Source organism: Littorina saxatilis, linkage group LG13, assembly GCF_037325665.1.
Source record: "Littorina saxatilis isolate snail1 linkage group LG13, US_GU_Lsax_2.0, whole genome shotgun sequence".
NCBI classification, from domain to species: Eukaryota; Metazoa; Mollusca; class Gastropoda; order Littorinimorpha; family Littorinidae; genus Littorina; species Littorina saxatilis.
In genome coordinates, this window is record NC_090257.1 from 26,577,991 (window position 1) to 26,649,746 (window position 71,756).

The 71,756-nt window shown below is 41.9% G+C and overlaps 4 protein-coding genes and 1 long non-coding RNA gene across 8 annotated transcripts in view; 2 read left to right on the top strand and 3 right to left on the bottom strand.

The window, feature by feature from the left end:
* Positions 1-1,130: 1,130 nt before the first annotated feature.
* LOC138945389 (uncharacterized) lies at positions 1,131-2,588 on the bottom strand. The gene is made up of 2 exons (XR_011448982.1): positions 2,236-2,588; positions 1,131-1,957 (listed from the first exon to the last, which is right to left on the bottom strand). It is a non-coding gene; the product is annotated as an uncharacterized lncRNA (long non-coding RNA).
* A 1,985-nt stretch (positions 2,589-4,573) lies between these two features.
* Positions 4,574-11,280, bottom strand: LOC138945388 (scavenger receptor class A member 5-like). Of its 2 annotated transcripts, XM_070316820.1 has the most exons (4): positions 11,100-11,280; positions 6,608-6,716; positions 5,356-5,500; positions 4,574-4,788 (listed from the first exon to the last, which is right to left on the bottom strand). In XM_070316820.1, the coding sequence occupies exons 2-4, from the start codon at positions 6,714-6,716 to the stop codon at positions 4,617-4,619; spliced, it is 426 nt and encodes a 141-aa protein (XP_070172921.1). In that variant the 5' UTR covers positions 11,100-11,280; the 3' UTR covers positions 4,574-4,616. The 2 variants fall into 2 exon arrangements, with proteins under 2 accessions (XP_070172921.1, XP_070172922.1); XM_070316821.1 differs by lacking the exon at positions 6,608-6,716 and having other exon boundaries at positions 11,100-11,278.
* A 1,334-nt stretch (positions 11,281-12,614) lies between these two features.
* LOC138945844 (galactoside alpha-(1,2)-fucosyltransferase 2-like) lies at positions 12,615-18,924 on the top strand. The gene is made up of 2 exons (XM_070317359.1): positions 12,615-13,115; positions 18,745-18,924. Exons 1-2 carry the CDS (start codon positions 12,615-12,617, stop codon positions 18,922-18,924), a joined length of 681 nt encoding a protein of 226 aa, XP_070173460.1.
* Positions 18,925-20,712: 1,788 nt separating this feature from the next.
* LOC138945390 (putative serine protease K12H4.7) lies at positions 20,713-39,793 on the top strand. Of its 2 annotated transcripts, XM_070316822.1 has the most exons (9): positions 20,713-21,075; positions 24,025-24,206; positions 25,222-25,358; positions 25,896-25,991; positions 27,348-27,483; positions 28,974-29,088; positions 34,240-34,441; positions 34,684-34,986; positions 37,439-39,793. In XM_070316822.1, the coding sequence occupies exons 1-9, from the start codon at positions 20,863-20,865 to the stop codon at positions 37,543-37,545; spliced, it is 1,491 nt and encodes a 496-aa protein (XP_070172923.1). In that variant the 5' UTR covers positions 20,713-20,862; the 3' UTR covers positions 37,546-39,793. The 2 variants fall into 2 exon arrangements, with proteins under 2 accessions (XP_070172923.1, XP_070172924.1); XM_070316823.1 differs by lacking the exons at positions 20,713-21,075; positions 24,025-24,206 and adding an exon at positions 24,227-24,474.
* Positions 39,794-52,111: 12,318 nt separating this feature from the next.
* The window catches only part of LOC138945391 (conserved oligomeric Golgi complex subunit 3-like), a 30,149-nt gene continuing 10,504 nt past the window's right edge, over positions 52,112-71,756 (bottom strand). The window contains exons 10-21 of one of the 2 annotated variants that reach the window (XM_070316824.1): positions 71,081-71,172; positions 69,656-69,795; positions 69,185-69,345; positions 67,368-67,578; positions 66,563-66,678; positions 66,246-66,335; positions 65,675-65,795; positions 61,641-61,685; positions 55,791-55,873; positions 55,259-55,393; positions 54,108-54,314; positions 52,112-52,333 (exon numbers count right to left, since the gene is read on the bottom strand). In XM_070316824.1, coding sequence (XP_070172925.1) covers positions 52,187-52,333; positions 54,108-54,314; positions 55,259-55,393; positions 55,791-55,873; positions 61,641-61,685; positions 65,675-65,795; positions 66,246-66,335; positions 66,563-66,678; positions 67,368-67,578; positions 69,185-69,345; positions 69,656-69,795; positions 71,081-71,172 — 1,548 coding nt within the window. In that variant the 3' untranslated portion in view covers positions 52,112-52,186. The remainder of the gene's footprint in view (positions 52,334-54,107; positions 54,315-55,258; positions 55,394-55,790; positions 55,874-61,640; positions 61,686-65,674; positions 65,796-66,245; positions 66,336-66,562; positions 66,679-67,367; positions 67,579-69,184; positions 69,346-69,655; positions 69,796-71,080; positions 71,173-71,756) is intronic. The other variant, XM_070316825.1, reaches the window with a different exon arrangement.

Below are 71,756 nucleotides of genomic sequence, written 5' to 3' on the forward strand. Positions count from 1 at the left end.
CGGTCCATCTAAGTGAATGTGTTTACGTGCAAGAATGTATAACAATTGACAAAATGCAACAAGAGGCAAAATCGTCTGAGCTCACAAATGCAAACACTAATCTATAGGCAACGAATTAAAAAAAACAATGCTTTTCCTACTATACATTGCGGTATATCTCAATTTTCAGACCTCAGCGGATCAGAAACAAACATAACCAGTATTGATTTTGCACAAATGTGTTCACCTCACCTTGACTCTAGTTTTGGCGATGTTTCTGCCTACTGCTGTTGGAAGCTATAGTGACTGCTTTCCACATGTGGTATAGCTAATAATAATAATAATAATAACTGGACATTTTTAAGTGCCTAACCTATGGCTCTAGGCCCTTTACAAAAGAACATATACAAAATAGAACAATTAAATGTACAACCTACATAAAACAATTAACCATACGGACAAAAATCACCACATGTAGTTAGGATTATTTTATTGATCCTTAAATAAAACTGATTAATTGAACACTGAACAACAGCAGTTACAAACACAACAACTTAGTTCGTGTCATTTCACTTAATTTTATTGACCCTCAAATTGAACTTTTTTTTATTGAAAACTGAACAACAGCACCCAATAAACATGCCAGAACTGGGCCACTGCTGGCGTTTTGATGGCAATGCCAGTTGCCAGAACTACTGCCATCAAAGGCCCACCTATGGCCCAATGCTGGCATATTACCCGTATGCACATTGGCAAATTGATGGGCCATCACTGGCAAGCCAGCACTTTGCCAGCAAAAACCCATCATTTATTTGCTGGCTTTTTGATGGCTTGCCATCATTTTTCCAGCAATTTGCCAGCAATTTGCCAGCAAAAACCCATCATTTATTTGATGGCTTTTTGATGGCTTGCCATCATTTTGCCATCATTTTGCCAGAATTTTGCCAGCAAAAACCCATCATTTATTTGATGGCTTTTTGATGGCTTGCCATCATTTTGCCAGAATTTTGCCAGCAAAAACCCATCATTTATTTGATGGCTTATTGATGGCTTGCCATCAAAAACCCAGCATTTTGCCAGCATTTCGCCAGCATTTTGCCAGCATTTTGCAGGTTTTTAGTTCCATATAAAAAAAAACTTTTTTCCATATATTTTCCGTTAATGGCCCTTTACCTGCTGAAATTACCGGGCCACAACTGGCCCGGCAAAATGCCATATTTCTGTCTTTACCATTGCCAGCAAAATGCCAATAAGTTGCAGGAAATATACCAATACCACTGATTCGGATAGAATGACGGCTCTATTCATGTACTCGATCTGCACAGTCTTGTTAGCCCATAGATGGTTGTTAGAAGTCTATAAATATGCTTTGTTTTGTCATTTTTTACTGTGAATGTAATAACAATAACAAAACACAGCACATCAATGGACTTTTCAACCCATGCTGGCGGCAAGACGTGCGCAAATAAAGCAAAGGGCAATGCTGTCAAGCTGTACATTAGCAATATGCATATGCGTAATTATCAAATTCATCAGTAAAATGCAATTGAAATGCTAATCACATTTGTCGTGTAACTTATCTGGCAAGTAAAGGCAGTGGTTTTGACAGAATATCGTCATCAACGCAGTTATAGCGGGCACAACAACAATACAGTAATATATATTTAAAACAAAACAAATGTAAAGCTTCCAAACAGCAACGACTCATTACCGAAACATTACAGAAACGTACGCTTTGTTTTCAGTTGCTCACTGTTTTATTTTATTTGTACAGCGTTCTAAATTTCACACTCGAGACATGATGACCAAAGGCAGGAATGTTTCTTGTTCACTTCCCAGTAAACCTCCGTAGGATTGTCTTGATTCTGTCATTTCTCTGTTCGCATCCGCAACGTTGAGATAACGCTTCTTTTCTTTGTCCTGACGTCGTAGCCTACGGTAAGCCATTGAAACTCTCAAGTCCTCCTGCCGTTCACCTCTTGAAACATGAAAGCAAACGAGTTTTGTTGGTTTTAATTCATTATTCCATATCACACACACACACACACACACACACACACACACACACACACACACACACACACACACAACCAAACAACCAAACAAACGCAAGCATACACGCAGGCATGCAAGCAAACAGCACACGCACGCACGCACGCGCGCGCGCTCACACACACACACGCGCACACACACACGCGCACACACACACACACATGTAGATTAAGGGGTCAACAGGAATATGTATTTTGATCTAACCTGCGAAGCTTACGTTGTCTCGGACAGCTCTCTTGCGTTTCTCTCAGGAACTGAGACCCAGGCGAGCTGCATCTTATCCAGTTGGGCAGTCAGACACTTGCACAAATCTTTGTCCTGGAGTGAATAGACACATACTCAATGTCAACATTCACAAGATGCAATTTGTTTGGTTACAAGTAAGCTTATGGTAATGCCTATGGTGCTTTTCTTTTGACAGAGACAAAACAAACTCAATCACACAAAGAAAGGAAAAAGGCACACACACACACACACACACACACACACACACACAACCGCGCGCGCGGGCGCACACACACACACACACACACAACCGCGCGCGCGGGCGCACACACACACACACACACACACACACACACACACACACACACACACACACACACACACACACACACACACACAACCAAACAACCAAACAAACGCAAGCATACACGCAGGCATGCAAGCAAACAGCACACGCACGCACGCACGCGCGCGCGCTCACACACACACACGCGCACACACACACGCGCACACACACACACACACACACACACACACACACACACACACACACACATACACACACAGAGGCATTCTCACAGAGAGGACGACTTCTTGTAATCTATCATATTTTCTGAACTGACTAAAATGCCAAGCAGAAGTAAGGGGTCAACAGGAATATGTATTTTGATCTAACCTGCGAAGCTTACGTTGTCTCGGACAGCTCTCTTGCGTTTCTCTCAGGAACTGAGACCCAGGCGAGCTGCATCTTATCCAGTTGGGCAGTCAGACACTTGCACAAATCTTTGTCCTGGAGTGAATAGACACATACTCAATGTCAACATTCACAAGATGCAATTTGTTTGGTTACAAGTAAGCTTATGGTAATGCCTATGGTGCTTTTCTTTTGACAGAGACAAAACAAACTCAATCACACAAAGAAAGGAAAAAGGCACACACACACACACACACACACACACACACACACACACACACAACCGCGCGCGCGGGCGCACACACACACACACACACACACACAACCGCGCGCGCGGGCGCACACACACACACACACACACACACACACACACACACACACACACACACACACACGCGCGCGTGCGCGCGCAGATTCTTTCTTACAGAGAGGACGACTTCTTAAAGTCTATTATATTTTGCGAACTGACTCAAACGTCCAGCAGAAGAAAGTTGAAAAAAAGACCGACAACGGAGGAAAAGAACAAGAAGATACTAGATCTAACGCCGTTGCGACGACCTGCTCACACAACTGTTTGTGAAACTCACCACGCTTGCTTCTAGCCGGAGGAGATCGGACGCGTACTGAAATCGAAGAAGGTGCTTTGGAAATTCCTTGAAGTTGAATGCAAAACAAACAAGAGGCGAAGCCTTCAAGGCTCACGTAAGAAATCGACAAACAGTAACACAAACTCAATCACTCCGTCACACATACACACACACACACACACACACACACACACACACACACACACACACACACAGACACACACACACACACACACACACAGAGTAAGCATAGGTGAAACTGTGCAAGAAAGCGAGACCCTGGATCTGCCAAGTAGTCTCGGCCCGCTCACAATAACAATGACCGAGACTTTCAGTAATTCCTTTGCGTGACGTCTAACCCTCTTACGTCATAATGTGACGTCTTCAAATAGTTTCTATCACACACGTCGAACACTTTTGACCGAGACTGACGTAATCCATAGACTCGGAAATGTTAAAGTTTCTATCACACACACACACACACACGCACGCACAGACAGACAAAGTTTATCATCGCATAGGCTACACTTACGTGAGCCAATAACCGGACATCTGCAGAACCACCGCGGGCCGGATTTAGTTGACAATGCGTCATCATCACGAGTGACGTCAAGATATTTCGACATTTGTTTGTACATTACGTCACTCCAAGTGAGAAAGTCATACCGCTGTGCTGTCGCAGATCTTCTTGCCAGCAATTATCCAGCATTGGCCCACTGCTGGCGTGCCAGCAAAAACCCACCTATAATTGCCAGCAAATCGCCACCTATGGCCCAATGCTGGCAAACAAGCACTGGGCCACCAATGGCGTGCCAACAGTGGGCCAATTAAGGCATTTTACTGGCCGACAATATTACTGGAATGCCAGAGATGGGCCAGTGATGGCAAGCCATAACTGGGCCTTTGTTGGCAAACCATAATTGGCCCAGTGTTGGTTTTTTTATGGCCAGCTTTACCAAACTTGCCAGCAAAAAGCCAGCAGTGGCCCAGTTCTGGCATGTTTATTGGGGCAGTTGCAAAGACATCAACGTCATGTCATTTCAATTTCGTATTAGCCCTGGTAATTCATTCTTTTTAGTTTAACCATCAGTTGAACAGTCAACGCCAACGACTTGGTCATTGGAACAGTCATCCTTTGTGTAGGAGCAGTCAGCCAAGTGGGTTTCTGTGCCATCGCAGGCAACGTTGTTCAACAGAATTTCGCCCGTCCCGCTCCCGTAGTACGAGCTGCCTTTGACAGTAGCTCCGTCCCTGCGGGTAAGGTGAGGTAAAGTAATGTGAAGTGAGGTGAGGTAAGGTAAAGTAAGGTAAGGGGCAGGGTAAGGTAGGGTAGGGTAGGGTAGGGTAGGGTGGGGTAAAGTAGGTAATGTGAGGTAGGGTATGGTAGGGTCGGGTAAGGTAAGGTATGTTAGGTTACAGAGAATCAGAGAGACAGAGATAGAGATCGAAAAAGAGAAAAAGAGAGAGACCAAGACCGAGACAGAGAGAGACAGCAAGGACAGACAGACAGACAGACAGAGAGACAGACATACAGACAGACAAACAGACAGACGGACAGACAGAGATAGAAAAAGAGACAGACAAACAACCTGTAGTAAAAGAGACAGAGACACAGAGAGAGAGGAGGACAGAGAAAAGACGGTACTTGCGTGTGTGTGTGTGAGCGTGTGCGTGTTATACTGACATTCGCAGAAAAAGTATGCACAAAATCGAACATTTTACGCAAAACAACCGTTTCACTCCTTACATATTGCTTTAAGTATTCAGCATAGTTAGTTACAGAGCAGTGTAATTTCCTGCGTCAATCAGCTTGCTCACCCGGAATATCCGAGCATTCGACAGATGACTCCGGCATCAGCGCTGGTGAAGTCTTCATCACACACCGGGCCCCATTTTAAGTTCATCCACACTTCAAGTCGCCCTTGGGACGGAATCGAGCCGTTCACCAGTCGTACGCCAGCCACTGTATACAATCATTGAGATAGGTTTAATGTTTGGAGAGATACAATGTGTGTGTGTGTGTGTGTATGTGTGTGCGTGCGTGCGTGCGTATGTGTGTGTGTGTGTGTGTTTGTGTGTGCGTGCTTGCGTGCGTTTTCGTGCGTGTGTATGCGCACGTACGTGTTCGCGCACGTGAGTAAATGCGTGAGTGCATGCGTGTGTGTAAAACAAACAAGTCGCGTAAGGCGAAAATACAATATTTAGTCAAGTAGCTGTCGAACTCACAGAATGAAACTGAACGCAATGCCATTTTTCAGCAAGACCGTATACTCGTAGTATCGTCAGTCCACCGCTCATGGCAAAGGCAGTGAAATTGACAAGAAGAGCGGGGTAGTAGTTGCGCTAAGAAGGATAGCACGCTTTTCTGTACCTCTCTTTGTTTTAACTTTCTGAGCGTGTTTTTAATCCAAACATATCATATCTATATGTTTTTGGAATGAGGAACCGACAAGGAATAAGATGAAAGTGTTTTTAAATTGATTTCGACAATTTAATTTTGATAATAATTTTTATATATTTAATTTTCAGAGCTTGTTTTTAATCCAAATATAACATATTTATATGTTTTTGGAATCAGAAAATGATGGAGAATAAGATGAACGTAAATTTGGATCGTTTTATAAATTTTTATTTTTTTTTACAATTTTCAGATATTTAATGACCAAAGTCATCAATTAATTTTTAAGCCACCAAGCTGAAATGCAATACCGAAGTCCGGGCTTCGTCGAAGATTACTTGACCAAAATTTCAACCAATTTGGTTGAAAAATGAGGGCGTGACAGTGCCGCCTCAACTTTCACAAAAAGCCGGATATGACGTCATCAAAGACATTTATCAAAAAAATGAAAAAAACGTTCGTGGATTTCATACCCAGGAACTCTCATGTCAAATTTCATAAAGATCGGTCCAGTAGTTTAGTCTGAATCGCTCTACACACACACACAGACAGACACACGCACATACACCACGACCCTCGTTTCGATTCCCCCTCGATGTTAAAATATTTAGTCAAAACTTGACTAAATATAAAAACAAACAAACAAACAAACAACATTGATAATTCGCTGACCATCAGGCCGACAATGTACACCAACGTCCTTCTCATGTCCACAGTTGGTGCCAGTAGATCCAAGGAAGGAGCAGAAACCCAGGTTGACCTCTTCTCCATGGTCATCCATCTAAAATGTACAATGTATTTTCTGATTTGTGCACAAAAGCTTTTCTTTTTCTTCTTTTTACATTTAGTCAAGTTTTGACTAAATGTTTTAATGTAGAGGGGGGAATCGAGACGAGGGTCGTGGTGTATGTGCGTGTGTGTGTGTGTGTGTCTGTGTGTGTGTCTGTGTGTGTGTGTAGAGCGATTCAGACTAAACTACTGGACCGATCTTTATGAAATTTGACATGAGAGTTCCTGGGTATGAAATCCCCGAACGTTTTTTTCATTTTTTTGATAAATGTCTTTGATGACGTCATATCCGGCTTTTCGTGAAAGTTGAGGCGGCACTGTCACGCCCTCATTTTTCAACCAAATTGGTTGAAATTTGGGTCAAGTAATCTTCGACGAAGCCCGGGGTTCGGTATTGCATTTCAGCTTGGTGGCTTAAAAATTAATTTATGACTTTGGTCATTAAAAATCGGAAAATTGTAAAAAAAAATAAAAATTTATAAAACGATCCAAATTTACGTTTATCTTATTCTCCATCATTTGCTGATTCCAAAAACATATAAATATGTTATATTCGGATTAAAAACAAGCTCTGAAAATTAAATATATAAAAATTATTATCAAAATTTTTTTTTCGAAATCAATTTAAAAACACTTTCATCTTATTCCTTGTCGGTTCCTGATTCCAAAAACATATAGATATGATATGTTTGGATTAAAAACACGCTCAGAAAGTTAAAACAAAGAGAGGTACAGAAAAGCGTGCTATCCTTCTTAGCGCAACTACTACCCCGCTCTTCTTGTCAATTTCACTGCCTTTGCCATGAGCGGTGGACTGACGATGCTACGAGTATACGGTCTTGCTGAAAAAGGGCAGCTACTTGACTAAATATTGTATTTTCGCCTTACGCGACTTGTTACATTTAGTCAAGTTTTGACTAAATGTTTTAACGTAGAGGGGGAATCGAGACGAGGGTCGTGGTGTGTGTGTGTGTGTGTGTGTGTGTGTGTGTGTGTGTGTCTGTGTGTGTCTGTCTGTGTGTGTGTGTAGAGCGATTCAGACTAAACTACTGGACCGATCTTTATGAAATTTGACATGAGAGTTCCTGGGTATGAAATCCCCGAACGTTTTTTTCATTTTTTTGATAAATGTCTTTGATGACGTGATATCCGGCTTTTCGTGAAAGTTGAGGCGGCACTGTCACGCCCTCATTTTTCAACCAAATTGGTTGAAATTTTGGTCAAGTAATCTTCGACGAAGCCCGGACTTCGGTATTGCATTTCAGCTTGGTGGCTTAAAAATTAATTAATGACTTTGGTCATTAAAAATCTGAAAATTGTAAAAAAAAACCAATATTTATAAAACGATCCAAATTTACGTTTATCTTATTCTCCATCATTTGCTGATTCCAAAAACATATAAATATGTTATATTCGGATTAAAAACAAGCTCTGAAAATTAAATATATAAAAATTATTATCAAAATTTTTTTTCGAAAACAATTTAAAAACACTTTCATCTTATTCCTTGTCGGTTCCTCATTCCAAAAACATATAGATATGATATGTTTGGATTAAAAACACGCTCAGAAAGTTAAAACGAAGAGAGGTACAGAAAAGCGTGCTATCGTTCTCAGCGCAACGAATACCCCGCTCTTCTTGTCAATTCCACGGGCACTGCCTTTGCCACGGGCGGTGGAGTGACGATGCTACGAGTATACGGTCTTGCTGCGTTGCGTTGCGTTCAGTTTCATTCTGTGAGTTCGACAGCTACTTGACTAAATGTTGTATTTTCGCCTTACGCGACTTGTTTTAACATAACAATGTTTAATGTCCCTGTATGTTTGAAAGACCAGGGGCGGATCAGTTGCTTTGTAAGGGGGGGGGGGGGGGGGGGGGCACTTTGAATCGAAAGTGAATGTGATGGGCGCGAAGCGCCCGAATTTGCTAGGGGGGTCCGGGGGCATGCCCCCCGGAAAACTTTTTTTGCCCAAAGAAGCGGCAAAATGGTGCCATCTGGTGCCATTTGAAATTAGAAATGGTCATAGAATCAGCATAGAAAAACCTTTTTTTTTCTTCTTCTTTTTTTTTTTTTTCTCGGTGGGGGGGGGGGGGGGGGGCACGTGCCCCCTGTGCCCCCCCCCTCGTCCGCCCCTGAAGACCATGGTCACATTTGTAAAACAAATGTTAAATTAGAAAATAAATAATATTTTGGTTCATGATTTTTCCTACACTGTGCTGAAAATAAGAAATAACAAGTCGCGTAAGGCGAAAATACAACATTTAGTCAAGTAGCTGTCGAACTCACAGAATAAAACTAAACGCAATGCAACGCAGCAAGACCGTATACTCGTAACATCGTCAGTCCACCGCTCACGGCAAAGGCAGTGAAATTGACAAGAAGAGCGGGGTAGTAGTTGCGCTGAGAACGATAGCACGCTTTTCTGTACCTCTCTTCGTTTTAACTTTCTGAGCGTGTTTTTAATCCAAACATATCATATCTATATGTTTTTGGAATCAGGAACCGACAAGGAATAAGATGAAAGTGTTTTTAAATTGATTTCGACAATTTAATTTTGATAATAATGTTTATATATTTAATTTTCAGAGCTTGTTTTTAATCCAAATATAACATATTTATATGTTTTTGGAATCAGCAAATGATGGAGAATAAGATGAACGTAAATTTGGATCGTTTTATAAAAGAAATATTTTTTTTACAATTTTCAGATTTTTAATGACCAAAGTCATTAATTAATTTTTAAGCCACCACGCTGAAATGCAATACCGTAGTCCGGGCTTCGTCGAACATTACTTGACCAAAATTTCAACCAATTTGGTTGAAAAATGAGGGCGTGACAGTGCCGCCTCAACTTTCACGAAAAGCCGGATATGACGTCATCAAAGACATTTATCAAAAAAATGAAAAAAACGTATGGGGATATCATACCCAGGAACTTTCATGTCAAATTTCATAAAGATCGGTCCAGTAGTTTGGTCTGAATCGCTCTACACGCACGCACACACACACACACATACACACACACATACACCACGACCCTCGTCTCGATTCCCCCCTCGATGTTAAAACATTTAGTCATAACTTGACTAAATGTAAAAATGTTGGTATATAAGTCACTCAAATGCAGAGTAGAAAAACGTAACTATTTGTAGAGTTCTAAGGCATTGCAGACAAAGCAACTGCAAGAAAGTCAGGTTTTAGCAGAGTGAAAATCCGCTGAAAACGGTCTTATATCCCTTCCGTTAACATGGCTTCGTCCGGCCATACATGTAGGCTCTTATGACACTGACCCTGAGCTGACCCTGAGGCACTGAAAAGGTTTTCACGGAAAAAGTCTCTCGAAGAACGAAATGGGTTAGGTACACGTGCACTCAAGTTAACCTCTGCTTTGACCTGTGTGCCAAGAGTGAGATGAGAGAGAGCAGAGACACACACACTCCCGCGCCGTAGATCAGATTAATAGGTGCTTGATTTTGGTATTTTGATTTTACATAACATTAAACCTTTCTTCTTATTATTATGGTGAGCTTATATAGCTTTACATATTAATTTCTGCCGTGTGAAATGGAATTTTTTTTACAGACAGACAGACAAACAAACATTTTTTACACACAATATATAACGCATTCACATCGACCAGCAAACCTCAAGCCTGTTAGGCGAGCATTCACCTTTCGCGGCCTTTATTCCAAGTCACACGGGTATTTGATGGACATTTTTATCTATGCCTATACAATTTTGCCAGGAAATACCCTTTTGTCAATCGTGGGATCTTTAACGTGCACACCCCAATATAGTGTACACGAAGGGACCTCGGTTTTTCGTCTCATCCGAAAGACTAGCACTTGAACCCACCATCTAGGTTAGGAAAGGGGGGAGAAAATAGCGGCCTGACCCAGGGTCGAACACGCAACCTCTCGATTCCGAGCGCAAGTGCGTTACCACTCGGCCACCCAGTCCCATGGGGTTCATGGTTTTGTGACGATCAAGATTTCAAAGCTTCTGTAGTTAACCTTCACCGTACTTTGTGGGTTGAGGACGACCCAGAGCCTCACAACCGACTTTATCTCTGAAACTTTTTGGAGTTTTTAATTGAGACTTCATGCAATCTCTAATCACCATACGACCTTTCCATTGCCCATTTTTTGAAAGATTATCTTTGTGAACAAACAAATAAACGATGACGTATAGAACTACACAGTCCGGATGATGTGGGTGGTGGACGACCCATATGGAATTATGTAATGAATGTTACGTTGTTTATCCTTATTCGGATGACGTGGGTCGTGTACGACCCATACTCTGCAAAGAGGCGGAAAAAATGTTTATTCCTATCCGGATGGCGTGGATCGTGTACAACCCATAACTTTTTACGTTGAATCCTTTGGAAAGTGTGGGTCATGTCATCCGGACTGTGAAGTGTGGGTCGTGTCATCCGGACTGTGTAGTCCAACGCTTGATCCGGTGAAGGTTAAAAGGAGAGTCAGAATGCCCGGGTCTTGATCCATGTCATTGATGCAGAAAAAGGCAGCTCACATGGGACTGCAGGCCATCTGCAACTGCAAACACAAATAATATTCATATTAAAGATGACTTACTTATGCACTTTAAATAATTTATTAAGGTCGAGAAAAAACATTTGGATTTCTGTTTCAAGTGTTTGTTGGATTCTTCCATTCCTCCTGGGTCTTGCAGACTTGAAAGTTGACAAGAAAAGCTACTCTTCACTGTGCACATGTATCCAGGGAATACTTGAAAAAAACAGCATAGTAGTTATTATTACTGTTGTCTAATACAGTAATACTATTACTAGTAACTTAATTTACAATTCAACATTTGATATTTTTTAATTTAATTTTGAAATTGAAGAGAAACAATTAGATAAACTTGCTAATTTTCAAATACTAAATGTATGGAAGGAAATAATTGGTTGGCAATATTACAAATGACGAACGCAAGCACTCTTCGTGGATGCAAGTGAGCTATAAAGTATAATGAATGTCCATGGCCGATGACTCAGTCATACATTCATAACTAAAGTGCTCAATTCAAACTCAAAGCTAAGTTCTGTTCTACTACTACTTCTAGTGGCATTGGTAATAATAGTAGTACTGCAAAATGTGAAGATGTGTCTGGATATCAGCTACACATTTGTCTTGATGTAAAATAAAAAATCAGTCGTCTAGTTCATCAAACTCGCCAGTTATGCTACCAAAAGCAAAAAAGTAGCCCCGGTCTCCCCTACTGTTTTTTGTGTGTGTTGTTTTTTACCAGCGAAACAAACCCGGTAGTTCTAAAAATCAACCGGTAGGTCATACCGGCAGCCAATTTCGTTCCGCTATTTTCTTGTTTCAACCGGTAAAATACCGGTAATTACTGGTAAAGGCCAATACTGAAAGGACCGGAAGTAGTACAAGTAACAGTCCTGGATCAATGTCTATATTAACATACTCAGACATTAGCTTATTGAGTAACTCTCACGTTTGTTCATTTTGTGTTGCAGGGCTTTTTGTGGCTGTGTGCGTGGCCAGTATTGTGTTCTCCGTGTATGTGATTCAGCACACAACGCTTCTTTCAACAGCACTCGCATCAGCGCGCTCGTCGTCATCGTCGGAAAGATCCCCATTGTCTGCGTTGTCTTCAATTTTTTCTGTAACTTCTCCGTCGTTGTCGTCGGATAATTCATCCTCAAAATCACCAACACAATCTTCCAACAGCTTCACAGGAGTTCTTTGCACGCGCTTCACTGGTCGACTTGGCAACGAACTGTTCGAGTACGCGAGCACTTTAGGCTTGGCCTTGACTCTCAAGAGATTACCCGTCTTCTTAGGAAGCCACTACTTACCCTTCGCACTCACGAGCTTTAATCAAACCTCAGCAAGTTTTTCCATGTTTGAAAACCGCTGCAAGCTCTCTGCCCCTGCCTTTGAAGTATCTTGCTGCAAATTTGAAGAAAAGCTAACCCGCTTGAATTCGAGCAAGGATTTCACCATAGGAAACTACCTACAATCTTACAGATACTTCCAAGACCATGAAGCAGTGATCCGCCAAGCTTTGACCTTCACTGGTGAGATTCGGAGCGAGTCTTCAAAGGTGGTCCAGGAACTGAGACAGAATCACAGCACCTCCCCTCTGATAGGCGTGCACGTGCGTCGCGGAGACATGGCCAGCGAGAGCAAAAGAAAACACGGCTACCCCCAGGTTTCACCAGACTACCTCAACAGATCCATGGCGTTTTTCCGCAGCCGCTACCCTGACTGTGTCTTCGTGGTTGGCAGTGACAGTCCGGAGTGGTGCAAGGAAAGCATTCTTAGCGGTCACCACGTGCATTTCCTGACAGCACATTCCCCGGCCGTGGACATGCATGTTCTGTCTTCTTTAGACCACACTGTAATCACCTTCGGAACTTTTTCTTGGTGGATTGGGTTTTTTAACGCTGGCACGACTGTCTACATGAAGGATTTCATTGTCAACGGGACTTGGCTTGGGGGTTCATTTAATCCGGATGGTAGGGACTATATCTACCCGGGTTGGATACCTTTATGACTTCCTCGTGGCGATCACCTGAACATTCTCTTGATGGGTAGGATTCCTCATGCAGGCACTAATGTCGAGATGAAGGCTTTCACTACACGGGGCTCTTTTTTATTCGGAGGTTAGGTACTATAATTATGCTTACCGTGGTTGGATATAATATATGTGTGACTACAGTAGGCCTACTCCCCGGTTAACGTCACTACCGTTTAAGGTCACACCTCTGATAACATCAATCAGGGTGTTGGTGCCGACCTAAAGCCTTCTTTGTATGACTAAGAAAACCTCGCTTACCGTGACCTCGGATATGGGAACACCTCTTTTTAGGTGACCCCCGTTCTGGTCTCTAAATGCAGAAGACCACCGCTTAAGATCAAGCGAAACTGAAACGGAAAAAAATCTCCCAATTTTGCGGCCTTGACCACAGGAGCTTGTATCCAACCACCGGTCGATAATTATTTACTCCTGCATGCTTATTATTTACTGCTGCATGCTTACCCTTAGTAGACTGTATGAATAAGGAGTAAATAAATGGAATAAGGAGTAAATAATTATCGACCGGTGGTTGGATACAAGCTCCTGTGGCCTTGACAGAGTTTTTTTTCTCCATAATGACATCAAAAGAGAAGTGACGCACAAATGTAAACGTCATCAGATTATTTGGCCCGATTATTTTACCCCAAAGAGAAGGATGAGGAAATCTTTCGCAAATAAAACTTGGAAAATAGTTCCCGCCAAAAAAGTCGCTGAACCAATCAAATTGCCAACGGAAACCACTTTGACAGAGTGAGACCCGTGGATGATGACAGATGCAACTGCAGTGTGCCCGCTCCCCTTCTGCAGAGGCATAAGGCTAGAATTGACCTCATGTTGTTATGCATGTCATAAGCGATATTTGAGTAGTGCCCATTTTAGGCCAAAATAAAAGACATTGTTCAAGATTTGAGATATTTGGAAGCTCTCTCTCTCTCTCTTTCTCTCTCCGAGGCTCTTTCGTTCCCCCTCTCTCCCTCTTCTCTCATGGTCTCTGTTTCTGTCTGTCTGTCTGTCTCTCACTCTCAGTCTCCGACCCCTCTCCTCTCTCTCTTTCTCTCTATCCGTTTGGCCCCAGTCTGGCCATCTCTCTCTCTTCAGTTCTATCATGTCTCTTTCTCTCTCTCAGCCTCCAATATCTCTCTCTCTCTTTTTACATTTAGTCAAGTTTTGACTAAATGTTTTAACATAGAGGGGGAATCGAGACGAGGGTCGTGGTGTATACATTATATATGTAGAGGTTACATGCCGAGTCTCAGTGATTATCAAAAATAATGGTCGAAGTTAGCGGATCATGAAAAATGCGAGCTTTAGCGAGCTTTTTCATGACCGCGAACTGAGACCATTATTTTTGATAATCACTGAGACGAGGTGTGTAACCTCTTTATTCCTCCTTTCTTCAGTTATTCAAAGAAAAGAGGAGGTTTTTTGCGAAAGTTTGATCGAATCCTATTCTCTCAACCAGTCAACCTGCGCAGGCGATCGATTAATGCGCGGTTGTATAGTTCCGTGCAAATCATTCCATTCTGTTAACACTTCTTGTCAGTTTTCCTATTTTGGACTAAAATCAAGTACACAGATATGCTGTTATTCTGCTGTGGCGGCAAAGGCAGATATTGTGTGTTCTGTATATGTTTTGGTATCGGATAGGATAATGTTCTTTCGTCAAATGGGACTAGCAGACGAACTTTTGCACCCGTGTTCCAACGTTAAAAACTGTATGAAGTTAAGTTTTCTGGGGAAAATAGTGTATGAAACCGCTTTATGTTGTTTAAATTGATGAGATGTGTGCATTTGGTTGCGTGTGATCTGTTTATTAAATGAAATATTGTTGAAAACTGACCGTCGGATTGCACGGTCTGTTGTCGAAGAAACTGAGTGAAAAGAAGGGGAACTACTCTTGTCGCTAGACAAAGTATGAGTTACTTGCCTTGGGAAATTGCTTGTGATGAACGTCTGATCTAGATTCAGAAAACAACCGAACTCATGGATTTTATATGGAGATTCATGTGTTCAGGCCTGTAGTTGTTAATTTAAATGCGGTATGTTTGTATTGTTTGCTCCAGAGATGTATACTTCGTACATTAGAGCGTTCAGAACTTTTCAGTCGCAAAAAGTAGTACCGAAACAGAACAGCTTCTCAACCCATTGCACTATCGAGGATTCAGGCTGTTGCTGGGTCGTTATTTGTTTGGTTGCTGGGTCATTATCGAAAAATAACTACCCCTACAAGTTTACAGAGGTAAAGAAGCAGAGGGGGGAATAAATATATATATATAACAAAATCAAGGAAAAGAAAAGCCAAACAAAGAATGTCAAGTGGCAGCCCAAATTTTCGATATATATATATATATTATATATATGTGTGTGTGTGTGTGTGTGTGTGTATGTCTGTGTGTCTGTGCGTGTGTGTGTGTAGAGCGATTCAGACCAAACTACTTGACCGAATGAAATTTGACATGAGAGTTCCTGGGAATGATATCCCCGGACCATTTTTTTCTTTTTTTCGATAAATACTTTTGATGACGTCATATCCGGCTTTTTGTAAAAGTTGAGGCGGCACTGTCACACCCTCATTGGCTCACGTAAGTGTAGCCTATGCGATGCTAAACTTTGTCTGTCTGTGCGTGTGTATGTGTGTGTGGGCGGGGCGGGGATATAGCTCAGTTGGTAGCTCGCTGGATTTGTATTCAGTTGGCCGCTGTCAGCGTGAGTTCGATCCCAGGTTCGGCGGAAATTTATTTCAGAGTCAAATTTGTGTGCAGACTCTCTTCGGTGTCCGAACTCCCCCCCGTGTACACTACACTGATTGGGTGTGCACGTTAAAGATCCCACGATTGACAAAAGGGTCTTTCCTGGCAAAAATTGCTTAGGCACAGTTAATAATTGTCTACCTATACCCGTGTGACTTGGAATAATAGGCCGTGAAAGGTAAATATGCGCCGAAATGGCTGCAATTACTGGCCGTATAAAATTTCATCTCACACGGCATCACTGCAGAGCGCCTAGAACTGTGCCCACGGAATATGCGCGATATAAGCCTCATTGATTGATTGATTGATTGTGTGTGTATGTGATAGAAACTTTAACATTTGACTGAACACCGAAATACTAATTTTACCTGGTTATTATCCAAGCAACAGCTTCAAAGTATTGAAGCAATGATCAACATTTCGTCGGCACGTATGTAGTTAAAGTGTGTATCCAAAGAAACCGGGTGGTGGGGGGTTTTGGGGGGGTAAAAACAGGTGACTGATTTGTGTCCTGTGTGGTATGTAGACCAGGTCAGGGGTCAAGTTTAGGTCAGATCGCGTGAAGGATTGTGGTATAGATACAGTTATCACCGAGCTGCAGTTCGCCGATTCGAAGAAGACGACTCAAGATTTCACATTGTTCGGTTTCGTAGCTCCAGAAAAATAGATAAAGAAGATACCAAAGGAGATTTCCTACAGGTTAATCTGCAGAGCGTGTTTCCAGTGTCTGCGCGAGGAAGCGCTGTCGAAAGCGCAGCGTCGATCTGGCCATCTGGCAGTCGTGTCCCCGTAACTTGTAAGTACTAAAAAGTAGGCTACAGATCTAGATCTAGTGTCTCGCACTCTTGCACCGTATCACTTATGCTTACTGTTTCTTTCTTTCTTTATTTGGTGTTTAACGTCGTTTTCAACCGTTCAAGGTCAAATCGCGACGGTATGCTTACTGTGTGTGTGTATGTGTGACGGAGTGATTGAGTTTGTGTTACTGTTTGTCGATTTCTTACGTGAGCCGTGAAGGCTTCGCCTCTTGTTTTTTAATAAAATTGATTGACAATTTTGTAAAGCAATCTTCGACGAAGGCCGGACTTTGGTATTGCATTTCATCTTGGTGGCTTAAAAATTAATTAATGACTTTGGTCATTAAAATCTGAAAATTGTAATAAATTCTTTTTTTTATATAAAACGATCCAAATTTACGTTCATTTTATTCTGCATCATTTCCTGATTCCAAAAACATATAAAGATGTTATAGTTGGATTAAAAACAAGCTCTAAAAATTAAAAATATAAAAATTATGATCAAAATTAAATTTCCGAAATCGATTTAAAAACAATTTCATCTTATTCCTTGTCGGTTCCTGATTCCAAAAACATATAGATATGATATGTTTGGATTAAAATCACGCTCAGAAAGTTAAAACGAAGAGAGGTACAGAAAAGCATGCTATGCAGCACAGCGAAACCACTACCGCGCTGAACAGGCTCGTCAGTTTCACTCCGTTATGCACTAGCGGCGGACTACGGTCATTGTGAAAAAATGCAGTGCGTTCAGTTTTATTCTGTGAGTTCCACAGCTTGACTAAATGTAGTAATTTCGCCTTACGCGACTTGTTAACTCTGTCTCTCTCTCCGTCTCCTCTCTTTATCTCTGTCTGTCATGATCAGTTTGTCTGTGTCTCTCTTCTCGTTCTATGTCTGTCTGTCTTACCTCACCTCCCCTCTCTCTCGCTCTCTCTCTCTCTCTCTCTCTCTCTCTCTCTCTCTCTCTCTCTCTCTCTCTCTCTCTCTCTCTCTCTAATGCAGCCGATGGTCTGTGTCAGTGTCAGTATGTATGTCAGTGTGCGTCTCTCTCTGGATCTGCCCATTATCACGTCATTGACTTTCAATTGGCGGGAAGTCTTTTATGGGGCCTCAAACTAAACTCTGATCTCCTCGGATAAGATCAATTTTTTCTACTGAAATTGACCTTATCCGAGGATCGGTTAACGTGTCCCTCGGATAAGATCACGATTTGTTTGGGTCCCAACGGGGGTCACCTTATCCGAGGAGTACTGTAACGTCGGATTACTGTGGTTCTCTCGGACAACTGCAGTTGGTCGACTGTGTTTCTGGCTTATGAAACTGGCCCCAGGTGGCCAAATTTAATTACCAAACACAGTAAGAAATGTGCATGATTTTCAATATTATAAGACTCCTTATCTCAGCATTTGAGTTCACTCAGTAATATTTGATAGGGCTAATTGACTGAGCAAAGTCTTTTTTACTAAAAAATTTGGTGTAAAAGCTTTGTGCAGCGAGCTTCTAGAAGGAGACTTTAAGAAGTTGATTTTGCCAAATGCTTTAACAAGTGCATGAGTCTCAAGAAGGTTTGAGCTCTGTGAGTTGGATGACTTCTAAGCAGATTATAGTTTCTCAACGAATTTTTCAATGACCATTCGATTGCAATTGCTCCCTGTCAAGGCCCAACGAATGGTTGTGTGATGCGCCCGCAGCGTGTTGGCATACATACATGTGCTTGTCACATCCCGCTTTCAGCCTTCACCGCCGGCTAGCCAAGCTGCTTGCAGCACCGGCGAAAAAGAGAGCAGCCTTGCGTAAGTCTCTCCCTGCCAGTAAGCCTCTCCACAACAAGTCCTATGCAAGCTTTAAAGCAACCCTCCACGAGGTGTTGGGTGGTAACTGGGGGCCTTATGTCCCCAGGCAGAATTGCAAGGGCGCGGAGGAGGTTTGGCCCCGAACATGCGGCAGTGCAGGCCCACCGGTGCGTGGACACGCCCTGGCGCCCATGAACCAAACCCCCAGGTATGGGTTACCTACAAAGACTCTACGTCCCAACGGCTGACCAGGCGGACGAGGAGAGTGTACTCCCAACGGCTGTGAAGGCGGAAGAGGACCCTTAGTCTCACATCCCAACGGTAAAACAGGCGGACGAGGAGCTCCCAACGGCTGTTTTAGCGGATGAAGATGCCCCATGTTTTTGCTGCTTTCACAAGCGCCGGGTTGGAAAGACTCGTCAGCCCTGATAGGCAGCTTTCCTAGGAGAAGGACACTCGGAAGTCAAACCCGGCCAGATGAGGGCCGATAACCGTGTGAGGAAACTTGTCTAGGACAAGGAAAAGTCCAAAATCACACCCACGAAGGCCTACCGAAGACGGAAGACACTGACCTTCAGGGTGAGGTGAGAACCGAGTGTCTACGCATCACCGACAAATATGGTTGTGTCTACATCTTTTCATCGTCGAACGCTGAAGAAGAAGAAGAAGAAGACTCCCTGTCAAGTTGTAATTTTTACCTTGATATCTTATGTATTTCTGCTGTCATTAATAAAAAATAAATAGACTTTTCAATGTTTTCATCTGCAATAATCATGACAATATCAGTGTGCCTGCACGGTACCAATCCTAGTTCAATTTTTGGAGCCTTACCGTAGCGTAAACAAATAAAACCACAAAGTAACAATAACATTAATGTGAAAACATTAAAATCAAAAATTGTCTTTGACTTTGACACACCTGACAATGGCCATATCGTCACTGGCCTTCGAAGACCTCGTAACTTACATTTTCCCGATTTTCGGATTTTTGCATGGTTCCGTCCCTTGATTTGTTTCCTATCATCTGTGAAAAGCTTGTAACTCTATCTATTTTGCAAAGGTCTTTTTCCCCTGATTTTAAAAACCTCGTATTGCGTTGGGTGTTGAGACATTAGCGGGAAAACCTCGTATTGTCTGTTTGAATCCCTGCGAGTCTGTTGAAAATCCTCGTAATTGTTCCTTAAATTCAAAACAAAAAAGTGAAAACCTCGTATCTACACGTTTTGATCTGGTGAAGAGGAATTTGATTTTTAAAACACTCTTTTGTCATTATCTCAGAACTATGATTTTGAAGATACGAGGTCTTCGAAGGCCAGCGACGATATGCAGATTTCTCGTATTTCAGTTTCTTGCTGGTTTAAGAAATTTAACTTACATTTTCTCTTTGTCTTGTATTGAAATTATTGTGTAAAACTTTGTTTTAATCTGTCATGTAAGTCAAAGTAAGGTTTTGGTCGCACAATTTTTTTGCATGATGAAAGTCAATGTGATAAGATCGAGTAGCCAAGTGAGAATATTTACACATGTATGGTTGCAGTAAGAATTAGGAATGGTGATTGCATGATTAATAAAGGCATGAATACAGCTTTATTTGACAGTGTGTGTTTGAGAGGCATGTGTATGTGTGTGTGTGTGTCCATATGTATGTGTGTGTGTGTGTAAAGGGGAAAAAACAACCAAAGAACTGTATCCTAGTGAGATAAAAGAGCTGATCCTAGATGAATTTTACTTTTGTTACAAACTGTGTGTGTGTGAAGGGAAAAAACTAAGAACAATCCTAGTGAGATCAAAGATTTCCGTTGGTGAGATGTCTCAAGACTAACAGTTAGTTTTGGTTTCGGTGTAAAGACGTTTCAGGTTGGGGAGAACCAAAAATTTTTTCCTTTCCCTTGAGAGACGCTTCTTTGTTTCTTGTATTTTTGTATCCTTTTAAAGAAGAAATGTAGATCATTGAAATCGAGAAAAACAACAACAACAGCAGTGATAGTGATAAAAATGCTGAACTACAAAAACTTGCAACCGCAATCCTTGATCACAATGACGCATCCCTGGTCACATGATTCAATCACATGACTGTCAGCTGCGGCAACCATCGTGACTGAGGAAGTGTTCCGCACAGTCGCACACAAGCCGTGTTTCCTGAAGAATCTCAGATCCTAGACGAATCGAGAAGAAGAAGAGACGAATCTTACATTTGTAACAAAGCATCTGACCATTTTACAAATATGCGAGTATTTTTGCTAACCTTCGGCTTCGTCTGCATTTTTAGCGTCTGCCAGGCATGGACGCCGAAATTTCACAACGGACGTCCACGAGGTGGATTCGTCCCACCCCCTCCCCGGTCCAAGAGTATGCTTGGCAAACCGCTCTCTGCCGATATGTGGTTCAACCAGACTCTGAATCACTTCAACGATGCCGACACACGCACCTTTCAGCAGGTAAATGGTCCCAGATCTTCTGTTGTGTCTGGGATGTTATTTGTTTGGCAAGTGCACAAGTTGTTTTTATTCTGACAATTATGTTTAGTTAAATAGTTTAGTTTGTCCCCACGTGGTGCAGGCCATGCGTGTTGTACTACCTCACCGTCTACTATGGTACGATTTTCGCCCAGGAGTGCTCAAGTAGGATGTGGGTCAAGAGCTTGTGAAGCCTTATATATCAGGTATTTCAAACAGAATGTTCACAACGTTACATGGAAGTTTCAGCAATGAGACATACTTGAGTTGTTCTTTGCTATTGGTGACCAAACAGTGGAAACTTACTGAAATTTTCAAAATGCAGCTACAACCTGGAAAATACTATTCCTGTCAAGTGGAGCCTTTGTATTATTTGAGTCTAAAAAGAAAATGTCAGGAACTTTTATGGTTCGGACAAAAAAGCAGACTGACTGGTGGGGGTCACAATGGAGTAACCTGCGGTACTTTGTGACACCAAATTTACACAGCATATCTATAAACTAATTCTGTGAAACAATTTGAGTAAACTCCATGAAAACAGAGTGTTTGCTGTTAGTTTGTCATGTATTGAAGAATTTTTGATGTACAGTTTAGTGTTGTTAGGTTCAGTAATTTTGTGACACCGTTTGCAGGTTACCTTGTAGTTTGATCTTTTTGTGGCAACACAACTGCTTACAGCAGGGCAGGGATATTTTGGTCAGTGATTGTTTAAAAGGGTGTAACTTGGAATACCTACAGATTATTAGAATCAAATGCAAACTACTGCTCAAATGTATCAAAACAGAAAGAGGTAACCTGCAAATCACGCGACACCAAATTGCCAATACTTGTGCATGTATTACGCTGTACTGGTGCAATCAATCAAATTATGCTACAAATGAATGTTATAAAGGAGACAATACCAACACAAACAGTTCTGCAACTGTATTGCCAAAAAACAGCGAAGAGTGCCACCTAAACTTCGCAGAACTATTATCTGTGGTCACCTGCGTACGAATGAAACCATTCGAGAATGGCCGGTCGCTGCATACCTCCCGATAATTTTTAAGTCCTGTGCTCTAAAATAACCATACTATCAACTTTAACATCAATAATTTTACGAAGTAAGCATTAAGGAAACTTGTGCAACTTACCTGCACTTTCAGTTTTCGCAAAATCAATGCGATACGGTTGATTTTCAGGACGAAACCGCGGTGGCACAGAGACATTTCGCGTGAAAGTAACCTGCGAACAGAGTTACCTCGCTTCTGTGACACGTCATCAATTTTGCCGTACACAAACTTTTCTATGTAGTACACAAAGCTCGGGACATCATCACTATTTGTGTGTTTACCCTGCCGTCTTCCGGACTGAGGCCGCACGAGAACAATCCATGCTCAACTGCGCGAGCGAAGAAATGAAAATCGGGGTAACCTGGCGAACGTTTGTGACGGCAGATACGAAAGTCACCGTTGCGAGGTACACGGATGTATATTCACGCGACCAAATATCTTCATCTATCGATAATGATGCCATGATTTGAAAATAAAAATGTGTGTTTGCCTTCCTGGCGCTCAGGCCGGCAAATTGTCTTTCTTCAGTGGATCGGATTTGTGACGCCGCGCGTTCGAAGGTTACCAGTTTTTTATCGGACGCAGCACGCGAGCAGGAGAGGGTCAGTTGTCCAAATAAGATTTTGTGCAGTTTAATCCAAGTATAAGTTATCGTTGAATGATAACAGTTATCCTTTCTAGAGCAGCTGTCCGTTTGAAATGTGTTGTGAACATGGCAGGGGTCTGTCATTCCACGTTTTGGCCGCCATTTTGTGAACAAAAAACGAAAACAAGCAGGAATAAGTGCTACTTCTGTCATATTATTTTCCTTCATGGTGATTTTGTTGATACTGCTACATCAGTAGAATGCAGTAATTATCTTATTTTGTCACCATCATTCCCCGTAATTTAAAAAATTGATTTTACTTGATGTCACCCACCGCAGTCACCATTAGCGAAGAACAACTCTCTTACTACTCAGATTGGTACAATTGTTTTTTAATTAACGGTTAGCCTCTGTACATTTTTTGTTTGTTGTGTATGCAGGTGTTTGGAGAGTTGCTGCAGATAACGTAGAGTGCAGCTAACCATGCTGTCTGAAAAACCTTTGAAGGTGGCAAAAGCAAACAATTGAACTTAAATAATACAGAAGGGATACGTTCCAGAGATCTCACCAATTTTTAGCAGATGTATTCAGCCATGATCTATAAAGATAGTCTGATGCCCTGACAGCTGCAAAAAGGCACAGCCAGGCCCAGTTATCTTGGAAAATAATGTCTAACTCTAATATGGTTTATTGGTTAACAGTTCTGCAACTAGTTTGTATTACACATATATTCAAAACCTTGCTGTCTTGTAGATTCCTAATTAATTACCACAGAAACAAATTAAAAAGAAAAATTGAAAATAACGAGGGAATTTGCTGTTGACTTATTTTTTTATTTGAGTATGAAACAGAAATTTTGACAATTCCTACATTCCTCTGACAGAATTCCTGTGTTGCTCTTGCAGCAATTAAATGTATATGTATATATATATATATATAAAACAAATATTTTATGCACACGTTACTGTGTTCAGAAATACTCTTACTAACTAAATTTATAACTTTGGTTTCGTTACATCGGTTCCGACTTGCATGTTTTCACAAAAAATTCTGTATGGCCCAATCCCCCATTTCCTAGTGAAGAGGGTAAGCCTCACCACAATCAAATATTTGTATTCGTAACAGAAAATATAATAATATTAATAATAATAATGATAATGCATACTATTTATAAAGCGCATGTATCCAAGGTTTAACCCTGCTCAAAGCGCTGTACAATCATTGGAAGAAAATACAACCCCAACATTTCGTTATTTACAGTGCAATAACAGATGTTCTTGCCATTTTTAACAGAGATACTTCATGAGCGATAAGTACTACAAGCCAGGCGGTCCGGTGTTTCTGTCAATCGGCGGGGAAGGCCCAGCCAATGCTGTGTGGATGGAGAACGGAGCATGGGTAGAGTATGCAAAGGAGCACCATGCCATGATGTTTCTGGTGGAGCATCGCTACTACGGAAAAACTCAGCCTACAGTGTATGCATCCTTTCTTTTTTGGCCATTGATTTTGCTTGTACAGTACTGGCATGTATCTTCTTTAAAGCCCACAGAGAATCTCCAAACAACTCAGGTCTTGAAACGGGGGTAATTTTACTGAGGTTATGTGTGAAAGTAAGGTCTTAAAAGGGAGGTTCCACTGTAAATTTGTTTCGTCAATATGGGTAGAGTATGCAATTGCAAAGGAGCACCACGCCATCATGTTTCTGGTGGAGCATCGCTACTACGGCAAAACTCAGCCTACAGTGTATAGAGTATTGTTGGTTTTTTGTATTAATTTTGCTTTTAAATACTGTGGAAACCCCCTTTTATGACCTTCCTAAAATCGGTGAAAATCAGGTCTTAAAAAGTAGGGAGTCCTACAGAGGTTATGAATTGGACATCTGAAAAAGCAAGGTCTTAAATGGGAGGGGAAGTCTTAAATTAAAAGATCTTAAAAGGGGGGTTCCACTGTATATATATATATATAGTTTTACCTCCTTCAGAGCCCACAGAAATCAGATCTTGAAACCTGGGTAATTTTGCAGAGGTAATGAACAGAAAATTGTTAAAGGTTTAAGGTCTTAACGGTGGGGGGGGTTTCACTGTAAAGATTTATGGTCAAGATGCTGTGTGACAGAGAGTGTTTGCGTGTGTTAATGTTTTACCAAAACAGTTGTGTGACTGTGATTGTGAATCTGTGTTTTTCCTCATGTGCATTCTTTCTTTATATCTTTTATCTTTCTCAGTTTTCTGCCTGTCTGTATCTGTCTCTCTCTCTGTCTGTCTGTCTGTCTCTCTCTCTCTCTGTCTGTCTGTCTCTCTCTCTCTCTGTCTCTCCCTCTCTCCCTCTCTCTCTCTCTCTCTCTCTCTCTCTCTCTCTCTCTCTCTCTCCCTCTCCCTCTCTCCCTCCCTCAGCCCTTCATCTTTCTTTTCCCCTTTCTTTCTGCACCTCTCTTAATTCTCTCTCACCCAAATCCGACCTTGTCTTAATCCTAATTCTTATTAATTTCAGTGACATGAGTGTGGAAAACCTGCAGTTCCTGAGCAGCGAACAGGCGCTGGCTGACCTGGCACATTTCATCGTCTTTGCTCAGGAAAAGTACAAACTACCCGATAACAAGTGGATTGCCATTGGGGGGTCTTACTCAGGTAATATAGCCACTGACAGACTTGAAAGTAGCTCGTTTGTGCTTGCTTTGATGAAGAAATTTGGAATGTGTGGATGTACAAGTGTATAAATACATGGACTAGGCGAGGATGGTTGTGTGTGTGTGTGTACATGTGTGTATGTGTAGAGGAATTCTGAGAAAACTACTCGATCTTCATGAAACTTTACATACAAATTCTTCCGAATGATATCCCTTATCTTCTCCTGAATCCAAAAATATATAGATATATAAATGTCAAAATTGTTTACTCTGAAAATGTGCTCAGAATTAACGAATATTGGTGTATGCATATTAGGTACAATGTTCTGCCAAGATGAGCGCAATCCATCTCATTCATGGGTTTGGGCTAGCCAAGCCTTACAACATGTATATATAGTCTTGATGATTACTGATCTTCAGTTGTTGTTTTAGTTTCAGGCTGACAGATTGATAATTTAGCTTCACGCAACTTTTATTTTACCTGTCAGAGAGTATGCTTCAAATTTTATAGTGCTACATGTACTACATTTATTTACAGGTGCCCTTGCTGGCTGGTTCCGGATGAAGTACCCTCACCTGGTGACTGGCGCCATAGCAACCAGCGCCCCTGTGTTTGCAAAGCTCAACTTTCTGGGTAAGATTGTAGACATGAAATGTGTACGTTGAATATGGTAATGATTTTTTGGAAGATTCGGAGTTACTGTAAGGTGTGGACTGGTGTCAGTTATGTTTATATATATGTATACAGTGGAACCTCCTGTAACGACCTCTCCCAAGAACGACCCCCTCCTTTTGCCGACCGAATTTCTCGGCACGGATGCTTTTCACACTGTAATTAACCTCCCAAGAACGACGCCCTCCTTTTTCTGATGACCGACCTACCAACTTAGGGTCAATAACGACTTTTACCTTTTAACCAGTGAGCGTCAAAGTTCGTAATTACGCAGCACACGCGGAACACGCACACCATTAGTCACGCATCAAGACTCAGGGGTGGTAGTCTGTAGCCTCATATTGATAGCCAGTAGTGCGTGCAAGTCAAGTGGCCCATGGCTGTCATCTTCACACCTATTCAGTTGCTGTCACAATGGAAGGACTGCCCTCGAAGTAGGGGGGAGGGGGAGAGAGAAAGGAGATGGGAGGGGTTTTGTAGGGCAGTTAGAGCCACAACTCAATAATGAATTGCTGTGTAGTATTTTGTGAGTGTGTGCTCACCAACTGAAACCTCGGGTCAATGACCCATACTTGCCAATGAGCAAGTTTAACCAATGGCACGGTCTCCTTTGATGTCAGAGAGGAAACTCTTCCTGTCCCAGGTTACAGACACTGACCTTCTTACCCGGGGTCAATCACAGGGTTAGTGTTACTTATGAGACCGTGCTCGCGCGTGTAGATCTGTGTGTGTGTGTCTGTGTGTGTGTGTTATGTCTGCCCGTCTGTGCGCTGGTGTATGCACGTTCATCAGACATCATGCTTCTCCAAATGGGAACAAAAATAGGATAAGGGACACAACTTTCAAGACTGAACTGCCCAACAGTTGCCACCCCTGTAAAAAAAAAACCGTATACCTCCCAAAATCCCAATAAAGACCCCTCCTTTTTACGACCGATTTTTCTGGACATTTTCAAGGTCGTTAGTGGGAGGTTTTACTGTATATGTGATAACATTAGTAACAACAAGTTTGGGTTTTTTTGTCCAGAAAGGCTTACTATATATAGGCCCTCCTTAATTGCATGAGCTCTAAGTTGACTTTGCTAACACTTCACTAAGTCTTTTTACCAAAAATTCAGTGCCAAAGCTTTGTGCTGCAAGCTTCATGAAGAAGACGCCACGAAGTTGACTTCGCCCAATTGATTTCAGAACTGAAAGCTTCTGATCTTAAAGTTAACATTTCTTGTTTTTTGATTCTTGATTTTGGAATGCTACCAGCTATCTGTTTTGGATGTTCACATAGTTTGATAATATTAACAATAAAAGCTGGTATTTGCAGAGTATCTGTCAGTGGTGCGAAACTCACTGTCAGTCAGCAGTTCGTCATGCGTGACCAACATTCAGCAGGCCGTGACACAGCTGGAGAACATGCTCAACACGACTGACGGAAGGCAGACCCTCAAAAAGATGTTCAAGTATGTGCTTTGGCATTAAGTAATTAGAGTAGAACCCCTTTTTCAGCCCCCTGAGTGTTGGTGCATTATAGTTTAAATTCTGTGTGGCGCTTGCCTGATATCAGAGTACATTTGTATAAAGAGCCGTACAGAGCCGAAGGGCCGGTAGCTCAGTTGGTTGAGCACTGGACTTGTGATCCTAAGGTCGCAGGTTTGAATCCAGACCGGGGCGGACACGGTCAACTTTGTGTGCAGACTCAGAGACGGTATCCATGTTCCACCAAGACCTCGGTCATTCTGCCATGAGTGCAGGTGGCTGATTACACCTAAACACGCATACACCTGGGTAGCGCGACCATGTTGCTGCTAGCTTTCCACTGGGAGGAAGCGACCCGAATTTCCCAGCGATGGGACAATAAAACAAGTCGCGTAAGGCGAAAATACAACATTTAGTCAAGTAGCTGTCGAACTCACAGAATGAAACTGAACGCAATGCCATTTTTCAGCAAGACCGTATACTCGTAACATCGTCAGTCCACCGCTCATGGCAAAGGCAGTGAAATTGACAAGAAGAGCGGGGTAGTAGTTGCGCTAAGAAGGATAGCACGCTTTTCTGTACCTCTCTTTGTTTTAACTTTCTGAGCGTGTTTTTAATCCAAACATATCGTATGTATATGTTTTTGGAATCAGGAACCGACAAGGAATAAGATGAAAGTGTTTTTAAATTGATTTCGACAATTTAATTTTGATAATAATTTTTATATATTTAATTTTCAGAGCTTGTTTTTAATCCAAATATAACATAGTTATATGTTTTTTGAATCAGCAAATGATGGAGAATAAGATGAACGTAAATTTGGATCGTTTTATAAAAGAAATATTTTTTTTACAATTTTCAGATTTTTAATGACCAAAGTCATTAATTAATTTTTAAGCCACCACGCTGAAATGCAATACCGAAGTCCGGGCTTCGTCGAACAATACTTGACCAAAATTTCAACCAATTTGGTTGAAAAATGAGGGCGTGACAGTGCCACCTCAACTTTCATGAAAAGCCGTATATGACGTCATCAAAGACATTTATCAAAAAAATGAAAAAAACGTATGGGAATATCATACCCAGGAACTTTCATGTCAAATTTCATAAAGTTCGGTCCAGTAGTTTGGTCTGAATCGCTCTACACGCGCACACACACACACACACACACACACATACACACACACATACACCACGACCCTCGTCTCGATTCCCCCCTCGATGTTAAAACATTTAGTCATAACTTGACTAAATGTAAAAAATGGAGAAAAAAGTTTGATGACTCAGTGAAGAAGAAAATTCACCAGAGGAAACTGTATGGGAGGGGCAGGGGGTGGGGAGCATGCAGGTACATGTACTAGACTTGAAAAGGAAAGTGGGGGTAGAAAAGTAGATGATGATGTGGTGTGACATGCTAATACCAGAAAAAGGCTGTTTTATTCAGATTTGACAACATGTGTATTTATTGTTTCAGATTGTGCGATGATATCAACATCACAAATACGGACGACGTAGCCAACTTGTACGCAGTGCTAGCAGGCAACTTTGAAGATGTTGTTCAGTACAACAAGGACAACCGAGCGTTTGAGGTAAAGTGAACCTTTGTTTGTGTGTGTGTGGTTGGGTGAGTGGGTGTGCAGAGCTGCCAACTGCTACACTTTCAGCATGGCATACTACGTTTTAAGAGCAATTGCTATGCCAAGCTAAAGATTGCTATATCGATGCATCAGAGCCACAACCATGTATCACAAAATTTTGGATTTTTTTTTTTTGCACAGGATTAAAGTTTGCTTCATCAAGATTGATATCACAAATGCCTAATTTCGATAAGTAAAATATTTCAAAGGTTATGATGGAAAAATGGTTGTTGCACTGGGCTGAAACACTCACAATCTACAAGCAACAACCATGTATACGGCACAGTCCCAGTGTGGCTTGTTGGAAAAGGAAGAGAGAAGCAGATATAAACGGGCCACTACCAAATACCTCTGTCTTGCTAGATTGTGGTTTGGGGGGAACTCTAGTTGAGAGTGATTCTTCCCATGCCAGGGTGCAGCATTATCTAGTAACATGATTGTTCCCCGGGAGGAGGGTTGGGAGCAGTGGCCCTTACTGGGGCAACACTAAATCAGCTGTCAGCACCACGACTGTGGCCTGGGGAGTCTCGGTGCCCAACGGGACTTTTTATCTCAACAACCACGCACCTGGGGGCTCTAATGGTACCCTTTCTCACGCTCTATTATCTGCTAGTTTAATTTCTCTTCTGCACTGGGACGTTTGCTTTTCATTTGGATGCTTTACTCGCAACAAACAACAGCCACTTCAAGTGCTCCACAGTTTGCAATTGTACATTGCGGTAACTTGGTAAGTGATTTACTTGTTTTTAATTTTCAGATAATTGAGTTAAGAAATGTATGATTGGTTAACAATTCACCAAATAGATAAAAAAAACTTTCTATCAAAATGGAGAGAACAAAACCTGTGCTTAATAAACAAATAAATAAATGACATCTAATGTGTTATCTTTAATGTCTTTTGCCTTCTCTTAAAATGTATTTTATGTATTCTCTCTCTCTCTCTCTCTCTCTCTCTCTCTCTCTCTCTCTCTCTCTCTCTCTCTCTTTTGTTATTTTAACATTCATAAAAAGTATTATCAATAGATTAGTCCCTCCCATGGGCCGCGAGGGCTGGATGTAAAAAAAGCACCTGTTTGCTTATACCATTACCCTCGTTAATAAAGAATTCCTCTTCTCTCTCTCTCTCTCTCTCTCTCTCTCTCTCTCTCTCTCTCTCTCTCTCTCTCTCTCTCTCTCTCTCTCTCTCTGTTTTTCTGGCTCTCTCTGTCTCTGTCTGTCTGTTTGTTTGTCTGTCTGTCTGTTTCTGTCTCTCTATCCCTGCCCCTGTCTCTCTATCCCTGCCCCTCTCTCTCTGTCTCTGTCTCTGTCTCTCTCTGTCTCTCTCTCTCTCTCTCTCTCTCTCTCTCTCTCTCTCTCTCTCTCTCTCTCTCTGTTGACTGTAAGTAAGGCTTTGTTGAATGCTATTCCATTGTTTAAAATGAATGAACAAAACACATTATTTTTCTTGCAGCATTAACGTGATATGGACTAAGACGACTGGTCAGACTGGCCAGAATCAGTCGCAGCATCTGTTGACTCTGACAGTGTCTTACTTGGATCACCGCAAAGTCAGAATGAAGATACCATTTTAGAATCAGCTGCAGGTGGTAAGTCACACACACACACACATATACACACACACACACACACATCTATAGACACACACACACACACGCACATACACATACACACACACACACACACACACACACGTAGCACGCACGCGCGCAACTGGCGAGGGATGGGAGTATGTTGACTAGGCTTGTATGATACTCAGTACCGAAGACAATGTGTTCGTCTGCCTGTGTTCATGTTATTTAGTTCTGGTGTTTGTTTATTGAAGATCAATTGAATTTTTACACGGTAGAAACCAATGTTTTGCAACTTGTTGGGGCTATTTTTCACTTTCTCTGAAACTATTCAAATGTTTATTACCTGCACATAAATACGTGATTCTTTTTCTTTATTTGGTGTTTATCACAGTGACTGTCAATAGGGGCGTTCAATAATTTCCTTTTACTTTTAATACTGCATAATTATGCAAGATGAAACAAAACTGATTGGACACTGTGACTACTCTTGTGGGCAGATGGTGAACTTGAAGCAGCTCTCAGTGCCAGCCGGAACAACGAAACATTGTACCAGCTGACCATTCGTCTGCACAACAAAAGACTCGACTGTCGTCTGCATGCCAACGCTATGACAAGGGAACCAGTCTATGCTGATGGAAACTGGTTTTTTTAAAGCGGCATCATATTACGTGACCACCCAGGACGATAGTGCGCTGAGGCAGGCCTTATGTGACCACATTTTAGAAAACCTGACTCACTATGAAGGGTTTTTCCTTGAGAGCACAGAAACCGCGAGAAATGCTGTCACTGCCTTGCGTTCTCACGGCGTATGGGATAACTGCGCCAATGACGTCATGCCTCTTGCCCTATCGAACTTCACCAAACGGCAGGTGAAAATATTCATAAGCAGAACATCTCCAGCAGTGATCAACATCACGCCCACTCTACCAGGCTGTCAAGGTGACGCATTCAACCCAATCTATCTGGCCCTGCTGACATCACCTGGTGTCCCACAACACTATGATGGTTGTTTGGCCGCAAGGAGATCTGTGTACACAATAGACCAGACATTTCTGGAGTCTGGGCACACTCACACGGAGTGTGATTCAATGCATGCATGCATTGAGAGAGCAAAACAGAACGTCACTATTCACATTCCTGACCAGTGGAACACTGTGTTTCAAATGGCAAGACCATCAGCGCCATACACAGTGGTCCCTATCCAGCATTCAGACATACAAGACTTTACAATGCTGGCTTCCTCGTCTATGATGAATACAAACACAGATAGTTCCGGTACTCGCACAGTGAGGACACAGATAAAGTGGATCCCTAATGTCAAGGGACAAACTGACACCTTGTTTTTCAAGTATCGGCCAGGGGATTCATTCAACCTGCTGAAGACAAGGGGATCCACTGGACGGCGTGGGCGGCAGCCAGCACCACCAGAACATCTGTCTGCCCGCTATAGCAGGCGCCAGCCAGTGTCGTCAACAAAGAAGGCGGGTCTCCTGGACCTTTGTCGTCTCGGCATTGTGCCCGAGCAGCACCACAACTTCTTTCACAACCTGCCCAGTGAGAACTCAGCCCCTGACCGTTTGGCTGAGCCTGATGCCACAGAAGATACAGACACAGATGAAGACTAAGGCGTTGTTCGTTATACTCAGAAGCTTGCTGATTGATCCACGTCATCGCTGTCGTTATCATCATCATCATCATCATCATCATCATCATCATCATCGTCATCGTCATCGCTGTAACTACCATCATTACGTGTACGGGACGCAAACATATACATAAGGATGCTACCATTGACTGTTTTGAGAAAAAGTTCCACCTTGAGTTCAGAGAACACATATTGATCAGGTGACTCGATGTTGTCATTCATGCTTTTCATGTGAAGACTGAACATGCCTAGAAAAGAGCAAGACGATTACTTAAAATCGGAAAACAAACAAAGATTCCTATCTGTGTGATATAAATTGTCAAAAATGTTGCTGTTTAGTTGTGAACAATGTATAATCACAGTGCAACGAAACACTGACAGTGAAGTGAGAAAACATTGCTGTGTGTATGACTTTATTGTAATTTTCATGGTGGAATGCCAGAAAGATTTCCTGTCGGTTCAAGAAAAAGGTAAGATAAAACCATTTCGTTTCCCTTAAGTTGTACAATAAAAAAATTACCCTCCATCCTGGCTCTCTAATTATAGTTTTTTTTAATCCTATCATGTTATATCTCCTATGTGAACCATTTTCTTATTTTTAAACAACTTTTTTAGCACTATTTTTTGACAAACCTATCAGAGGTACATGGTTGCAGAATCCTTCCTGTCAAATGTTAAGAAAATGTTGCATGCCACAACACGCTATACTTTGGATAGGTGGTTGTGTCTCTGATTACTGTACACTAAGTCCCTTTCTACTCACTGCCACAAACATGCATCTGATATTTACATGGTTATGGCCCGTACAGGGCAAGCTCTATCAGACCATTCCTCCGGGCCACAAACAGCTATTACACAGATAGCTGGTTGTGGCCTGTGGAAGTTCCCTGAGTTGTTTCTCGGGATACAGGCCACAATAGTGTAGGTTGCTGTGCACTGTTTTGGCTCAACTTTTGATCGGGTTTTCAGTACAATTCTACACGGAAGATCCCTTTATTGTTTTTATTTTAATTTTTTGGCATGTTATCATTATCTTTTTTTTTTCAAGGAGCTTACAAATAAAACAAAACAGTATTTTGCTTGCTTTCCATGATTTTTGCGAACTTTTACATTAAAGTACATATTTTTTCCTCAGCATCAAAACTTCAATCACAGATTTATAAGAACGTCCATTTTGGAAATACATGGTTGTGGCTCTGATGCATCGATATACTCTTAAACAAATAATCACAAGCATACAAAGAACAATACCGTTTTTGTGAGTCCTGGTACTCATTTCTGCTTCCTACTCCGTGTAGCGTTCACAAAATTGGTAATAAACCATCGTCTACACTAAAAAGTTGCACTGCAGATACTCTGTAGAGGGCATTTCATGTTCCTGTATTCTCATGAAGCACCATTTGCTGAGCTTTGAATTCCAAAATATTCTAAATTGCTACACTTGAGGCTTCACAAGTGTGGCAGGTCTGGGTGTGTGTGTGTGTTTGGGTATGTATGTATTTCTGTCAATCTGTTTTACGCTACCAACATTTTCAGTCGCCACTATTTTACCTCTTTCTGTGAGTATACGCTCAGCCGTTGGTACCAACATCACGATCGACACGCTGTGCAGTATCATGGACAAGAACACTAGCAGCTTGTTTTGCACTGCATTAATACATGTTCTTTCTGTAAATACATGTTCTTTCTGTAAATACATGTTCTTTCTGTAAACACAAGTTCTTTCTGTAAATACATGTTATGTTCTTTCTGTAAATACATGTTATGTTCTTTCTGTAAATACATGTTATGTTCTTTCTTTAAATACATGTTCTTTCTGTAAATACATGTTCTTTCTGTAAATACATGTTCTTTCTGTAAATACATGTTCTTTTGTTGTGTGTACAGGGTGCTGCTGGTACCAACATCACGATCGACACGCTGTGCGGTATCATGGACAAGAACACCAGCAGCTCGGCCCTGCAGCGGTACGCAGACGTCAACAGTCTGATGCTGCTCACGTCCAAGGAGAAATGCCAGGACTTCACCTACCAGAAAATGGTGGACGGCTTGCGAAAGGTGGACTGGAAAAGTGACGCTGCTGCAGGAGGTAGGGTTTTGTGTTGTGTGTGTGTGAGAGTGTTTGTTTGTGTGTGTGTGTAGGGGGGGGGGGGGGGTGGAGATGGAACAGGGTAAAGGGGGTGTGATGCAGGGATATGAAAAGGAGTAGCAATGAAGTCACCAGCTTGAGTAGTTGCTTCTGTCATTCATGACAGTTTGCTACGTTCAGAAATGGTGTTTTTGGATTGATTTTGTAAAATGATTTCACGTGTGTTTGCTTTTCTCTTTCAGGTCGTCAGTGGACATATCAGACATGCACAGAGTTTGGCTACTACCAGACTTCAGACTTCAAGAGTCAGCCATTCGGACACAAATTTCCCCTGGACTTCTTCGTCAAACAGTGCCAAGACATTTACGACCCCAAGTTCAATGCCGATCTTATCGGCAGAGGCATCAACCGTACCAACACTAATTACGGAGGTTACGGAATAAAGGTGACGAATGTCGTGTTCCCCAACGGCTCCATCGACCCCTGGCATGCTCTGGGGGTGGTGAAGAGTCTGAGTCCTGACGCCACAGCTATCTTCATTGACGGTGAGTGTAATGTGTTACTGTCTCACAATGGAAATTCAAAAACAAATAGACAGCCAACGTTCCAAAATTCAAAATAAAAAAAAACCAGTCAAGTTGTTGGAACGTTTAATTATGGCCAAAAAAACATGTCATGTTCACAGATACTTTGACCAAGCGGTGCACAGTCAAACACTAATGAGACAAAATTTATCTTACAAAATGTTCAGCCACTTGTATGGAAGACACAAGTCAAGTTTGGTCTAATTAGTGTTTGTCTGCATGTGCTCTTAACCCCTTCACTGCCCACCCCGTATGTAATACGTGGTCATTACACCCCCGGTATAGGGGTGTGTATAGGATTCGGTTGATGTGTTTGTTTGTTTGTGTGTTTGTGTTCGCATATAGATCTCAAGAATGAACGGACCGATCGTCACCAAACTTGGTGAACAGGTTCTATACATTCCTGAGACGGTCCTTACAAAAATTGGGACCAGTCAAACACACGGTTAGGGAGTTATTGGTGGATTAAGATTCTACAAGGACTTATAGAGGGACATATTAATGGTCAAAGGGAAATAACCTTCTCAGTTGGTGGCAGTGAGAATGGTAAGGACGGGGGTGTTTTTCCTACCTCGGAGGAATTTCTTGTTTTTGGTTTGTCGTACGCCCATAACCGTATCTCATACGTGGGATTTGTGTCACCAACATTTCAGGACATTTCTGAAAACTAAATGGGAGGTAACCACTGTCCAAGTACTTGTAGGGGTTCTAAACACAGTTCTTTCCCATAGACCGTTCGGATAAGCTACTATACCAGGTGTTGACAGCTCACCACTTTGCCAAGACATGTTAGTATTCACAATGGCGGCCGAAAGTCCGACCTCAACTCGTAGACCTGTTTTCAAGCGATACAGTGTTCTGGAAGCTCTACAAGAAGTGATTTATGGATTACCACACAGAAGAATACTTTTATGGGCTGTAATGTGAGTACCTGACACCAGTTTTAGCAGTGTTTTGTGTGGTTTTATGTGCTGCAATGTGTGTGTGTGTAAGTCCGGAAACTGTAATTTTTGACAAATGGTCATTATATCAATTTTTACTATAACAATCACAAACAAAGTCCAATGATCATGTCATCCTATAATAGCCAAGGGTATAAGCAAAACACATGCCAAAGATCTAAGAGATATCTCAATAAATGATCGAGCAGTGAACAGATTAGTGAACCTACCGAAGAAAGCGAAATTTTGCCCTGGCGCACAGCAATACCAAAATGCTGTTATACTGTGGCAGTGAAGAGGTTAAGGGCAGGAGCTACCTTCAAATACACCGTTTTTCTCTTCCAGTCATTTGACCACAGCATTCATGAACCTGCCCTTAAAAGACAGCTGGGTCGAAATATCTGTGAACATAACGTTTTGTTTTGTCCGTAATTAAACATTCCAACAACTTACCTTTCATGTTTTTGTCTAAACAATGGAACTGTGTGAAAAAATGTTTAGAGAGAGTCAGACAGAAACAGCGCAGCGGGCAGCTTCAGTCCACTTCAGACCATGTTCACAGTTAGTTGCGATTTGAAAAAGTATTTTTGTCGAATATGAAAAATAAACAATAAGTGCATAATGCTTCATATGAGGCAGAATTGACTTTTGTATTTATTGGAAACAGACATTAGGAGGCTTCTTTATTATCAAGAATCATTAATTATCATTCATCAGTGCTGACAGGGGTAAGCTTAGTGGAAAAACTATTATATTCTAACATCCTTCTCTGTGTCGCCCAGAAGAGATTGTTACCAAAGGACAGTGATTTCTTACTATGTGTCATTCGCAAAGGCTTTTTGAACTTGAAACATTGATTATAGTAGCATGAGGCAGTGGTACAGTAGAACCCCCCCTTTTAAGACCCCCCAGGGCGGGGATGTAGCTCAGTCGGTAGCGCGCTGGATTTGTATCCAGTTGGCCGCTGTCAGCGTGAGTTCGTCCCCACTTTCGGCGAGAGATTTATTTCTCAGAGTCAACTTTGTGTGCAGACTCTCCTCGGTGTCTGAACACCCCCGTGTGTACACGCAAGCACAAGACCAAGTGCGCACGAAAAAGATCCTGTAATCCATGTCAGAGTTCGGTGGGTTATAGAAACACGAAAATACCCAGCATGCTTCCTCCGAAAGCGGCGTATGGCTGCCTAAATGGCGGGGTAAAAACGGTCATACACGTAAAAGCCGTGGGAGTTTCAGCCCATGAACGAACAAACAAAAAACAAACAAAGACCCCCCATTTTAAGACCCTCCTTTCTCAGAATTTCTGTTCTTCTTATTAAGAATCTTAACCTCTGTAAATTTACCCCCATTTTAAGTCTCTCTCCATTTTAAGACCTGATTTTCTCAAATTGTTGGAGGCCTTAAAAGGGGGGTTCCACTGTATTACTTTGAAAAAGTTGCTTTCTTGCCTGCAAATTATGTTTCGGTTTGCAGGAACGGCACACTGTGCCAACATGTACCCACCCTCATCCACAGACCCTGCCCCTCTGGTGCAAGCACGGGCCACCATCACCAAGCTCATTGGAAAATGGGTCGCCTAATTGTGTGAATGTGCTGGTAATGTTTCCGAAAATGAGTGCTGGTATTACAACAAAAAACAGGTTGTCTAAATGTGTGAATCTGCTGGTACATGTATTATAACAGGAAATGAGTCACCTAAGTATGTGATTGCTGGTATTGGGACAGAAAATGAGTCTCCTAAGTGTGTGATTGGTAGTATTGCAACAGAAAATGAGTTGCCTAAGTGTGTGATTGCTGGTACAAGTATTTGCAACAGAAAATGAATCGCCTAAGTGTGTGATTGGTAGTATTGCAACAGAAAATGAGTCGTCTAAGTGTGTGATTTGTGGAATTTGCAACAGAAAATGAGTCGCCCAAGTGTGTGATTGCTGGTATTGGGACAGAATTAAGTCGCCTAAGTGTGTGATTGGTAGTATTGCAACAGAAAATGAGTCGCCTAAGTGTGTGATTGGTGGTATTGCAAAAGAGAATAAGTCGCCTAAGTGTGTAATTGGTGGTATTGCAATAGAAAATGAGTCGCCTAAGTGTGTAATTGGTGGTATTGCAATAGAAAATGAGTCGCCTAAGTGTGTAATTGGTGGTATTGGGACAGAAAATGAGTCGCCTAAGTGTGTGATTGCTGGTATTGGGACAGAAAATGAGTCGCATAAGTGTGTGTGATTGCAACAGAAATACTGATCAGGTTGCGTACTGGAGAATGATTTGCAGAGTGTTTATTATGGCGTAATGGGTGAACTGATGATGACTGGTAATGTTATGTAGAGGATCTTCCAATGAATATGATTGTTTTATGGGAAAGGGAGTCTTACAGAAATGAATACTTACGTTGAAAATGTGGATAGTTTTCAATGTCTCATTAAGAAACCGATTCGCCTGAGGCGCTTTGTCTTTGAGAGAATGGGTCGGATCATTTTGACAGTCGGTTGAGAAAAGCAACTGTTCATGGATTACAAGTCGTTCTACCAAAAAATTAGTCACATATTTTGATTGTTATTGACTTAAGTTGATTGCTTGTGAAGAAATAAATTGTTGAGTATTTTGTTTTGATGTTTAGAATATGTTGAAGGGTCAATGTGTTCACATTGTGTTAAAGATTAGTGGCTTTAACTTAAGACATATCTAGTTTTTCCTATTTGAAAAGTGGATGAGTGTTGATTTTCCAATTTAAAACTTGCAAGTTAAATTTTCTGATTGCTTATTTTTGTTTGGAAAGTGGCCTGACAGGACATTAGTGATGCATTCCGTTTGTATCAGAATTTGGTGCACAAAAATCATGAAAATTTAGCCAGTATCATTGTGTTCTAAACAGAATAAGGAATCTCTTGCAGAAAATGCCTTCCGTTGAGGGAAGTATAAGCTCAAGTTCAGGAAGAGATGGGTATTGTGACTTGTATTATTTTTTTTTTACAAGACTTTTTACCTTGTGTTCATGTGTATGTTTAGATAAACTGAACTTTGCTTTACGAGATTGTGATTTGATCACAGTACTAACATTTGAACTTGAATTTGATCAATTGAATAATACAATTTAATTGTATCAACAAAAGTATGGCAATACACAGTTTCGATCACTTTTTAACTGATATATCACACTTGGACCTTAAAGGCATACTGACGCACTCCCGTGTTTACAAAGTGTAGTTTGCCCACAATCGATGTCAAACGCACCATAAGACCATATAATGACGATATGTCACCATGCGCGGACCATAATACATGCATTACAGCTTGTTCTAGCCTCTGAAAAAGTGAGGATGTCAACAAAGCCGCGGTGTTCTCTCCCTTGCATCAACGTTACATGTGTTGCCAAATCTATAAATAGGACGATCCAGATCAAAATGAAAATTCAAATATCTCAACATTTAAGGGGTCCTAGACCACAATATTTTGCAGGGAACTTAATTTAGTCTGTCTCCAGCTGTTGGTAAAGCAATTAGTGTGTATAGTCATCGAGTACATATGGCTTTAAGTGGTAAAATAACTTCTCATTATAAGCTAAAATCTCAATCCCAATGAGCAGCATATCAGACTACAACTGGTGTTTTCTTTTGTGTGGGGTTATACAATGTGGCATTATTATATTCATAAACTTTCTGTATATCATTAGTTTGAACGAAACAGCTGACATTTAATGTCTTGATGATTGTCAAGTCCTGACCATAATAACAGTATTAATACTAAGGTGCTTGAAATAGCACCCAGCATTATAATATAGTTTTGTACAAATGTTTTTGCTTTTTTTTCCATCCAGTAAAACTTTGAATGTTTTTCTTTGCTTCTGGTTGGCTCACGTAAGTGTAGCCTATGCGATCGTAACTTTGTCTGTCTGTGCGTGCGTGCGTGCGTATGTGCGTGTGTATGTCTGTGGTAGAAACTCTAACATTTGAAGACGTCACATTACATTGACGTCACATTATGACGTAAGAGGGTTAGACGTCACGCGAAGGAAGTACTGAAAGTCTCGGTCATTATTATTTTGAGCGCGCCGAGACTAGTTGGCAGTCGTGTCCTTGTAAGTAGGCTACATGCAGACAGACAGATCTAGTGTCTCGCTTTCTTGCACAGTTTCACCTATGCTCTTTCTGTGTGTGTGTGACGGAGTGATTGAGTTTGTGTTACTGTTTGTCGATTTCTTACGTGAGCCTCTTGTTTTTAGTGTTTTTAGTTTTTGAGCTTTCATTCAGCTGCATATTACATATTACAAAAAAATATGCGTGCAGATGTTTTCAGTCCTATGCAGAACAAGATGACTTGGTTTCCTTTGGGTAATGGTGCAATATGCAGCTATAATGGAGAATGTATTGACACATATATACAGGATTTTAAGACTTAACATTAGCAGTGGTGCTGGTGTGCTGTGGTTATGGTAATAGTTAATACTGAATGATACAGGACTTTTAGACTTCAGAATCTAACACTAGCAGTAGAGCTGGTGTGCTATAGTTATGGTAGTAGTTTATACTGAATGATACAGGATTTTTTGACTTCAGAATCTAACACTAGCAGTATAGTGCTGTGGTTATGGTAGTAGTTTATAGTAAATGATACAGGATTTTTAGACTTCAGAATCTAACACTTGCAGTATAGTGCTGGTGTGTTGTGGTTATGGTAGTAGTTAATAGTCCAGTAGTGGTGTCAAATGTAGCAGACTTCACAAGTAAGAGCATATTTATATAGTACGTTGTACAATTTTACGCAGAAACGTTCTACTGTTATCAGTAATCTGTTGTAATTGAAACAGTGGTCAAGACAGTTGAAAGTTTGTGAAAACTCTGGAAGCAGAGTACTGCCGTGTGCTGACAAAACCGAGTAAGTCCATTTTTTTCAAAAATGATATTTTTTGTTCATCAAAGCTTAGAAATTAAGGCGCACCTTATGTGTAAAGTGTGACTTTGTGAAATAAATAGATAAGGAGATATAAAAAAGTAAGTCCACACCTTAAAAACTGTTTAAATTACATCTGCTATGTGCTGACAAAACCGAGTAAGTCCATTTTTTCCCAAAAATGATATCTTTTTGTTCATCAAAACTAAGAAATCACGAAGCAGCCTGTGTGTAAATTTTGACTTTGTAAAATAAATAGATAAGGAGATATAGAAAAGTAAGTCCACAACTTCAAACATTTCTCCAAAAAAATTACATGTCAATTTTCTGGCAAAACCAAGTAAGTCCATCCACCAATCACAAGAACCTTTATGACGCTATAACCAATCAGAATGCAATGTTTTTGCCAGTATGACGTCAAAGTCAATCCGAATATTCTTGCGGCATTTTACTTGTTAGTAGGGGTGCTAGTTTTGGTGCAAGCGAGAGAGAGAGAGAGAGAGAGAGAGAGAGAGAGAGAGAGAGAGAGAGAGAGAGAGAGAGAGAGAGAGAGAGAGAGAGAGAGAGACTAAACAGGGAGAGAGTGAGAGAGGGGAAAGAAATCAGGTCCGAGGGGGGGGGGGGGGGATGGAGGGAGAGAGAGAAATAAAGGGAAAGAGGAATTAGGGAGGGAGGAAGAGAGTAAGAGGGAGAGAGATAGCGAGAGAGGTAGAGAGGGATAGAAAGAGAGATGGAGGGAGGAAAAGAGAGAGATAGGGAGGGATAGAGGGAGGGAGAGAGAGAGAGAGAGACAAGGATCGTCAGGAGAATTATATATAGATAGAGAAGAAAAATGTTTAAAATAAAACGTCATAAGGTGACGTCATTATGTCTCGCCTTATCGAAAGAGGTCATTTGTGTGTTCTAAACTTTAAATGACGTCATTTGTGGGTTCTAAACTTAAAATGACGTATTTTCTGTATGGGTCGTCTGACAAGAATTTTAAAACTATCATAAAAGGAAAATTGGGAACCCCTTGGACTTACTTGGTTTTGTCAAAACATTCATGCACACTTAAAAAGTTGTTTTTGGTTGTGGACTTACTTGTTCATATCTGCTTATCTAAGCACTCTAAAAAGTAGAAATTAGCACACAAGATGCGCGTTGATTTCTTCTTTTTGATGAACAAAAAATATCATTTTGAAAAAAAAAAGACTTACCAAAGCGGAAGGTCGTGGGTTCGAATCCCGGCCGCACCTGACGGGTAATTAAGGTGAAGATTTTTCCGATATCCCAGGTCAACTTACGTGCAGGCCTGCTGGTGCCTTATCACCCTTCGTGCGTACACGCAAGCACAAGACCAAGTGCGCACGGAAAAGATCGTGCAGTCCAAAGCAGAGTTTGGTGGGTTATAGAAACACGAAAATACCCAGCATGCTTTCACCGAAAACGGCGTATGGCTGCCTAAATGGTTTTGTAAAAACGGTCATCCACGTACAAATCCACTCGTGCAAAAGAAGAAGAAGAAGCAGTTCTAAAACGCCTTCACAAAAATTGCGTCCTCGCTGTTAAAACCCGTCAATCGGGACAGTGAATGTTTCCGTACCATGTCCACACGGCATCTGAATTGCTTAATATCAATTCAAACGTGACACATCTATAAACAGATTCAGGAAACATTGACACCTGCAATAAAATCACTTTCGTGACTGTGCTAGCATTTTAATGTCCAGAAATATTTCTAAGACATCAAACCCGGGTTAGTGTTTGATTTGAATTTCAAATAATGTGATTTAAGGTTGTAACTATAGTAGTAACCGTACCACCCAAACTTACAACAACAAAACATTACCGGAACAACAAAACATGCTGTGTAGCTTAAAAAACTTGTACGTGAATAATATGTATTTTAGCAAATCTCCGCAATTGGATATGCTCATCATTCTCCAAGGCACTCAAACTAACACTCACGTACACAGTCATACACAAGAACCAGCTTTTATTCTTGACTGGACATAGTCCTTAGATCAAGACTGGTTTTAATCAGAACAAACTCACAAACGCACACATTGTTACAGGTTCGCTTCGAAAGTATCTGTCAGAATCGTACCGAAATGAGCCAGAGCGTTGTTTAGAGATCAAATAAGCAAAGGGAAGTAAGCGCTCTAATGTGCACACGACATGTGTAATAGAGTAAGCGAGAGTTATACGGAACGTTTCTCCTGGCACCTGAGAGAATAACGCATTGAAATGAACAAGCGACTTTCATTCTCAAAAAAAGCATTACTTTTTCTTCCAAATGTTTTGACAAAACCAAGTAAGTCCACTTGCTTAGATCTGTCAAATTTTTTAGATCTGATATAATGGAAAAAAGTGACAAAACCAAGTACATGTAAGTCCACAAAATGCCCAACAAAACAAAAACCATCCATCAGATCATTATCAAACTCGGGTTGTAAACGTACATTAATGCTATTTATCTTATTATCTCTGTAGGTTGATCAAGATAATCGTCACTTTTGAGAAATGTAATAAAACAGAAAAAGTCGTTTATCTCAGAACTAGGTTCAGTGGACTTACTCGGTTTTGTCAGCACACGGCAGAGTATTGAATAGTTCTTAGAAGTGTTGCTTAATTATTCTGACTTGCTCTTCCAGCTTTTGCCTTGTTCTTGCTGTTTTGCTGCTCCAAGGTGGCGCAGGTTGTGCACAGGTTGGCTTCGCAGTCCCCCGACGCCCCTTGCATTGTGCTCGGGGACTTCAACCACTGCAAGCTGAATCGAGCGCTCCCCCACTTCAAGCAGTACGTCACGTGTCTGACTCACAAGACCAAGACCATCGACCTGTGCTACGGCAACATCCGCGGCGCCTACAGCTCCAAGCCACTCCCTGGCCTCGGCAGGAGCCCCCACAACATGGTGCAGCTGGTGCCCACGTACCGACAGCGTCTGAAGCGGGAGAAGCCCATCGTGAGAGAGGTGAAGAAGTGGACCAGTGACTCGTCAGAGGCTCTTAGCGGCTGCTTTGAGTCTACAGACTGGAGCATCTTCTCTGATCCCAGCCTCGATGCGACAGCCGACGTCACCTCGGCGTACATCGCCTTCTGCGCGGACACTGTTCTTGAGACCAAGTCCTGCACAGTCTACCCCAACACCAAGCCTTGGGTAACACCGGGTTTGAAGAGGCTGCTCTACAGGAAGGGGGAGGCGTTCAAGAGCGGTGACCGCGACGAGGTGAAGGCTGTCCAGCGGCAACTTACCAAGCAGATCAGAGAGGACAAACGTCGCTTCGCGACCAAGCTGGAGAATAACTTCAGAGAGGGCAACTCCAGGCAGTACTGGCAGGACGTCCAGACCATCACCGGCTACAAGCCGAAGAAAGTCCCACTCAAGACGACGGATGAGGCGAAGCTGGCAGACGAGCTGAACACTTTCTATGCCCGGTTCGATCAGCGTGACTTCAGCGAAGAACAACGGAAAGTCATGGAGGAGGTGCTCAGCCGCCCGTCCACGCCCATCATCATCACCACCGACGAAGTCCGGTCGACCTTCAAGAAGGTCAAGGCACGCAGTGCCGCAGGCCCAGACAACATCACTGGCAGGCTTCTACGAGAATGCGGAGACTCCCTTGCCCCTGTCTACCGCGAGCTCTTTCAGAGGTCCCTCGACGAACATACCATCCCTGCAATCTGGAAGAGCTCCATCATTGTTCCTGTACCCAAGAAGCCCAATCCCTTGACATTGAACGACTACAGGCCCGTAGCGCTCACCTCCATCCCTTTCAAGTGCGCTGAGAAGTTGGTCCTTCGGAGGCTGAGGTTGGAGACAGAGGACCATCAGGATCCTCTTCAGTTTGCATACACCCGCAACCGGAGTACTGAAGATGCGATCCTGACCCTCGTCCACAACGTCTCCGCCCACCTGGAGAAGCCCTCCTCTTACGCCAGGGTCCTGTTCATCGACTTCAGCAGCGCCTTCAACACCATCCAGCCTCATCTCATGATGAGGAAGCTGCTGGAGTTCGACGTCAATCCAGTGCTGATCAGTTGGGTCTTCAGCTTCCTTACGAAGCGAACCCAGCGGGTCCGTATTGGACAAGTCTTGTCCGAGGCTGTCGCCACCAATACAGGCGCCCCCCAAGGCTGCGTGCTGTCTCCCACGCTCTTCACGCTGTACACCGCCGACTGTCGCCTCAGGGATCTTGTCAACCTGCTGCTGAAGTTTGCAGACGACACATCCCTGTCAGGTCTCATCCTGAAGAACGACGAATCGGCGTACAGACACGCAGTGGAGGAGCTGGTGCAGTGGTGCGACGACAACTTCCTGGAGCTCAACGTGAGCAAGACGAAGGAACTCATCATGGACTTCCGACGAACCAAGTCCGCCACCGACCCCATCATCATCAAGGGCGAACCAGTCGAGATGGTGGATACCTACAAGTATCTGGGCACCATCATCGACAACCAGCTCGACTGGTCGCCAAACGTGGACGCCGTGTGCAAGCGGGCAAACCAGAGGCTCTTCTTCCTGAGGAAGCTGCGGCAGTTCCACGTCGACCCACAGATCCTCCACCTCTTCTACCAGGCGACTATTCAGAGTGTCGTCTCCTTCAACCAGCTCTGCTACCACAGCAGTGCAAAGAAAGGCGACATGGAAAGGTTGGAGAAGATTGTGAAGAGAGCAGGCTCCATCATTGGCTCTGAGCTTCAGCCTCTCAGCACTCGATTCCCGAGTGTGGCGCTGAAGAAGCTGAGCATGATCCGCTCTGACGACCGCCACCCTCTGCACCAGGCGCTCGCATCGTGCGAGCCCACGCGTGAGTCATCACGCCGTTTGAGGTGCTGGCGGGCCAGGACGAACCGGATGAGGGACTCGTTCCTCCCGATGGCTGTACGACTCTACAACCAGTCCCTGTGAATGTGACAGTATGCTAGATAGACTTGAGTGCTGTAAAATTTGACTGTGAGGACTATGGGTGATGTGAACTGTGACTGCGGAAGGACAATGAGTGCTGTGAACTGTGACTTGGAGGACTATGGGTGATGTGTAGTAGGTGTGAGCGATGGTAGAGTAGAGGACGTGTGTTTGGCGGGGGGGGGGGGGGGGGGGGGGGGGGTAAGAGTGAAATGTTGACGTCTGTTTACTTTGTATGATGGGGGGGGGGGGGGGGGTTATGATGTAATGTAATGTATGATGATGTACTATGTGTTGATTGCGTATGTATGGGGGTTATGATGTAATGTATATGTATGATGATGTATTCTGTGTCGATTGTGAATGTATGGTGGGGTGGGGGGGTATGATGTAATTTAATGTACGATGATATATTTGGTGTTTGATAGTGTATGATTGTTTGTTAGTTGTAATGTTTGTGCGTGTGTTATAATGCAATATGTTATGATGTAATGTGTGATGATGTATTCGGTGTTTGATAGTGGATGTATGCTTATTAGTTGTAGATCTAGTACGATGTTTGAGGCTGTAATGTTTGTGCGGGTGTCATATGTAGCCGTACGAGGGTTCCAGTGTGTGAGTTGTGCATGGCCGGGCGCTAGAGTGCTGCATGAATGAGTAAGTGCATGTGGAGTTGTATGGCTGGGTGAATTGTGGGTTGCGTACGTCCGAGGGGCACATGTAGCCTGTGTGTCTGAAGTAGTGGGTATGTGTGCGTAAGGGTGTGTTGATATTGAACTTCAGTTGTTGCTTTGTAAATGTCTATGTATCAGTGTATTATGTCTTGCCACACACATGCCAAATTTCCTTGTATTGATGAGGACAATAAAATTTCTTGTATCTTGTATTGTATCTTGCCTGAGTTTTAGCACAGAGCAGCGTGTGTGCTTGCAGGGTACTCATTGTCAGTGTTAAATATTTCTTCCATAACCATACCAGCGACAGCTGTGCAACAGCCTATTTGAACATAATTTTGTGTGTTGCGAGTTAAGCGCATTATAACAGTGAATTATGACATGTTTCATAGGACATAATTATAGCATTCCAACCCTTTCTACAAGCTGCATTCATATCAACGATCTTCGCTTTGGCCTCTTTATTCCCAACGATTCAGTGTCTTTCCATTTCAGCAACCTGCCTTTCTGCTTGCCAATTCTTCCAGTTAATTGGTTCAACACAACCTCCCTTTTAGGCTTTTCCTGGTTATTTGAGTGAAGGCAGGCTTGGTCTCAGCTTATGGTTTCATTGCCTGAACTTCTTGTGTCGATGAAGTCTGCACAGATTCATTCCAACTTAATCATATTCTTGTCTGTTTTTAATGGGTTTTTCTCATATTTGATTTGTTATCATTAAAAAAAATTCATTTAAATACATCTGACAAGGTGCTCTTTATCAATGAGACAATTTGTTGAACAGATATGTCATATGGTCTTACAAATTTTAAGTGCTGAAGTCCATTTATGAAGGAAATTGGAAACTAGTAAAAGTAAGAATGAAAACAAATGTCATGATCCAAACTAAACATGCTTGCTTGTAGCAATTAAATGTTAGTTCTGTTGCTAGTATTTTACCATCACCTCATCAGCTTTCTCCTGAGCTTCTTCTTGTTTAATGTCGGACTCAAGCTTAAAAACATCTGTGATATGAATGATTCTTAGGGTGAACTGGCCAATTGATGGTTTTTTTCTTTCTTTTCTTCACCTTAATCATGCTTAAAGTTACTGGACTTCTCACACCCAGGTACTTGGAGGCCCTAGGGATTTTTTTCCCCGTCTTTACACCTGTTCCTTGTCCTGTTGTGCTCTCACACCGCCCCGTCCCTGCACCATCCACCTCTGAATTTCGTTCCGCTGCCAGACTTGTCGATTTTACAGATGCTCCAGAGGGGGTTGTCGGGTTGCTGCGGTAGGCTACCCTCGGAAGATGACACTGCACTTCTGCTGAGTCACTTCGACGGTGTTCAGTAGTGGGTATGTCCCAAGCTAACGACGCAGCCCACTACCTACTATGCCCCCTACTAACGACATTGACTGTTAAGTCACGGAGCCAGACGGAGTGAGCGTCCCCTCCAGAGAGCAGACCGCCACCACCCCTAGGAATTTTAGTCATGACTCGGGCATCTATCAATTTGAAAAAAATAGAAAGTTTCACTGACTTTCTTGTAAGCTGGAATCCAAAACTGCAATTTTTGTTGCAAATTAATTTGTATCACTGTCCTTGGAGGAGGTGAGCTAGGGGCCTCCCATTGCAGGTATGAATGCTTAAACACCAAAACATTTTCCTTGTGTAGTGCATACAGTTTAAACAAGAAGAGCAAACGCTCGATCGAGTCACTTTCGCAGTTCTGAATATTATATGAGGCATCAGATGGACAGGAAGAAATTGCTATTCACAACACAATGAGTCACGTTCACATAAAATTTGAGCCCGGTCACTTTTATAGTTTCCGAGAAAAGCCCAACGTTAAGTTGTGTGTTGCCGAACAGAAAAGGCTAGTTATCTCCCTTGTTTTTCTGATAACGTTCGTAAAAGGCTACAGATGTAAATACTTTGATGTAAAGAATAATCCTACAAAGTTTCAATCACATCCGATGAACTTTGTCAAAGATATAAAATGTCTAATTTTTCCTTTGACGCTGACCTGTGACCTTGAAAAAGGTCAAAGGTCAACGAAACCATCGTTAAAGTGTAGAGGTCATTGGAGGTCACGACTAAACAAAATATGAGCCCGATCGCTTTGATAGTTTCCGAGAAAAGATATAAAATGTCTAATTTTTCCTTTGACGCTGACCTGTGACCTTGAAAAAGGTCAAAGGTCAACGAAACCATCGTTAAAGTGTAGAGGTCATTGGAGGTCACGACTAAACAAAATATGAGCCCGATCGCTTTGATAGTTTCCGAGAAAAGTCCAACGTTAAGGTGGTGTCTACGGACGGCCGGCCGGACGGACAGACTAACACTGACCGATTACATAGTCACTTTTTCTCAAGTGACTCAATAAAATATTATGTCTTAACAGATCAAATGCATTATAAAATGTTCTTCACTTGCAGTTGGCCTATGACATTTTCATGGATTTTGCCAAAGAATACTCTGAGGCTAGGCCTGCATGAATTCCACATTATTTTGTTACCAGTTTTATGCTTCATATCGTGTGCTATTAAAGTTGAAAATTACTTTTTGACAAAGTGTTTGTTGTATTTATTTCATGCATTTCCATGTAGGAATGTGTTGGAGCTCCCGCAGTGGGGCACTGCGGTTATGAAATTAAAAGCCCCTCCTGTTTTTGGAACCGCAGGAGCTTTCTAGTTTGCTGTTAGGTAGATTTTTGGTTCCTCTTTCCTGTCATGCTCTCTTTTTCTTCATGAATTCTTTTCTTTTTTCTGCCTTCTTGCTCATTCACCTGTATTTTTTCCAAAAATCTCTTCTCTTGCCGCTTGTCTCGCGATTCATGTATAGCTTAATCTGTTAGTGTTCTGATGTAAGTCCAGCAGTAGATAGGTTAAGCCTATTTTAACATACTGGAAACTGGTAATCTTCCAGTAGGTATTAATTTAGTTTTACTAAAGCCTGCTGGGACACAAGTAATGGGTTAGTGCATTTGTAAACAGGAATCGCTTGACAAGTGGCCCCCTTCATCCCCCCCTTCCTCGTCCTGATATGGCTCTGCGTAGTCGGCTGGACGTTAAGCAACAAATAAACAAACAAACAAATGTGTTGGAGCGTTGTATGTGCAAGACGTGTGTATGTGATAGTGTATGTGTGTTTGTGTGTGTGTGTGTGTGTGCATGTGTATTCTTTCTCAAAACTATGACAGACACTGAACATTTCAATTGAAACCAATTTCATATTTACAAAACATTTTTTTAAGTGTAACAACCACAATACAAGAACCCATCTACAGTTACCTAACAATGATTTAATTAAACAGTCTAGGTCCATGACAAAATCATCCAAAAAGAAAGCTGCATTCATTTGGAAGTTTGACCAAAACTTCCTGAAGTTTCTTCGAAGTATGCACCTATTTACATGTATGCATTTAGTTTTGTTCCAAAATTCCAGAGAAATGTGATTGGCAATGAAGGATTCAATGCCAATGCTTTTCTTTCAAATTCTTTTTTGAAAATTATTAAGGAATGACCCTGCAGAACTTTAGTGATAAAAATACAGTTGAACCCCCCCTTTAAGACCTCCTAAATCGGAGAAAACTAAAAGATCAAAATCTAAATCGCTATGATCACAGTAGAAATGTATCTTCTATTCAGCACCCTTACTTTAGAGGCCTGTCGAACTTCCTTTTCTACATGTATAGCAAATTACACGAGCTCAAAATCTGAAAGGCTATGAACATAGTAAAACGGTTTCTTCTAATTCTTTACAGTACCCTTGGAAGTAAGGGAATATTTGTCTTTTCGTAATCTCTTGCAGCCAACCAAGACTCTCAGATTGCACACTATTACGTTTTGTTTTTCACAAAGACTTTCTAGATGGATGTTTTTATGCTTTTTTTCCTTTTCTACACAATTTCAAGGATATATCATGCCTGTGTTGAGATTCATGCGAATGTGTGCGCTGCAGACAATTATCTGAGCTGAAGATTAAATTCCATAATAAATGTATATTCCCAGCATACAGCACCAATAGTACTTAGTCATTAGTTGAACAAGAATCACCATTTATGTTTTACACAAACGCTTTTTTAAGTTAACTTGAAAATCAAAGTCACCAAATCACAGCCTTGATGCAAGAAATGCATAACAACATACACTATAACATTATCAAACCACAGGCACACAACTACAGACACTCTGGTTCACAAAATGTTTCATGTACACAAGATGCACACAAAAAGCTGACGTTATAACAATATACACTAACAATGTCAACCACAGGCATACGCTTGCAGACAACCTCTGATTCAGACGATCTTCAAGCACACCTGATGGAGACACAATGCATTATGTTAACAACGTATGTTAACAATGTCAGCCATATATACACACTTGCAGACAATTCTCTGATTCAGACAATCTTGAAGTTATGTTCGCATATGTTCATACATTAACAACGTCGGCCATAGGCACACACTTGCAGACATGACCATCAGGCACACAACCCCAGATAACCTCTGAATCAGACAATCTTCAAGTTATGCTTAACATATGTTAACACGCATATGTTTCTTCATTAACAATGTCAGAAATAGGCACACGCTTGCAGACAGACATAACCACCAGGCACACAACAGGGCCGGACCAAGTTCGTTTGAGGGGGGGGTTCCAACTGAAGGCAGGGGTCCAAAGTCCACATTTTTTTCTCTCTGAGAGGTACATTGGATGGCCGGGGGGGGGGGGGGGGGGGGGGGGGGGGGGGTCCGGAACCCCAGGAACCCCCCCCCAGATCCGGCCCTGCACAACCCCAGAGAACCTCTGAATCAGACAATCTTCCAGTTATGCTGAACAATGATAGCAATAGGTACACACATGCAGACATAACCACCAGGCACACAACCACAATCTCTGAATCGGACAATCTTCCAGTTATGCTGCATGAACGCCTCTCGCACACACAAAGCCACAACTTAATCTCACAGTTACACAAAAACATTTTCTCATATCACATGGTCCCCGAAATGTTGCATAAACAGAAGTCCAAGTTCTAAAGAAACTTTAAGCCCGTTTAACACATTGAATATTCATTCTAAGCTTCCTAGAATCACACAATCATCCCAGAAGCTGCCCTGGGATGATAGAAATACAAGACTTCAATCAATCAATCAATCAATGACGCTTATATCGCGCATATTCCGTGGGTACAGTTCTAGGCGCTCTGCAGTGATGCCGTGTGAGATGAAATTTTATACGGCCAGTAGATTGCAGCCATTTCGGCGCATATTTACCTTTCACGACCTATTATTCCAAGTCACACGGGTATAGGTAGACAATTATTAACTGTGCCTAAGCAATTTTGCCAGGAAAGACCCTTTTGTCAATCGTGGGATCTTTAACGTGCACACCCAATGTAGTGTACACGGGGGGAGGGTTCGGACACCGAAGAGAGTCTGCACACAAAGTTGACTCTGAAATAAATTTCCGCCGAACCTGGGATCGAACTCACGCTGACAGCGGCCAACTGAATACAAATCCAGCGCGCTACCAACTGAGCTATATCCCCGCCCGACTTGTTGGAGAGACAGAAGATATCAGGAGATTTATAAAATTATGACAAGTTTGCCTTAGTAAGTGAAGTCTAATTGTAGTTTTATCGACCACAATGTAGAGAGGTTAGGGATTACACGAAACACCCCCAGCTGGACCTCATTTTGACAATTTCCCGCGATCGCTCTCATGTAACCCAACTCCTCTCGGAATTGTGGGAAATAAAAATAGTAAGTTGGGAGGGAGGGATTAGGACAAAGACTGGCGCATGGTGGCGGGGGCGAGCAGCAAGTTGATCTGTTCGGTGCTGGGGCAGGCGACTATCAAGCGGTCCTCCTCTGTGTAGTGATCCAACAACAGCTGTGACAGCTTGCCGTAGTTCTGCTGGATGTTCACCTGTTGACACACACACACACACACACACACACACACACACACACACACACACACACACACACACATGTCCACACACACATACCCAGACATTACAATAATAATAATAATGATAATGCATACTATTTATAAAGCACGTGTATCCAGGGTTTAAACCCTGCTCAAAGCGCTGTACAATCATTGGGGGAAAAAAAATAACATAACATTATTAACAGTGCAATCACACACATATCAATGAATAACACATTGCACAGTCTATAACATAATTCCAAACAGAAGGGGTATTGTATCATGCTGGTCGAAACAAACAAGACGAGTACCAATAAGGAAAATCCAATTTTCAAATTGCTTAAATGTCAAGGAAATCTACCTGGAATTTTGGATAGAGAGGAAGATAGCTTTGCACAGAAAAAGAGACAAAAAGAAGAAAATTCGGTTTGAAAAAAAGAAGGAAAAAGCTTCAGTATATTTCTGCTGGTTTACAGCCTTGAGTTGGGTCTTTTAAATTGTGTTTGTGCTCTTATTTTTCTTACGGAGTGTACATCTAACATCTAAGCCTTCATATTAAAACAGTATCTGTGTGAATGGCAATCACCTAGACAAAATTAATGGATCTTTGTTCTGAAACCTAAAACAACAACTTTTTTTTGACAATTCTGCAAATGTACACAAATTAAACACACGAAAGCAGTACACACAGTCTTACTTTGACAAACTCAAACAACAAGAAAGGTTAATAAGTACAACTCTTAATACAGGGTGACCCCCCCTTTCAAGACCTTGCATTTTCAGATTTTTGTTTCATAACCTCTGTAAATTTACCCCAATTTTATGACTCCCTCCTTTTTAAGACCTGAATTTCACAGATTTTTGGAGGTCTTAAAAGGGGGGTTCCACTGTAAAACAAACAAGTCACGTAAGGCGAAATTACTACATTTAGTCAAGCTGTGGAACTCACAGAATGAAATTGAACGTAGTCCGCCGCTAGTGCAAAAGGCAGTGAAAGTGACGAGCCTGTTTGGCGCGGTAGCGGTTGCGCTGTGCTTCATAGCACGCTTTACTGTACCTCTCTTCGTTTTAACTTTCTGAGCGTGTTTTTAATCCAAACATATCATATCTATATGTTTTTGGAATCAGGAACCGACAAGGAATAAGATGAAAGTGTTTTTAAATTGATTTAAAAAATTTAATTTTTGATCATAATTTTTAATTTTTTTAATTTTCAGAGCTTGTTTTTAATCCAAATATAACATATTTATATGTTTTTGGAATCAGAAAATGATGAATAATAAGATGAACGTAAATTTGGATCGTTTTATAAAATAAAAAATGTTATTACAATTTTCAAATTTTTAATGACCAAAGTCATTAATTAATTTTTAAGCCACCAAGCTGAAATGCAATACCGAAGTCCAGCCTTCGTCGAAGATTGCTTGGCCAAAATTTCAATCAATTTGATTGAAAAATGAGGGTGTGACAGTGCCGCCTCAACTTTTACAAAAAGCGGGATATGACGTCATCAAAGACATTTATTGAAAAAAGGAAAAAAACGTTTGGGGATATCATACCCAGGAACTCTCATGTCAAATTTCATAAAGATCGGTCCAGTAGTTTACTCTGAATCGCTCTACACACACACACCCCCACACACACACACACACACACAGACACACACAGACACACATCCACACGACCCTCGTCTCGATTCCCCCTCTATGTTAAAACATTTAGTTAAAACTTGACTAAATGTAAAAACAAACCACAGAACAATCCTTACCTTGATAGGCCTGAAGAGAATGGCCTCCGTGTCACGGTTGGCCAGGTAGAGGGCCATGCTTCGCTGCAACGCAGGCAGACGTGTCTTGATGTTACGGTACGTCTCCGTGGCTACGTCATGCACCTTCTCTGGCGTGGCGAAGGGCTGGGTGCGCAGAACCACTCGCTGAGTTCCGTCGTCTTTCTTCATCTCCACTACTACCGTCGCCTGGAGAAGGAAAACAAGTGTGACAGTGAAAAAGAGGAGTGGAGAGAGAGAGAGAGAGAGAGAGAGAGAGAGAGAGAGAGAGAGAGAGAGAGAGTGTGTGTGTGTGTGTGTGTGTGTGTGTGTGTGTGTGCGTGCGTGCGTGCGTGCGTGCGTGCGTGCGTGTGTGTGTGTGTGTGTGTGTGTGGTGTGTGCGAGCAATTCAGTGAGCACATTGTATTTCGTTATGTTTGAATTATTGAATGTTCTCAAGCCAAGAAAGATTCCTATACACTGCACATAGTTGAAATAAAATCATGTCTTATGTCTTATGAAAAAAGAAAGGGAACAAGGGACTGCAGGTGAGAGGAACTCACAAGATAACAACAAAAATGAACTCACCAGAAAAGAGTTAGTGTCTGAATTGAATTGAATTAAATTGAACTTTATTTTACAAGGATTAAGATTTAAGGCTATGCCTTTTCTTACAATCTTTCCTTGGGACGCACAGACACACAATGATAAAATTAAAAAATTAAAAAAATTAAAAGTTAACAACAAGAGGTGGGAAAAAATTATACATGTGATGATAATGATGATGATGACGATGATGATGATAATGACGATGATGATATGATAATGATGATGAACTAGGCCCGGCAGCTGGGCTGAGGTGCACAAAGCGAATCTGGGTGCCACCCAAATGGCTTGTACGCAGCTTTGGTTTGGATTGGTTGAAACTGAGAATTGCTGTGATTGCAACCAATCAGACTGCGTGGTTTGTTCCCACCCAGTTGGGGGTGTACCCACTTCTGCTTCGTGTACCTCAGCCCTGGTCTCAGCTAATAATATTGGTCATTGACACGAGGTCACATAAGGCCAACCAGCTATTAGAGTGCAGTGGCTTCGATGTCTATTTCTGGTGAGTACATTTTTATTGTTATCTTGTTACATCTTATGAGTCTTACCCTGGACAGGAATGTCTGCAGAGGCCCAGTGAAGAGGTCAGTGACATGCTTGATGAAGTCCTCACACGTTGTCTTCAGCTGTTGGTCCACGTCACGCTTGGAGTCAATAAACATCTCCGTCACTTGGGGGGTGCCCTGTTCACATACAACAATTATCGTTTTGTTTAATTTACTTTTTTTTTCAATCATAATTCTTTTGTTCTGGAATATGTACAAGAGGAACAAATTTATTAACTGTGTATTGGAAAAGACACACACGCAGACACACATGCAACAGACTCGCACACAAACATTTGTATTCACACACACACACACATCTGTACATGTATAATCCCACGCATGCATGCACGCACGCACGCACGCACGCACACACACACACACACACACACACACACACACACACACACAGACTGCCAGGTATAAACAATCATGTTTAACATGTCTGACTTACATATACAAGCAGGCTTGTATTAATCTGTATCAATAAATTAATAATTGCATTGAAATATAAGGGTCAGCACAAGTTGCTTACCTCCAAAACAAACTGCAGCAGTGAATTGGTGCTGTTCATGGCAAACAGCTGGGACTTATGGTTCATGAGCGAGTAGGCTGCATCTGTAACACAAACCTCACCGCTGTCAACAACATCTACATGCATACTACGGTGGAACCCCCCTTTTAAGACCTAAAAAACCCTGAGAAAAGTGGGTCTTTAAATTCAAGGAGGGAGTCTTCTTCTTCTTCTTCTTCTTCTTCTGCGTTCGTGGGCTGAAACTTCCACGTACACTCGTGTTTTTTGCACGAGTGGAATTTTACGTGTATGACCGTTTTTTAACCCGCCATTTAGGCAGCCATACGCCGTTTTCGGAGGAAGCATGCTGGGTATTTTCGTGTTTCTATAACCCACCGAACTCTGACATGGATTACAGGATCTTTTTCGTGCGCACTTGGTCTTGTGCTTGCGTGTACACACGGGGGGTGTTCGGACACCGAGGAGAGTCTGCACACAAAGTTGACTCTGAGAAATAAATCTCTCGCCGAACGTGGGGACGAACTCACGCTGACAGCGGCCAACTGGATACAAATCCATGGGTGAAAGCTATGAAAATCAAATTGACTGAAAATTTTTTGAGGCAGGGGTCCAGGGGCCGCCCAGGCCCTGGCGGGGTACGGGGTTAGGGGGTCCAGGGGGGCAACGCCCCCCGGCCAAAAACGAATTTTTGCATTATACATTGTGATTTTGTGGCCTTTCCTGGCAAAAAAATACACTTTTTGTCACTATCATGCAGGTCAAAAAAATACCTTCAGATTCTAATGATATGGTAAAAAGGGTAAACAAAATCAAAACAATTCACAGAAGTAATCATTTATCTTTTGTATCTTTTCACACTTGCATCTTCCAACACAACGACACAATTGATAACAATTAACATTGACAACAGCCAATTACTAAATGAAATAGAAACTGAACAACTGAACAACTGAAATAAAAGTTCGAAATATTTAATTATAAGAAGCAAACATTGCCAGACAGGCATTGAAATAAATGATGAAACAGAATGTCACACATGCAAACAGCATGATGTAGCACTGCACAAAGTAGCAACTAAGCAGTAGCATCTCTTATAGTGCAAAGTTCTCAAGGAAAAGCACTTGAGTTTCAAGCACCAAACTTATCACACACAGTTTTAGTTTCATGAACTCCAACCAGTCCCATCGCCATTTGTTGGCTAGACCAGCATCAATAAGATCTGTCCATGCGTTTTCCGTCAAAACCGGTATCTTTGTCGCAGAAATCGTGTCACCACTTCATAATGCCTGCCAAAACGCGAGAACTTTTTTTTTATCGTGATGCAGAGCGAATCCGAAAGCGAAGAAACCTCACCTACGGGGTTTACCGCATAGCAGTTCAAAAACGCGTTCCGCTTAAAAATTTATAAAAAAAATAAAATAAAAATTTTTTTTTTTTTTTTTTTTTTTTTTTTTTTTTAATAAATATTGCGGATTGACGGAATTTCCGTCAGACTTGTTTTCAGATTGACGGATTTCAGTCAATTGACGGGCTACTTTCACCCATGCAAATCCAGCGCGCTACCGACTGAGCTACATCCCCGCCCTAGGAGGGAGTCTCAAAATGGGAATAAAGTTACTGAGGTTATGAAGAAAAAAATCTGAGTAAATTGGGCCTTGAAAGGGAGGACGTTTTTAAATTGGGGTGTCTTAAAAGGGGGGTTCCACTGTAATTCTGTGAATGTCTTTTTTCCTCGAGGATCTGAGCATACACTTGCAGGATGCTACTTCTGCAAACAAAGAGCAAGATACTGTATATTGTGGAGCAGCAGATCCTGTGCCGGAATTTACACAAACCCTGAGAAACAGTTACAAGAACGTACTATGTCGCTGTGAATTTCCCAAACTGCATCACACACTAGGGACTGGATAAGAACAAAGATCGGGATAAAGAAAGAGAGAGAGAGAGAGTGGTATCATGTATGACAGTTAATGCTCAGTGAACAAGCAAAAGAGAGAGAGAGAGAGAGAGAGAGAGAGAGAGAGAGAGTCGAGAGAGAGAGAGAGAGAGAGAGAGAGAGAGAGAGAGAGAGTCGAGAGAGAGAGAGTCGAGAGAGAGAGAGAGTCGAGAGAGAGAGAGATCAAGAGAGAGAGAGAGAGAGAGAGAGAGTCGAGAGAGAGAGAGAAAGAGAGAGAGTCGAGAGAGAGAGAGAGAGTCGAGAGAGAGAGAGAGAGAGAGTCGAGAGAGAGAGAGAGAGAGAGAGAGAGTCGAGAGAGAGAGAGAGAGTCGAGAGAGAGAGAGAGAGAGAGAGTCGAGAGAGAGAGAGAGAGAGAGAGAGAGAGAGAGCGAGAGAGAGAGTCGAGAGAGAGAGAGAGGGAGAGAGAGAGTCGAGAGAGAGAGAGAGAGAGAGAGAGAGAGAGAGAGAGAGAGAGAGAGAGAGAGAGAGAGAGAGAGAGAGAGAGAGATTCACACACACACACATTTACACAGAAAGGGAGACAGACAGACAGACAGACAGACAGACAGACAGACAGACAGACACTTATCATTTTACTGTTGGCTTTTAGGGTCACAAGAGGCAGTCACTCCCTTAACATCCATTTTCAAGTAATGAGAATTATGTTGCTAAATATAAATATAGATCGATACCCTCCTCCCCCAAACATCCCCTGCACCCCCAACATATGAGCTAAAGACAGCTGGTTACTGACAAAATCTCTCTGTTAGTAAAGCTACCCGTTCATCGATGAACACACCATTAACACAATAATTTTCAACTACAAGAAAGCTTACACAGACTAATGATTAATATTGTCACTAAAAGAAATGTTAACCAAAGCAGGTTAGTAGAATGAGTCAGATCTCAGCAAAGCATGAACAGCAAGAGCATAATTAACTTTTCACTACACTGAGTTTAGTGACTACAGCAAACATGACAGTAGCAGTCTGACTGCAAACCATACCGTACGTGTACTTATAAATTAGTACACAAAAGTGCATACAGTGGTACCTGTGATGTGTGGCCCCTCCGATGAGAGGACACCTCCTTAAAAGGACACATTCTGAGGTCCCTTTGTCTATTATCTTCGTGTACACTACATTGGGGTGTGCACGTTAAAGATCCCACGATTGACAAAAGGGTCTTTCCTGGCAAAATTGTATAGGCATAGATAAAAAATGTCCACCAAAATACCCGTGTGACTTGGAATAATAGGCCGTGAAAAGTAGGATATGCGCCGAAATGGCTGCGATCTGCTGGCCGATGTGAATGCGTGATGTATTGTGTAAAAAATTCCATCTCACACACTGCGCCTTGAATCCGAGTCTGGAGATACGCGCGCGATATAGACTTCATATAACATTATCTCTACCAAACTATACCTGTCATGACAGGCCACCTGCAATGTGGGGACACTGTTAGCTGGTCCCAAGGGTGTCCTTTCATCACAGGTACCACTGTATATCTAACTAACCAGAAGGCAAACAAATATTAGTGTGTTAACCATGGTTTAAAAACTGAACAATAAAGAAAGCAAGATGATGCTTTTATTTAGTGAAGAAAGCAAGACAATAGTGTTATGTTTTTTTTTAATAAAGTGGGCACATGGCATGATTTAAACCACATGCAATTAACAACCCAAAACACATGATTTCAGTTACATATCATTCTAATCTTCTTCTTCTTCTTGTCGTTCGCCTAGGTTACACTTGGAGTTCAGCTCTGGTTATGAAGCTGGTGGTCTTATGTAGAGCCTCCACATGTATATCATTCTAATCTTAATTAACTTCCATCAATAGCTTTTCTTTTTATTTATTTTTTTAAATCCGCAGACATGCCAGTATAAAATAGAATGTACCACAGCGCTATGATAAATGCAATGCAGGAATCTAGTCTATTTCCCACAATGTTTGCTTTGCCAAAATTCCTGTTGATAATTTTGACACAAGCTGGATGCTTCACCACCAAATTTCTAATCAACTAAGTTCCCACACTATACTAAAAGTAGTAAAACACTACCGGTATTTGAGAAGTGAAAAAGAAAAAAACAAAACCTAAAGAGACAGTACAGATGAAAGACATACAAATACAGTTTGCATGGTAATACATGTATTGTAAATGAAAACAAATTGTCAAAAAGTCTGTTGTGCATTTGTATCAGTATAGTGTCACCCACACACATATATGGTCTACACACACATGCACACACACACACATACAAACTCACACACGCATGCATGCACGCATGCACCTACACACACACACACACACACACACACACACACATGCAAACACACACACACATACACACACACACACACTGTGTGACAGACACACACACACACACACACACACACACACACACACACACACACACACACACACACACACACACACACACACACACACACACACACAATACAGAGAAGAGCATGCAACAACTTACACACACACAAATCTCAAAGATAACTTTGACACCAGAGACAAAAAATGATTCCGTGCACTCAAGCTGATATCAAACATACACTGAAGTACTCTCTCTCCTGTTGATTTCTATCGTTACATACTTCCGCAAAAATCATGCCATCAAAGACTCAAAAGTTTACTGTCCTTATAAAAACAAGGAAAATTGCCATGCAGTGTCAGGCGATCACAGACATAAAATACATCACATTTATTAAGAATTAAATCAATGAAGTCGCCTCATCATGCACAGGCTTCAGCTGCCCAAATTTATGAAGTAACTGACTATACTCTCTTGAAGTAATGGTCCAACGACCATGAACACATTTGCTTGTCTTCTTCCGTGATCAAGTTCAAAATACTTTACATAAAGCCCAACGGAGTGACAAATGGCTACACCAAAGATTGACAGTAAACACTATCTTTAGTCTTAGATTTGGACAAAGTATACACAAGGCCGAAAGAAGATGATCTGAAAGATGATTACACAAGAACATGTACAAACACGTATCTCTGATACATGCACACATTGTCCCATCTCTGTTAATAGACGACTTCTGGAAATAACTTTTGCTGCGGAAAAAAAAGAGGGCAAACAAAAACGCATGACAAAATACATTGTGCTCACCAAATCACTATTGAGTTGCGTGTCTTACAGGTGCTCGCTGACAACGTGTAGCAACACGCCGCTCGCTAGTTATTGGCCTATTCTGTCACGCAGGTTTGTTTTCCCTTTTTTCCCACAGCAAAAGTTATTTCTGAACATCGTCTATTAACTGAGTGTGCTTGAACTTGCTCATGTTGTAGAAAGCAGTTTCCTAAGTTGCTTGTAAGCTGCATATTGAAACGCTGAATTACAGACAACAATTTCAGCAAAAGGATGTACACCCTGATGTTTGAAACCCTCTATTCCAGAAAGCAATTTCAGCAAGAGAATATTGAGGTCAAACCAGCTGCCAGAACATGCACTATTTTCCCTGAAAAGCAGACGAAGTATATAAATCTCTTTTTATTTTTTACCCACATGAAAGAACAAACAGAAAAACTGACACTAGGCTGTCGGAGAGAAGCTGGAGAGAGAGGGGATTTGGGAAGAAGTCGAAGAAGAGGTTACCTCCCTTTATCAGTCTCAGCTAACATGCAGACGTCTCCCACGAAACAAACGAAAAACATCATCGTTTTCAGTGACAAGTGTGACTCATGCAAGACAAAAATATAAACGATACTAGGACAAAGATGATTCTTTCTCACCCATGAAAGCTAAGCTAACAGAGATTTATACATGTAAACAATGTCAGTGTCACGACTTCTCCAGACAACACAGAAAGCACAGAAGTTCAGGCAGCATCCCCAGCAGGCCGAAGAACCGAGTAAGACGAAACGGAAAGACACAAAGCAAAAAGTCTTACCCAGGAAAGAGTTGAGCCCCAGCCCTCCATGAGACTTTGCCATTTCTGTGAAAACAGGCGTCCGTAAGCACAAATGTCGCAGCAAAGATTATATGTAAGTAACCCTGAACTGAACTGAACTTTATTAATGATCAAGATTTTAGCCTGAGCCTTTTTTTCTTATCTGTTCTGATATAAAACAGACTAAAATATTTCATGAGGAATGATATTCATGCCGAGCCTTTTCTCCCAATTAAAATGTAAGCACAAATTATGTTAACCTGAACTCAACTGACCTGAACTTTATTTAAAAAGTATCAAAATTTAAGTCTGAGTCTTTGTAGTTTATTCTATTTCTAATCGTATCCAACAAACAAACAAACAAACAAACAAAAATAGACATTTGCTTTCGGACTTTGCTTATCTAATAGCATTACATTACACAGCTCACTAAATACAATAATCAGCTGGTGCTTTGTTGAAGTTAAGTACCAGCATCTCTGTCTATGACCCAAGACATCATACTTCCCAGAAGGAAAATAATGAGCAGCAGAAATTGATTGCAAATAAATCATTTAATGTACTGCATGTACTAGTCATGTGAATAAATAGAGAGCCATTGTTAGCAGGGGCTACATCCCGTGTGAATCTGCCTCTCTCTCTCTCTCTCTCTCTCTCTCTCTCTCTCTCTCTCTCTCTCTCTCTCTCTCTCTCTCACCCACACACACACACACACACACACACACACACACACACACACGCACATACACGCACACATACACACACACACACACACAGACACACGCACACACACACACACATACACAGCCCTCCTACCTGAACTTAAGTTCCCCATTCTGATATACTATTTTAGCAAGTTATATTTAATATTCTTATTTGGCTAATAAATTTTGTTTTATGTTTCTAGTTAAGTATTTATTTACTTATTCAGCCAGTTCTTTATTACATTATTTTGGCATTATTCAAAAGTCTGAAAAATATTTGACATAAATAAAAAGCAAATAAGCCTACAAAACCGCTCCACTCCAACTATATTTCGCGTACACTATGGCAACAACCCCAACAAAATCTTTACTTCCATCCCCATTTTGAAATATCGCAACAACAGACTTCCAGATCTATAACACGATCATATGTGTTCTCTGTTTGCATGTCTGTCCAGTGTCCTGTCCCCCCATAAAGCATATCAACTCTACCTGTCCCAAGATAGGCCAATTGGTTCTAAGAGGACGTTAAAACTAATTATCATCAACACACACACACACACACACACACACACACACAACACACACACACACACACACACACTGCACGCACGCACGCACGCACACACACAGAGTATCTATTCATTTTCTTTTGCTCAGAGTTAAATCTTCAACTCACTTTTTGTAGTTTTCCCTTAAAGACCTCATATTAAATCTTGTTTAATGATTGAAAGGAGAACACCTTTTTACTACGTTTCCATTTTGAATCCCTATTCCATTAACAATAAACATCCCTCATCCCCAAACAGAAGAAGAGACAGCAGTGCGTACACACATGCAAAGCATTAGGAGAGAGTGTTCTTTGCTTTCTATGCGAGCAGCTAAATTGTGGAGATCAAAAGCAAGGCACTGCAAACAGAACTCCCTTGCACACAAATTTAAAAGAGACAAAATTGCAGAAACGGCCTGCTCCTTTTGTGCGGATGAGACATTGATTCAATCTACAGCACATCTACGTTTGGAATATTTTCAGTTCTTCTTCTTCATTCATGGGCTGAAACTCCCACGTGCACTTGTGCTTTTTGCAGGAGTCGGTTTTCACATGTACCCTACAATTTACGCAGCCATACACCGATTTCGGGGGATCTTTTCAGTTCAAAGTCCCTCCTTCTTCTACTAAAGCGTTTAAACATTTTTGCCGTCTGATTCACGATTGCATCATGCAGACTACAAAACAAAGCATGAAGCCGATTTGATCACTTCAGTAATGTATGTTCTTGAATTGGATAGTAGGAGTTTCATTTTAATTTATTTTGGTAGTGACTGTACCAGCATCTCTGTCGATGACACAAGACATCATATTGCCCAGAAGGAAAATAATGAGCATCATAAATTGATTGTGACTGCCTTTGGGTGCTCAGAATATGTTATCTTTTCTCTGGGAGAACACACACGCAATTAGGAGCTGTAAGAAAAAGGGTTGGACCATGCACCAAAATCAATGCTGCAAAACCTGACCGCACAGAGGAACATGAGGGAAAACTTAAAAATCTTAAAAACTTCTTCTTCCACAGAGGTGGATTGCCATTTTGAGATCTGATAAACAAAGGGAAGTAAGCACTCTAAATGCATACGACATGTGTAACCGAGTAAGTGAGAGTTATTTCGGAACCATTCTCCTGGCACCTGAGAGAATAACAAGCATTGAAATGAACAAGCGACTTTCATCCTCTCTTTTATTTTGCAATTTTGAGATCCTCTTTCTCGATTGAAGACAAGTAAACTGTGCAATACTATGCTTTTGGTTGGCTATTTTTGTAATGAAAACAGGAATTGTTATGATTAAAAAAACGTGAAATAGTTGTGTACACAACATGCTTATTTAGTCATATACAGAAGTTAAAAGTCAGTGTGCAGACAAGTGGAGCACGGCGAAAATAACAAAGTGAACTCTCTTTCTGCCAGTACCTTTAAAACATGCCCTCTGCATACATTTTAAGACAAATATGACAAACAAACATAGAGACAAAGTTAGTATTGTAAACATAAAAGATTATATCTCTCTTGCCTACCGTACAGTAAAAACATGCTCTAGGCCTAAAATGTTAGACAAGCGTAAAACTGACTGGTGCATGAAGCAAAAGAATGAACAATTCTGCAGTTTGTCACTTGCATCTCCAAAGAACCCAAATTGTGCAATTTGGTGTCATCTGAGCTCCAAGTCAGCCATTAAATTCAGTTCTCAGAACCATTTTTGCCTCCCCCACTTATTTTTTCGGCGGACACTGAAGCTTTTTCGGCGGAACAACAACAAAAAATCGGCGGAAATTTGCCTTTCGGCGGACAATTCCAATGCCTGATAAACAGAGGAACCTCCCTTTTAAGACACCCCCCCCCTCCAGTTTAAGACTTCCCCCTTGTTAAGACCTTGTTTGTACAGATTTTCTGTTCATAACCTCTGTAAATGTATCTCCATTTTAAGACTCCCTCCATTTTAAGACTCCCTCCATTTTAAGACTCTCTCCATTTTAAGACTCCCTCCATTTTAAGACTCCCTCCATTTTAAGACTCCCTCCATTTTAAGACTCCCTCCATTTTAAGACTCCCTCCATTTTAAGACTCCCTCCATTTTAAGACTCCCTCCATTCTAAGACTCCCTCCATTCTAAGACTCCCTCCATTCTAAGACTCCCTCCATTCTAAGACTCCCTCCATTTCAAGACTCCCTCCATTTTACGACTCCCTCCACTTTAAGACTCCCTCCATTTTAAGACTCCCTCCATTTTAAGACTCCCTCCATTTCAAGACTCCCTCCATTTTGACTCCCTCCATTTTAAGACTCCCTCCATTTCAAGACTCCCTCCATTTCAAGACTCCCTCCATTTTAAGACTCCCTCCATTTTAACACCTGATTTTCTCCCATTTTTGAAGATCTTAAAAGCGGTGTTCCACAGTACTCATCCTCACACATCCTAGCTCATATTTCCCAAAGTAAAAAAAGACAAAGGTCAGCAAAGAAGGAATCAAAAAGGACTCTAACACTGAAAAATCAAACAGCAACTATCATGTCGTCAGTCACACTCATAAATCACAACACAAAACAGAGATGAATGCATAATTACAAATGCAACAAATAAAAGACGACAAGGAAATCTGAAATAAAACAACAGCGATCTCCTGATATAGCCCCGTGGAAGTGACGTCACATGATTAAAGAAGAGCTAACTCCTTGTGATTCTTTCCGTGAGGCAATGAACTGCACATGGGCCAAAATCAGGACATTGTCGAGAGAAAAAACAACAACAAAACCTGCCTTTATCCCCAAACTGACCTTTGATCTTGCTGAAGTCCAGATGTGTCTCGCGTATGGAGAAGTCGGCCTGGAAAGGGGCGATCTGCTCTCGCAGGATTAGAAGATGTTTGATGAGGAATAGCTGGCCGTCTAAAGCAGCCTGCAAAAAAAATTAAAATAAAAAATATAAAAAAAGAGCAAAGCGTGGTAACATTCACACAGATTTGAAACAAATCCCACAAACGATTAGAACATTTTTGAACAGCTTACCTGTGTGTTTCCAAATTACCAAGTCAGACACACATGTGTGTGTGTGTGTGTGTGTGTGTGTGTGTGTGTGTGTGTGTGTGTGTGCGTGTGTGTGTGTGTGTGTATGTGTGTGTATGTGTGTGCATGTGTGTTTGTGTGCATGCGTTATGCACACGTGTGTGTGTGTGTGTGTGTGTGTGTGTGTGTGTGTGAGTGTGTGTGTGTGCGTGTGCATGTATGCGCATGTATGCGTGCATGCATATGTGTGTGTGTGTGCGAATATGTGTGTCTGTGTGCGCACGCAAGTGTCATGCGTGCGAGTGTGTCATCGTATTTTCGCAATCCATTTGTATGTTCTAACCTTGCGCTTTGTGATACCATCCCTGGCGTTCTTCAGAGACTCCACACAGGCTTGCAGGGCCTCCTGCGACAGCCCCTGAAATGTTGTCCTCTGCAAAGATGTGAAATGTTTAAAAAATTAAATTGCAAACAATGAACTTACCATATCATTTTGATTCGTATCATTTTTGTTAAACATGCGAGTACAGTATTTGTGTGTCTTTTCATTGCTCGCTCTGACACGCATGCATGTATGTAAGTATTTACCATATAAAGCAAAATACACAAAAAAAGTGATGAATTCTGTAAAGCTGCTGAATATCATATATTGGTCCTTACGTCGATGCAGCGGTAGAGTTTGGACAGGGTGACCAGAGTGCGGCGTACAGTGGGGTACCACATGCCATGCAGGTCTGCTGGTGACATGGGCATGTTGCTCACCGCCTCGTCCATGCCTGCATAAAGTACATCTGCCATAAAACCTATTGGTCAAAAATACTTGTGAGTATTGTGATTGTCAATTATTAAAACTTTCCAAAAATCAACAGTGAACATGCGCCCACAAAAAGCACCCGACCAAATTTCTGTGGGACACCTTACAACAAACACAATTTGTTTTCTCTTTTACCTTTGCTTTATGTGGATCAGCACCCTGGACCTCAAACTGACAGCCCATTTTGTCAACATCACGGGCCAACTTTCTTCTTCTTCAGCGTTCCAGAATGTTCTGGTTACGTGCGAGCTCGTTTGCCCATTTGGGTTCCCCACACTATACTCTGAGAGCATAGTCAGCTCACTCCGCTTTCGTTGTGTACGCATGCTGGGTATTTTCGTGTTTCCATTACCCACCGAACTCCGACATGGATTACAGGATCTTTTCCGCGCACACTTGGTCTTGTGTTTGCGTGTACACACGAAGGGGGTTAAGTCACTAGCAGGTCTGCACATAAGTTGACCTGGGAGATTGGAAAAATCTCCACTCTTAACCCACCAGGCGGCAGCGACCGGGACTCAAACTCACGACCTCCCGATTAAGAGGCTGACGTCTTACCACCACGGCCCGGCACTGCGCCCGTCCACGGGCCAACGAATATAGACACAATCATCATCAAACCATGAAGAAGAAGAATAAGCCTTTGCTTACTTCTATCCAGGGGAACCTCAGTGAGCTGGGTCTCCACACTGGCACCGCTATTGAGAATGCCGTTCTCTTCCTGCAGGGTTGGCGGCGGTGGTGCCATGGCTCCCTCCGTTGTCAGCTGAGCAACCTCGGCACTGGTGCTGGAGGCGTTGGACGGAGTGCGGGAGTGCGTCAGTTTCTGCTGCCGGCCCTTCTTCAGGCTCTCTGCTATGCTCTGAATAGGATGGGGGCATGAGAGTACAGGTGCGGGATCATGACATTTTAGAAAAGCTTGGAACTTTGAAAGCATGCTTTTTTTCCTTGGGAAAGCAAGCTGCCATACAGCAAAGTGCTACCCAATTTTTGTTCTATTTCAAGTGTCAAGTGTTTTTATGTTTCCAAGCCCTGAGACTTTCGGTGAGAACTTGAGATCTTTATCAATTATGCGCATGTATGCACTCAGGGGCGTTCGGACACCGAGGCAAGTCTGCACAAAAGCTGACTCTTGGAAATAAATCCCTCACCCAACGTGGGGGTCGAACCCACGCCAACAGCATCATACTGGTTTTAAAGCCATCGCAGCTATGGAATGAGCTCTCCGCACCATTACTACCAATTGTTCTCAAGCCCTACCTCCATCATTTCTAGTTTCTTAGGATAGACCAGGTCCCCAGGACCTGCAAATGACAAGTCCAGTGCTCTACCAACTGAGATAACAGGCCCCCTATTTGTCCATTTCCCTGTCCTACCTCCACCATATCCAGTTTCTCTGGGTAGGTCCCCAGGAGCGGCAGAGTTGGTCATTAAGTGCATGCAGGTACACTCAACCACAAGTTTCAGGCTATCAAATAGCCAACAATATCTGTCCATTTCCCTGTCCTACCTCCATCATTTCCAGTTTCAGGCTATCAAATAGCCAACAATATCTGTCCATTTCCCTGTCCTTCCTCCATCATTTCCAGTTTCAGGCTATCAAATAGCCAACAATATCTGTCCATTTCCCTGTCCTTCCTCCATCATTTCCAGTTTCAGGCTATCAAATAGCCAACAATATCTGTCCATTTCCCTGTCCTTCCTCCATCATTTCCAGTTTCAGGCTATCAAATAGCCAACAATATCTGTCCATTTCCCTGTCCTTCCTCCATCATTTCCAGTTTCAGGCTATCAAATAGCCAACAATATCTGTCCATTTCCCTGTCCTTCCTCCATCATTTCCAGTTTCAGGCTAATAGCCAACAATATCTGTCCATTTCCCTGTCCTACCTCCATCATATCCAGTTTCTCAGGGTAGGTCCCCAGGAGCGGCAGAGTTGGTCATTAAGTGCATGCAGGTACACTCAACCACAAGTTTCAGGCTATCAAATAGCCAACAATATCTGTCCATTTCCCTGTCCTACCTCCATCATTTCCAGTTTCAGGCTATCAAATAGCCAACAATATCTGTCCATTTCCCTGTCCTACCTCCATCATTTCCAGTTTCAGGCTATCAAATAGCCAACAATATCTGTCCATTTCCCTGTCCTTCCTCCATCATTTCCAGTTTCAGGCTATCAAATAGCCAACAATATCTGTCCATTTCCCTGTCCTACCTCCATCATTTCCAGTTTCAGGCTAATAGCCAACAATATCTGTCCATTTCCCTGTCCTTCCTCCATCATTTCCAGTTTCAGGCTATCAAATAGCCAACAATATCTGTCCATTTCCCTGTCCTTCCTCCATCATTTCCAGTTTCAGGCTATCAAATAGCCAACAATATCTGTCCATTTCCCTGTCCTACCTCCATCATTTCCAGTTTCAGGCTATCAAATAGCCAACAATATCTGTCCATTTCCCTGTCCTACCTCCATCATTTCCAGTTTCTCAGGGTAGGCCAGGTCCCCAGGCGCGGCGGAGTAGCGCAGGATGTCAGTGCGGATGTAGATGTAGGTTCTGTACACCAGCCGTTCCTGAACATCCTGCAGCATCTGACGGCAGATGGTCTCAAACGCCTTCAGCTCCTTGGCTGCACACAATACAATACAATACAATACAATACAATACAATACAATACAATACAATGAACATCCTGCAGCATCTGCCTTCAGCTCATTGGTTGCACACAATACAATACAATACAATACAATACAATAAACATCCTGCAGCATCTGACGGCAGATGATTGGCCCCTCCAATGTTTGGCAGAGGTTTTACGAGAAAAGGTCACTCTTCCACAACACATACAAACCCGATGGAGTTATTCTCGGAATTTGTCTATTGGGGGGGGGGGGGGGGGTGATGTTCCATTGTACGACTAAGTCTGATGCTGTACTCACGATTTTGCTGCACGTGTTCCTCCATCATCTCGATGTTGAGAATGCTGCACAGCTCGGCCAGTGTCTCCAGGTGTTGGACATGGATGATGAGCGGCCGGAACACGTCGTACAGGTGTGTGCACAGACCCTCCAGCATAGAGCTGCACAATACAATACAATACAATACAATGCAATGTTATACAATACAATACAATAATAATGCCTCTAGCTGCTACACCTGGATAATGAATACACAGACCCTTCAACATGAAACTGCAACAAGTAGCAGACAACACCTAAGGCATTAGAATGTAAAGTCACTTCTGAGTCTTCTCACACTATTATCGGTGCATGCATGAAGTGTTCCTTACAATTCTCACTGAGAAAAATAACACTGGGAGGTCAAAAAAAAAAAAAAAAAAAAAAAAAAAAAAAAAAAAAAATCAATGAAGAAGGATGCTCCCCGCCAACAACAACAACAAACAAAAAAAACAAAAAAAAAGAAAGGGTTGAAGCAGCCTGCATGCAACTGAGATTTAAAAAAAAAAAAAAAAAAAAAAAAAAAAAAATAACACTGGGAGGTCGTAATGGGCAGGTGATCGTTAACTCATTCGCTGCGCGTCTAAATTTCCCCTGTGTTCCCTGCCAACGCGCGATTTAGAGCCATTTTGAAAAAATTATTAAAAATCAACAACACAAGATAACCTTACATACCTTATGTTTTTGCAAAGTTTGGAACTTACTCTTTTAGAAAATATATGAAACATTTGAAAGTACATACCTTTTGTTGTCTTCATATCCAGGCAAAATATCCAATTTGAAGCAAAACAAAAAAACTTTCTACGTCATGGGTTCATCATACACAATGTCATGATCGACACTTGCATTGCCCGAATCATCACCCAAATGATCGTCCATTGGCACAAAATCGTCACCAGAATCTAAAATATCATCTCCACTATCATCATCACTGAGGTCAAGATCAGAACCGTACTGAATAACACGTTCTAGCACTCTTTTCAAGTTACTACGTCTCAGCAGAACGATCCGCCATCTTGGAAAAGTCAAAACACGTGGGTCGCACACCGTCAACAAAATTTTTATTAATCCCAACAATTTAAGGGAAGGAACTGTTTACAGTGAATGGTACCACTGTAGACAGATAGAAGTTCATTGCAGGGGTTGTTTCCCTTGGTCAGCAGGACCGTTTACACCGTTAAAAATTCGTGATATCCGTCGGAACTCAAGTACCGGCACGCAGCCAACGCTAAACACAGGTGTCGGAATTCCAGTTCCGACACGCAGCGAATGAGTTAAAGAGAGGTGGTCGCAGAGGCAGGATCGACTGTATTACAACATTTTTGAAGTGATAAAGATACTGTTGCACACAGCTTCCTAGTGAGTAACTAATTGTAAACTAAATGCACAGTCAAACACAACACTCACTCCAGGCCCGGCGTAGGTTTGGAGAAGAAGTTGAAGAAGAGCTGGTACTCATCCTCACACACATGCACCATGAAGGCACAGCCGCTGCGCATCTGAAAGAAAAACCAATGGGATCAAAATAAAATACTACATTAATAATAAAAATATGAGAGATAAATGTTAAATAAAAAATTAACTTCTAGCTATTGATTGTCTCACAATATAAATATGAAGTCTGGATGAAGAGTCGAACATGTGAAAATGTTGAACTAAGGGCAAATGAGAGATCCTTCTGAAGACTGAATAAATGTACAGCCAACTCTTGCCTATTTAAAAAGATTATTATTATTTTTTTTTTCATTTTCATTACTTTATTGTCCCATCGCTGGGAAATTCGGGTCGCTTCCTCCCAGTGGAAAGCTAGCAGCAACAGAGTCGTGCTACCCAGGTGTCTGCGTGTTTAGGTGTATTCAGCCACCTGCACTTATGGCAGAATGACCGAGATCTTTTACGTGCCACAGGGGTGATACGGGGGTGGAACATGGATACCATCTGTGAGTCTGCACATAAAGTTGACCCGTGTCCGGCCCGGCCCGGCTTCGAACCTGCGACCATAGGATCACAAGTCCGGTGCTCTACCAACTGAGCTACCGGGCCCCGGACAAGACAAAACATACAACTTACAAGCACAATTAAA

Bases quoted from the DNA above. Each gene is read 5' to 3' on its own strand.
- LOC138945844 (XM_070317359.1), top strand. From the start codon at position 12,615: ATGTTTGAAAACCGCTGCAAGCTCTCTGCCCCTGCCTTTGAAGTATCT. The intron at 13,116-18,744 runs GTAATCACCTTC...TTATGTCCCCAG, and splicing joins TGTCTTCTTTAGACCACACT to GCAGAATTGCAAGGGCGCGG.
- LOC138945388 (XM_070316820.1), bottom strand. From the start codon at position 6,716: ATGGATGACCATGGAGAAGAGGTCAACCTGGGTTTCTGCTCCTTCCTT. The intron at 5,501-6,607 runs GTCAGCGAATTA...GATTGTATACAG, and splicing joins TGTACATTGTCGGCCTGATG to TGGCTGGCGTACGACTGGTG. The intron at 4,789-5,355 runs GTGAGCAAGCTG...CCTTACCCGCAG, and splicing joins CGAATGCTCGGATATTCCGG to GGACGGAGCTACTGTCAAAG.
- LOC138945390 (XM_070316822.1), top strand. From the start codon at position 20,863: ATGCGAGTATTTTTGCTAACCTTCGGCTTCGTCTGCATTTTTAGCGTC. The intron at 24,207-25,221 runs GTATGCATCCTT...TATTAATTTCAG, and splicing joins GGAAAAACTCAGCCTACAGT to TGACATGAGTGTGGAAAACC. The intron at 29,089-34,239 runs GTAAAGTGAACC...TTGTGTGTACAG, and splicing joins AGGACAACCGAGCGTTTGAG to GGTGCTGCTGGTACCAACAT.